The sequence below is a fragment of the Sabethes cyaneus genome, chromosome 2 (genome assembly GCF_943734655.1).
Source record: "Sabethes cyaneus chromosome 2, idSabCyanKW18_F2, whole genome shotgun sequence".
Classification (NCBI taxonomy): domain Eukaryota; kingdom Metazoa; phylum Arthropoda; class Insecta; order Diptera; family Culicidae; genus Sabethes; species Sabethes cyaneus.
Genome location: NC_071354.1, coordinates 132,301,969 through 132,374,057, shown reverse-complemented (window position 1 = coordinate 132,374,057; position 72,089 = coordinate 132,301,969). Strand labels below are relative to the sequence as shown.

The 72,089-nt window shown below is 37.4% G+C and overlaps 1 protein-coding gene across 1 annotated transcript; it reads right to left on the bottom strand.

Moving 5' to 3' along the window:
* Positions 1-16,292: 16,292 nt before the first annotated feature.
* On the bottom strand, positions 16,293-69,051 carry LOC128734958 (uncharacterized). Its single transcript, XM_053829376.1, has 8 exons — positions 68,518-69,051; positions 37,472-37,871; positions 36,690-36,758; positions 21,734-21,786; positions 18,185-18,254; positions 17,625-18,113; positions 17,025-17,462; positions 16,293-16,960 (listed from the first exon to the last, which is right to left on the bottom strand). The coding sequence occupies exons 1-8, from the start codon at positions 68,556-68,558 to the stop codon at positions 16,874-16,876; spliced, it is 1,647 nt and encodes a 548-aa protein (XP_053685351.1). The 5' UTR covers positions 68,559-69,051; the 3' UTR covers positions 16,293-16,873.
* Between the last annotated feature and the right edge of the window lie 3,038 nt (positions 69,052-72,089).

Sequence of the window (72,089 nt, the reverse complement as noted above, 5' to 3'; positions counted from 1 at the left end):
TGTATTGAAAAGAACACGAAATTAAACACGAATTGAAAAAAAAAATGTTTTTTAACAATTTTTTGGTATGTGGCATGTACCTTAATCCGAAGCAATTCTTCCAGAAGCGTTTTCCGATTTGGTATCAGCATTTGGTACAGCACGCTGAAAAATAACCACGCGTCTCCTTTGTTTGTGAAGATCTATGCAGGTGCCTTATTCATTACCTTTCAGTCATTACAGTATTAATGAAATAAGAAGAATATTTTCGCTGTGCTGATTTCCCAGAAAGTTAATAAATTAAGTGATCATTTGAAAAGCGCATATTGAAGGACATACTAAGTTCATAAAATTAATAAACGCATGCCATCTCTTTGCATTGAACGCGAGATAACAAATTTTTATCGTACCATCGGACGTTGGATTGTTTGTTATATTTTATATGAATTTGCCAAAGTTATTTCAAAATTTAACGTTTTCAGTAAATTATTATAAAAAATATTTTTCATGTCACTAGTTTAGAACTAAGTTCATAAAATTTTTCGTTCCGTTCCACAAACACCCGCTTTATAAGTTGAGTAATCCTTTGACTGAGACACCCTTCATAAAGTTTTCTGCTTAAAGCAAAATTCTAACCCTTCCTTGATAAGGAGGGCAACACACGATATTACCGGTGTGTATCATTCACTGCAGTTCATGTAGGATATCTGGAACCTATTGGTTGCGTAAAATCCGAGTGGCAAAATTTCTTTTATTTAACATGTATTTGTATACAGTGCACGGATCAGAAGAAAATCTTTGATTTTCCGTAATTGGGAAGGTGGGGGAGAGTACACTTAAGAATCTATCTTCACCAGAATAGCAAACTGGTGCCGTCGGTAATGGGCCGAAATCCTTGAGGCTTTCTAACACGTTTTTCTCATCCACAATACTAGAGAGATACCAAATATATGTGTGTTTCAGAAGCGTGAAAAGAGGATTAACATTTATAGGTAATATTGAATCGCAAATAGAAAGAAATCAATATTTGTGGGACGATTTGATTCTTTTCCCGGATGCTATTATTGGTGGGGATTTATTGGTGAATTAAGCCTTTCTGCGGTTATTACGCAAATAAACAATGCCATTAATAATGCATACTAATATAAATCGTGAATAAAACTAAGGTATGTGATGAGAATATTATATTTAACATGTATAATGTAGTATAGCAGAATTAAAACGAATATTCTGCTCACTATCTATATGATTCGAAAAATATTTTATAACATTCTGTCATCATTATTTCGTTCTTTGTCTGGTCTTTGTCGAGATTATTACAACCTCAATCGAACCGTATAACGTTTGAACTAGACGAACCTATCGCGGCTCGCATCCGTGCGTTTTCTTCGGGCAACATACATACGTTCGAATTCGGGGACTCCTCAAGTAAATTTTACCAACAGATTGTTAACTGTAGACTTTTATTCTGACCGTTATATGTTTGACCATGAAGATTTTTACTCGATAAGGGATAAGAATATGTAATTTGTAATTTGTTTGTAGTTGAGAAATGAAATGGTGGGGATTTTATGCCTTCTAGAAACTGAACGCATCCCGCAGAGGCTTTATGCCGCGAGCTGAAATGTGTTGTAGGGATAAAAATGGTAGTACTTTGCCGGACAACCGTGAGGGGCCGGCCCGAAAGATGAAAGCAACACTTCGACGTACCTGAATGGGTCCGGAACGAACCTGGGTTCGTCGATATTTTATGCCAGTTTTAAAAATTGGTCATAATTTGTGCAGTGTAGTTTCTTGCAATTTAACCCTCTAACTGTTAAGGACTTCCCTTTTAAGGTTCTAGGGCAGTGGTGGCCGCGGTATAAGCATAATGTGGGCTAAATCAAATCTCCTCAAAAGATCCGCGGCCCGGAATGACTTCTAACATTAATAAATTCAACCTACAGTTCCCGATCACCATCCACCAAATCAGTTCGTGGGCCGCACCGTGCTCGTTTAATGCTCTAGAAAAAACATAGTTTCGGTAACTTTAGTGAGCATTTTCCATGAAAAATTGAAAGAAAAAGAAAATGCACTGCTAGATTATTTTCATACTTGGGTAGCTCTATCTGCACCGGAAGTGCCATTTCCGAACATTGCACTGCTAGTTTAATCTTAAGCTAGCAGTACATTGTTTTTTTCCTATGAAACTGTAGCATTACTTACTTACTTACTTACTTAGGTGGCTTGCCGTCCTAAGACAAAGCCTGTTGAACAAAATTTCTCCATGTAACTCGGTTGAGGGCTACCGCTCTCCAATTCCTCGGACACCGAGTACTCTCCGCCAGATCTCGCTCCACCTGGTCTAACCATCTTGCTCGCTGCGCTCCTGGTCGTCTTGTTCCTACCGGATTTGAGGCGAACACCATCTTTGCAGGGTAGTTGTCCGGCATTCTTGCAACATGCCCTGCCCATCGCATCCGTCCAGCTTTAGCCACCTTCTGGATACTGGGTTCGCCATAGAGCTGTGCGAGTTCATGGTTCATCCTCCGCCTCCATACTCCGTTCTCCTGTACGCCGCCGAAGATCGTTCTTAGCACTCGTCGTTCGAAAACTCCGAGCACTCGCAGGTCCTCCTCGAGCATTGTCCATGTTTCATGCCCGTAGAGAACAACCGGTCTAATAAGCGTCTTGTACAGGGTGCACTTTGTACGGGGACATAGTCTGCTCGACCGCAATTGCTTGTGGAGCCCATAGTAAGCACGACTTCCGCTGATAATACGCCTCCGAATCTCACGGCTGGTATCATTGTCCGCTGTTACCAGTGAGCCAAGGTAGACAAATTCATCGACTACCTCAAACTCATCGCCGTCGATCAATATACTACTGCCCAAGCGGTGTCGTTCGGCCTCGGTTCCGCTGGCCAGCATGTACTTTGTTTTAGACGTATTTACCTTTAACCCAATCTTTTCTGCTTCGCGCTTTAGTCTGGTGTACTGTTCAGCCACCGCCACAGATGTTCTGCCGATAATATCCATGTCATCGGTAAAGCAGACGAATTGACTAGATTTGTTGAATATCGTGCCCCGCGTGTTGATATCCGCTCGGTTCATAACACCTTGTAGCGCTATGTTGAACAGCAGGCATGAAAGACCATCACCTTGACGAAGCCCTCTGTGTGATTCGAATGAACTTGACAATCCACCCGAAATCCGAACACAGCACTGCGTACCATCCATCGTAGATTTATTCAGTTTGATGAGCTTCCTGGGGAAGCTGTTCTCGTCCATGATTTTCCATAGCTCTTTCCGGTCGATGGTATCATATGCGGCTTTGAAGTCAACGAATAAATGATGCGTGGGAACTCTGTATTCACGGCCCTTTTGGAGGATTTGCCGCAGTGTAAATATTTGATCCGTCGTAGACCGACCTTCGACGAAGCCGGCTTGATAAGTTCCCACAAATCTATTCGCAATTGGTGATAGACGGCGGAAAATGATTTGGGACAGCACTTTATAAGCGGCATTGAGAACGGTGATCGCTCGATAGTTCTCACAGTCCAACTTGTCGCCCTTTTTGTAGATCGGGCAGATAACCCCATCTTTCCACTCCTCCGGTAGCTGTTCCGTATCCCAAATTCTAACAATTAGTCGGTGTAGACAAACGGCCAGCTTTTCTGGTCTCATTTTAATAAGCTCCGCTCCGATGCAATCTTTTCCAGCTGACTTTTTGTTCTTTAGCTGCATGATGGCCTCCTTAACTTCGCCTATCGTTGGGGCTGGCACCCCTTCCCCGTTTGCTGCACCGTCGAAATCGCTTTCCCCGCCGCCATGGTTCTCCGCCTGGGCGCCATTCAGGTGTTCGTCGAAGTGCTGCTTCCACCTATCCGTCACCTCACGATCGTCCGTCAGAATACTGCCAGTCTTATCCCGACACATTTCGGCTCGCGGCACAAAGCCTTTGCGGGATCCGTTCAGTTTCTGGTAGAACTTCCGCGTTTCCTGAGAACGATGCAGCCGCTCCAACTCCGCATATTCCTGCTCTTCCAGGTTGCGCTTTTTCTCCCGAAAGATTTGGTTTCGCTGCATCTTCTTCTGTTTGTGTCTTTCCACGTTCTGACGTGTGGCACTGCGCATCTTGGCCGCCCGCGCAGCGTTCTCCTCATCCATCACCCTCCTACATTCATCGTCAAACCAATCGTTTCGCTGATTCCGGGCCACATGCCCGATGGAGCTCTCCGCTACACTGCTGATGGCTGTTTTGATAGTGTTCCAACAGTCCTCGAGAGGGGCTTCGTCCAGCTCGTCCTCTTCCGGCAGTGCAGCTTCGAGTGAATGCGCGTAGTTTGCGGCGACGTCTGGCTGCTTCAGCCGCGCGAGATCTAACCGAGGCTGGCGTCGGTACCGAATGTTGTTCACAACGGAGAGTCTTGGGCGCATCTTAACCATCACTAGGTAGTGGTCCGAGTCAACGTTAGCGCTTCGATAGGATCTGACGTCGATAATGTCTGAGAAGTGCCGACTGTCGATCAAAACGTGGTCGATCTGTGATTCTGTCTGATTTGGTGACCTCCAGGTGTACTTATGGTGGATTCTGTGCTGGAAAAAGGTACTACGTACGGCCATATTCTTGGAGGCGGCAAAGTCGATAAGTCTTAGGCCCATTTCATTGGTTCGCTGGTGTGCACTGAACCTTCCAATCACCGGTTTGTATTCCTCCTCCTGGCCGACCTGAGCATTGAAATCCCCTATGACGATCTTGATATCATGTTTTGGGCAGCGGTCGTATTCACTCTCCAACTGCGCGTAGAATTCATCCTTGTCGTCATCGGTACTTCTGAGGTGAGGGCTGTGCACGTTGAGGATGCTTATGTTGAAGAATCGGCCCTTGATTCTCAACCTGCACATTCGAGGATTGATTGGCCACCACCCAATCACCCGTTTCCGCATCTCGCCCATCACTATGAAAGCTGTACCCAGCTCGTGTGTGTTGCCGCAGCTCTGGTAGATGGTATGTCCATCTCTGAACGTACGTACCGTTGAGCTCTTCCAGCACACCTCCTGCAGCGCTATGACGTCGAACTTGCGGCTCTTCAATACGTCGGAGAGCACTCGAGTGCTCCCTTGGAAGTTGAGAGATCGGCAGTTCCACGTCCCGAGTTTCCAATCCATAGTCCTTTTTCGTCGCGTGGGTCTATTCCGATTGTTCCAGTAAGAATATATTTGTTCTTCGTTCCATGCTTTAATATTTTTTGTGGTGACGGCTTGCAAAGCCTGCTACACCAACCCCCTGTTTCGCCGGAGGGCCAACGAAGCTCGAAAGAGCCCTCCTTTCCTGTCAGCATACGACCTTGGCTTCCACCGGGGTTGGTTACCCGATCTCCACCAAAGTTGCTCGTATCCCGGCTGGTACCACGAGGCGGTAGGAATAGGAGTTGCTGAATAAGAGGCTATGAACCACTGTAGGGTCTATTTTATGCCTACACGTGCACAAGGCACCGACGGTACGCATTATTCAGCCGTTTACCAGCCACTGTACAATACTGCCAGTCCGTGCCAGGCCGTTTACCGGCCACTGTACAATACTGCCAGTCTTATCCCGACACATTTCGGCTCGCGGCACAAAGCCTTTGCGGGATCCGTTCAGTTTCTGGTAGAACTTCCGCGTTTCCTGAGAACGATGCAGCCGCTCCAACTCCGCATATTCCTGCTCTTCCAGGTTGCGCTTTTTCTCCCGAAAGATTTGGTTTCGCTGCATCTTCTTCTGTTTGTGTCTTTCCACGTTCTGACGTGTGGCACTGCGCATCTTGGCCGCCCGCGCAGCGTTCTCCTCATCCATCACCCTCCTACATTCATCGTCAAACCAATCGTTTCGCTGATTCCGGGCCACATGCCCGATGGAGCTCTCCGCTACACTGCTGATGGCTGTTTTGATAGTGTTCCAACAGTCCTCGAGAGGGGCTTCGTCCAGCTCGTCCTCTTCCGGCAGTGCAGCTTCGAGTGAATGCGCGTAGTTTGCGGCGACGTCTGGCTGCTTCAGCCGCGCGAGATCTAACCGAGGCTGGCGTCGGTACCGAATGTTGTTCACAACGGAGAGTCTTGGGCGCATCTTAACCATCACTAGGTAGTGGTCCGAGTCAACGTTAGCGCTTCGATAGGATCTGACGTCGATAATGTCTGAGAAGTGCCGACTGTCGATCAAAACGTGGTCGATCTGTGATTCTGTCTGATTTGGTGACCTCCAGGTGTACTTATGGTGGATTCTGTGCTGGAAAAAGGTACTACGTACGGCCATATTCTTGGAGGCGGCAAAGTCGATAAGTCTTAGGCCCATTTCATTGGTTCGCTGGTGTGCACTGAACCTTCCAATCACCGGTTTGTATTCCTCCTCCTGGCCGACCTGAGCATTGAAATCCCCTATGACGATCTTGATATCATGTTTTGGGCAGCGGTCGTATTCACTCTCCAACTGCGCGTAGAATTCATCCTTGTCGTCATCGGTACTTCTGAGGTGAGGGCTGTGCACGTTGAGGATGCTTATGTTGAAGAATCGGCCCTTGATTCTCAACCTGCACATTCGAGGATTGATTGGCCACCACCCAATCACCCGTTTCCGCATCTCGCCCATCACTATGAAAGCTGTACCCAGCTCGTGTGTGTTGCCGCAGCTCTGGTAGATGGTATGTCCATCTCTGAACGTACGTACCGTTGAGCTCTTCCAGCACACCTCCTGCAGCGCTATGACGTCGAACTTGCGGCTCTTCAATACGTCGGAGAGCACTCGAGTGCTCCCTTGGAAGTTGAGAGATCGGCAGTTCCACGTCCCGAGTTTCCAATCCATAGTCCTTTTTCGTCGCGTGGGTCTATTCCGATTGTTCCAGTAAGAATATATTTGTTCTTCATTCCATGCTTTAATATTTTTTGTGGTGACGGCTTGCAAAGCCTGCTACACCAACCCCCTGTTTCGCCGGAGGGCCAACGAAGCTCGAAAGAGCCCTCCTTTCCTGTCAGCATACGACCTTGGCTTCCACCGGGGTTGGTTACCCGATCTCCACCAAAGTTGCTCGTATCCCGGCTGGTACCACGAGGCGGTAGGAATAGGAGTTGCTGAATAAGAGGCTATAAACCACTGTAGGGTCTATTTTATGCCTACACGTGCACAAGGCACCGACGGTACGCATTATTCAGCCGTTTACCAGCCACTGTACAAACTTACGTTGAACATCTATTCTCACTGCCTCGTCCTTTATAACTATTACTAACTAACCTATCGTTTCTTCCTTTCTTCTAGTAGTCGTAGTTTAGTCATTAGTCCGTTGTATGTGTCGTTGAATATAGTTATAAAGGACGAGGCAGTGAGAATAGATGTTCAACGTAAGTTTGTCTTGACAATAGTAAATTGTGTAAATATTTAAATAAATGTGATCATGTTTTAGGCGTAGTAAATGACTGAAGCATAGTAAGTCGAAACGTTCGCTGAAAACATTTTAGTTCTTATTTCTCACCGAAAAAGTCAACAAGAGTAATATATATATATATATATATATATATATATATATATATATTTGTACTTTGTTGTTAAGGGACATACGAAAGTCCTGGCAATTCGGATTTGGTCAACTGGAGGAAAAAAAAAATCTTAATTTAAAACTAATTAAATGTTCAAAAGATAAATAATTTGGAATTTTTAAAAGAAAATCTATCAAATTAGCACGCGGAACTTTGATCGAAACGCCTTGCGGTATACAAATATACATTTAGATGGATTTGATACGTACTAGGGAGGGTATTTTAAGTCTATTTATAAATCCAGATTACAATCCTTTTCTTTCGCTAAATAAATGCTTTGTGATATATAACTTTAATATATAATTTATACCTATTTTCTCAAAAATGTAAATAATATGCGGCTTTTTATTAAATGAACATCAAAACCACCTGTTCCTTCACTAGAACTTAATTGGGCTGAAAAAATAGAAACAATCGCTTAATAGGCTGAAAATTGACCTTCTACCTACAATATTAATAAAATCAAATTTGGGCACAGTACGAGATGTCGTCCCCATCAAACTTAAATTTTGTTTTCGCCAATAAATTTGCACGGAAACTAATGATCTTTTTTCAGTTGTAGATGAAATATTAGTGTTTTCGTTCTTAGATACGGTTACAAGCAGCAGAAATGTTTTTTACTGCAGTTGGATGAATATTTTAGGATACTTCTCCATCTTTCGACTCATATTGAATGACTGATCCTGGTAATCTTAATAGCGAGCGTTATTTCCATTTGGGTATATTTTACCTACTGTTGGCACTGCGCTAACTCCGCGAATGAATTCCCACCCCACCGCTAACGAACGAAAAGAAAACACGTGTTGCTAAGGGTGAAATATTTAAATTGAAACGAAGCCCTTAAACACCTGAATGCTGGCAATTAAATTCTGCAGTGTTTTAATTTCAAAGATATTTATTCGGATCCGTCGTCATATATACTTACAGCCGCAAACAAGTAAGTCAATTATCCACAGCTCGTACTTGACTTCAAAGAAGGATATATTTCAGAGTATTCTCAAATGAACCCAGGAGGTTGTGTTCAAAAATATTAAATGTTTTACAATTGACACTTTCCCATTCGTAGGAATTACATTTATTGACATATTCGTAGGAATCTGTGTTCATGTTACATATTAGGTATATAGTTTTTGGAAATTCTCTATTGTTTTAAACATAAGACATAACATGAGACTTCGTAACCGGAAAATTACACCACAGCTTACAAAGGGAGTTTCCAAAATGTGATTCATTAAAATGATAAAGTAATTGATAAAAAGTATTGACAAACAACATTTCCGAATTCAACAGATTGAATGCAAATCAACCTTGGGTCCATTGGATTGAATGCCCACATTTTTTTTTATACATGACCATCAATAGCATTATGAAAATTGGCGCATTTATTTCTGGTGCTTGAAGCACTCAAGTTATGTAAAAGATTTCTGAATATTTTGCTTCGTAATACAGTGGACTCTCGGAAAAGTTAATGGATTGGGGAATGGGTCGATTAACTTTTCCGAAATATTAACTTTTCACTCACAAAAGGACTACTCACCTAAAAATCATTGAAAATGATAAATACAAAGGCGTAAGATGCATTCCAGAATATAGGATATACATTTTTATGTATTTAGAAGTTCTAATTAAAAGAAATATGTAGTAAGATCTTTATGAAATAATAATTAGTTCCTTACTGAAATTACTGAAAAGTTGAAAATAGTCGGTTCACTAGTTTACTTTTGTTTTTTCGTAGTCTGCGACTACGTTTTGATAATGTTCGCGCTTATTTTTAGTTCCTTCTTTTGCATTTAAAATTCAACCTGAGTTTGCGCTTTTCCAGTATGTTATCAATAATCCTGAAGTAACTATGTGCCCGTATTGAACTATTGTTGGAACTGTCCGGTATAAGAGTTTGATTTAATCCCAGTTATGATACGACTCTGTATGAAACTGTGGAAAGGCGACAATAAACCGGAAAATGAGAAATAAAGATAGAAGGTAAACACACGTGTGTGTGGACGAACGCTTGGGCAACCAATAAATTCCAACTCTCAGAAAAGTTAAGGCAAAAATTAACTTTTTAGAGCGTTGCATGAGAGCTGATATTCGCTTAACTTTTCTGAACAATGAACTGTGAGTTTACTTCTCCGAGAGTCCACTATATTAATGTTATGTCAAATATTTTTTATTACAGTTTATATACAATATTTTTGATTGAGTTTAAATTTACTATACAATACTAAACGAATACTTCTCCAATCAAAAGGAGGATATATCGTATGGATCAATTTCCAGAATACAAAATTGTTTCTGAGGCACATAACAAATTTATTTTAAGACATCTAACGTAATACGAAAATACTTTTATTTTTCAATGTAATGTACTATTCACAATCTTAAAGAAATAAAAAAAAAAAAACAAATATGGGATTCTGTAGGTCGAGTGTCACTTTGCTCGACTGGTCTGCTGTTGGTATTATGTAAGTCACATGTGAGTTTTGTCGCGTAGCTCAACTGAGTTCACCGCTAAAAAGTTAGTGACTCAACTGTCAGCAAATGACGAGAGAGCTTGTTTTATTTTAATGGTGCATTGAGCCACTGTGCTGCCCGTTCTTCCCGCACTCGATACTCAAGAGCGACTGAGTCGAGTGGAGTTGCTCGACATGACTTACAAAATAGGATCCTATTGCTCCTGTAGAATTTTTCAGAGCATTGCAACATTCAACTGGCACGATAAAAAATTGATCAATGTGAGATACTTTCCGCGAACAAATTATGGCCCTCCAGTACTGTTGGTGGTGGGTTGTCGTTCTCCAATCCCCTCGAACACCATCTGAACGTGCATCGTCCTTGAGAGCGCACATCCATTGGATGCGGTGTCTACCCCGAAGTTTACGGCATATTCCTCTCTGCTGAAAATAGTTTTGACTACTCTTTCGACGGGTATTCTGGCTACGTGCTCGGGCCACCGCAGCCTGTCAAACCAGTTATTACGCTATCTTCCATACTTCATGCCTACCACCCCGCTCGCAGTTGTTTCAATAGCACCATGGAGGTTCCTCCACAGCCACTTTTATATCTTCTATCCTTCCTTACTGCTGCGATTCGTTGATCAAGCTGAATTTGAATGCCTCCAGGTGTGTTTCAAAACATTCAGATGTACAAATCAGGCGCTCAGATGGCCATTGCTCTGGCTGCCGTTAAAATTTATGAGCCTTAGACAGTGATCATAGGTCGACGGATGAACCGACGGAATTCCTTCCTCTCGATCTGTCTAGAGCCTGCCGCAGAACTCTTCTTTAGTATCATCGGATTTATCATTTGTCGATGCGTGTACATTGATTGGGCTGTAGTTGAAAAATTTACCTCTAATTTTCAACAAATATACGGTTATCTACGGACATCCACCGGATAACTCGTTGCTTTTACTCTCTCAACACTACCAAGGTAACTCCATGTTCTGCCTTTCTACCGCCAGTAGGTAGATGTGGTACATGAGAGAAGTGCTTGCAATAGGGTCTTCTGCGTAGAACTCCCTTTCTCCGGAATTTGTATACCGAACTTCCTGAATGGCAGCAATCTCCACTTCGAGTCGATGTAGTTCTGGAGCAAACGCTTGAACTCGTGCCGGTACCAAGTTTCCAATCGTTACTCATTAATCGTTTCTTTGTTCTTTTCCGTCTCCTTACCGATTGATCCGTTCCGTTGTGGCGCGTACGATTCCGCGCGAACGGTTTTTCCGCTCTGCGAAGGAACTCAAACAATCGGCTTAAGCGCCACCTCCGTAGAGGGCCGATTATCGTGTTTTGCCCGGCAAGAGTTCGGCTTCAGGGCGGATTCTGGACAACGTACGGACAACAGGGCCAACAAAATATTTTTAAACAACCTGTAAGAAATTTCCGCTAAACCAAAAGAACGCCAAAAGGTTTTCTATCACAATCCGTCGTTCGGCCAGTTAACAAATCCACCACTCACGTGTATCATCACGGGCACAACTCCTAGATCAAAATCGTGATTTGCTTCGTAAGTGGGTGGAGGGGATTGAGATTCCCGAGCAATCCTAACTCGGAGTAAAAAAGATAAATTAACCGGTAACTGGACGAACGGGAACGTGAAGAATCCTTCGGACCTAATTAATCATTCAGGCAAGGGAAGTCAGCACTATTTACGGGGAAAAACACTTTTTCAATTTCCAAAAAAATACAAGTTGCGCATAGTGCTATATTTCTACGGTTTGTTACATCGACTGGCCACTCAATTGGTTTTCATTCCCCTATTCTGCTCTACCTATCGTGTGCGGTTATCTTCTAGCTTTGCTTCTATCGATTGTTAACGTGATATCACTGTGTGCCTCATTTCGCAAAACTGTTTAAATGATCATGCGCATGTCATATACAAAGGTTTGAGTACTCACTGACCGAATCGAAGAATTGGCTGGCGGCAACGCTGCGGCGTGACGATAGCGTCGTCGGCTGGCTACTGAAAATGGCGACGGCGTACCCCGAAACACGGAGCGATGGCGATGGTTTCGTTCAGAGGCCGAAAAAATAGCGATAGCGGCGAAAAACGTACTTCCGGTGCAGCCGGAATGGGCTTATGTTGACGGAAGCCCAATTATGAGCCCAAAATGGCTAAGCGAACCTGGTTTCGCAACGTAGAAACTCGTGGACGGCGAGATGACGGCTTCGGTGTGGTTCAATCCGTCGATAGAACCGAAACAGCTGCAGTAACTGGCAATAAAAAGCCGTTTGAACGACTTTTTGCCTAAATTTCACTCGCACACGGTTCCGCACAACTAACTAGCTTTCTAGTTGCAATTAGCTAATATTCAAATACTCGCGATCACGCACGGAACAACTCTCGCACTGCCACTTAAATCCACGAACCAGGTCAAATTCATTTTGTAGTTGAATAAAACCCTCAGTTAAATAGTGAGTTTAATCTTTGGGACATTTGAAAACTGGGGAACATTATCTAACCGGAACAAGATAGCGACATTTCCAAACAACAGATTGTTTTAGAAAACAATTCTTTGTTCTTCCAGACTAGCATCTTTTTTCCGTTTAGATCTTTTAAAAATATGGCCATCTCACTTAGAACCGATCCTAAGAATTCCCCCTCTAAGCGAACTTTTGCCAGACGAAGAAAATATCGTGAAATTACGAAGCAAGCGGCCGGCTTATCTAATTGCTCTCACCGATTAAGATTCACGCATGATTATTGTGAGAGTTAGTGCGCACAGCGGCTGCACACTGCGTGCTTATGCGTTCGCTATAAAAAAAGGTTCGTGTACAAGATATTTATTTGCATGCATGCGTCTTGTGCTGATTTAAACAACTTATACAAATCTCAGGTTGGAAGTTAGTGTTATTTATACTACTACGATAGTGAACCAGAATATTTATATGATTTTGGTGAAGTATACGAATTATATAAGAAAATAGAAATTGTAACTCTAAGTTAATAAGAAGTTTACTAAAAAATTATATTTATACTATTTATATATTTGAGAATTGTGACCATGTTACACCGTATTTCCATTTTCGTTGACCGTGGTAAATTTGTTTTTCGGTATACTACCTTACCGGGGTGGCGTTATCTACTTTCCAGTGGAATGTTGTTGAAATGTGTTCCACTAATGGGTCCTCCATTTTAGGTGTAGCTTGCAGGAAACGCAGTATCATATCCAGTCGGCCGCTACGAGGCAGACGCTGTTTGAGCCGCCCCTCACATAGGGAACAGGCGCTAAAGTTGCCCTCCTAGCTTAACCGCTCCAGTATGTACATGGAGCAACTCCATATACAGTCTGAATTCGTTAATTGAGTCACGGCTGTACTCCAACTATCAAGTCGTGATTCGCTAATTGAGTCGACTGACAGTTGCTAGCAATTTCTAAACTCTAACATTCGATAGAATTTTGACATTCAAGTGCTTTTTAGTTGGAGCATGTCTCAGCTAGTGGACATCCAGCTAACGAACCGCTCAATTGAGGAACCCTCAATTAGCGAATCATTGCTGTATAGCCACCGATCGTCATCGTTTCACTTAGATCTGCGAGGAGCCGCTAGATAGGGGCATGAGAGAACCAAACTATATTCGACGCTCCTTCCGGGTAACTTTCCCCATTTCAAATTCTTTTCATCTCCAAAAATTGGGCAATATTTTTGTACATTCGAGTAGTAAGTAGAATATCTTCAGTTTCGTAAACTAAATTGGAATTCAATTAGTTTGAGTAACGGAAATGGCATTGAAAAATGTATTAAATCTAATTATTAAACTTATTTGCTAAATTAACATCGACATAATCCCTACCCTCTGCTTTGTTGATTTGCATTTGGCAGTCGTAGACGATGCTCATGCTCATTCGACAGAATAGATTCCCTTCTTTCAGGACACATCAGGGAGCGTGTCAAGAATTGGAAACATTCACGATATGTATTGAACGCAGGGATGATTCCTCCTCTGAATAAAAAAAAGAGAAGAGAAAACTTCACACTTTATTCAGTCGAGAATTATTGTGCTCCATTTTGTATTAATTTTTCTCTTTTTTTCCGACTGCGATTGCTCAGCAACCTGCACATTAATGTTCTACCTTCAACTCATTGAGGGAGTGAACTGAGCAACAAAATGTTAATACACTTCAAAGTAAATTGATATATACCAGGTATGTGACCATTGAGGGTTGCATTAGTGTGTGTAGAAAGAAGAAGAAATAGTTCTGAAATATGGTGGAACTTGCATGAAAATTAAAACTAAATTAATTGTAATTAATGAATGCAGCTATATTATTCCAGAGAAATATTTGAACATTTACAATGAAATGTAAGGAATATATTTCAAAGTCATTTGCACTTGTAGCCTTCTTTATTATGCGTAAAAAATTTGAGAACATGGGTGGCTAACTATTTCGATGTGCAATTGAAAAATGAATTAATGTTTCTAATACTTCACGATCAATACGGTATACGGTTGCTTAAATTAAAACACGTTCCATCCAACATTTTGCTTGCATGATGCTCTTGAATATCTGCCTTTGATGTCTTCTTTTAACAAATAGTTTTATTCGAATAGATGCTTGTGCTACTGCTTGAAAATCCTTAAGTTGAAGTCACTGTTCCAAGATGATACCTTTTTATCATAAATTTACCCGTCTCAACACTACGTAGAAAACCATAAAAAGTAATCTTAGATTGCTACAAAACGGTCTTAGAAGATAATTAACACTTTAAAAGCTTACCAGAAATCAGACGAAAAATATCGCGGGCGGATAACAATGTTGCTCATGCTGCTTATTGAACAATCATGTCCGAGCATTTAAAAAAAAATCTTTTTTGTTTTACTACTTGTAGGAAAGCGATATAACGACATTTCTTTGAGACATCTTGATACCGTTTTGACGAAAAAATTTCCGCTTGCAATTTGGAATGTTGCACTTCATTGTATTCATGAAAATACATACTAGAAATAGTGTTCTAAGCATAAACATAAAAACTGTGAGAAAAAAATAGACAAATCTTGCGTATCCAACGATTTTTTTTAAAAATTAACTAATTTTCCATACAAAATGCTCGAAATCTCAGAACTAGTGTAGATGTGTTAGTGCAAAGTGTATATGACAGCTCGCATTGTCATATACCTGGTATATATCAATTTACTTTGAATACACTTTTTGGCTGCCCATGATATGGGACACAAAAAAATTGCTTAGACTTCTCGCAACGGCAACAGTGCAAAAAATGCTGCAATTATGACGATAGTGGATGATAGATATGGCAACATTGGAATTCCCGTGCAGTTGCTTTTTCGCTCAATGAGAAACTAAAGTTTGTTTCTCTTTATTTTTGGCCTGTTTCGCTTTGCGTGGATGGATTTCTCATTTGTGGCAGCAGTTCTGCTCATTGTATTGAACAAAAAAGATGCATTTATTGCACAATGAGTGAGGAAATGGCAAGCCTGATTGAACGAGTTCAAAAATATTTAGGATTTTCTCTGAATATGACAAAATAACGTTAAATTAAAGTTTATTTTTGTAATTGTTGACTTCTATTTGTAGATACTTTGTATAAACAAATAAATGGTTACTGTTACTGTTATTTATCATAAATATGTTCTTTCCAAAAAGAGAAGTTAATACATAAGTGCCACTAGCACTGTCCGAACAAGGATTATTTTACAAACTTTTCATAACTGCTATTACAGGCAAAATTCGATTGAAAACCTTTTCCTATACCTGATTGTTGCTCTACAAATGCACGAACACGTATTTTCTATTTCAAGAGTATGATAGTTTCGTAGCATATTGAATGTTAAATAACGTTTAATACAAAGTGTCACAGTTTTCGGTAATTGATGAAACGTATTTATTTAGAATATTTAGTAAAAGTTACTTTCAAAAACTAATCTGTTTTCAATGACTACTATATAAAGCAAATATCGTTGTTTCGACCAAAAGAGAATGTTAAATATCAATGGAAGAAAAAATAAAAAAGACGACTGACTTGATTGGGTCGTACTCGATCAATGGTACGGTAAAAATTACTCATTAATAGGACTTTAAAAATATCCTGAGGAGACAGATCAAAGAATTCATGGGGTAAGCCCTGCTATAGCTTTCAAGAATATCAATCATTTTTGTACTTTTCACTATTCTATTGACTTTTAGTGTTATTCTTCTGATGTTTATTGAACCAAAATGCAATATCTATTTATGAAAAAAAAAAACAATCTAGTCTTACTAGTTTCAATACTTTCTAATTCAAGAAAAAATCGTAGATACACGCACTTCCAGCATAGTCATCGCCACAGTATTCGCATGTCCTTTTCATATCAAAAATTGCAGTATGTATTGTCTTTATTTACTTCATGTCGGTTACGGTTACTACAAAACATCGCCATGCTGTCAAAATGACGCGAAAAGTTTTCGTTCAAAATGCATATTTAGCAGAGATCACAACCTCGTTCGTAACGTAACGCCAGCCGCTGCTGAGCATTATGTTATTTACATTATGCTAAATAACACCAGTAACACAGCAGTTAACATCGCTTAGGTTGAATGCTGCTCTGCCATTCATACTCTTATATTATTGTCCTGCAATTTGATTGATGTTTAGTTAACGAAACGATATGAGGTTTCTACATTGTTGGCAGTGATCGCTTGGAATTTTTGCCATGTTTATGTACTGCTTTAAATACTAAACGTATTATCACATTTCACGCTTAACTCTATTATCTAACTTATGCCATTGCAGTAACAAACAAGAATTTTTAGTCGAAGTTATATTAAATTCCTGATCGATATCAGACCTGTTTTAATTATGTTTCTCGAGGATTTGGGTATAGCCTTAATCTACAAAGTATAGAGACGGCTAGCTTGCACAATGTCTTCGGACCGGTACCGGAGGTGGAGATTTTAGTCGATCCTTCAAGTGTATCGGGACAGGGATGTGCGTTTCCTAAATCAAGTGGTATTAAACAATTTGATTGTGGAAAAATTAAATTCAAGAAAAATATACTAACATGATTGCTTTTGGGAACTCGTCTCCAACCAGTGCTGCGCCTCCAAGTAGGGGAAGGTTTTTCCGAAATATCTTTGGAATTATTTTTGCGTAACTGATGCTGATGTTGTTCATTGCGATGGGTGATTAGAACATCCTGTATCAGATCTGTGGTGTTAGCTGGAAGGTTGTTTGGTGACGAGGCAAATGAAGGGTCAAATTTTTCCGTTATAACGTCACTTGATTCACTAGAGGAACAACTATGAACTTGAGCTTGACCGGCTTCGCTGGGGGTGGGACTGGCAGTTCTTTCATTCTCGTCGCTACTGCTAGCCGTAGTCAGATCTGGGAGCGTTGGGGAGTGTAGGCTTCGATTGCTTTCAGACTTTATATTTACCAGTCTATAAAAATCTCGTGTAAAATTTGTACAGGCTACCTCTTCATCGTCAGAATACGCTACCTGAAAGCAAATTACAATGAGATTAATTACACAATCAAAAACTTTTTCATTGCATTGCTGGTAGAAGTTGAAAGACAATAAGCTCTCAACAATAAATCAATTGCAATCCACGCTACTGAAAATACATGACTACTAAAACAAATTAAGTTCATTAAAACTTACTTGCTCTTGTAACAGCGTAGATACGTCTTCCGTTTGCGTTTCGTTCGTGGTGAGAAAGCTCGAGTTCCATATCCATTCGTGGCTGTCTTCCTCCAAGGCCGTGGCCAGTTCCTCTTGGGACATACTCCAGTCTTCCATTTCAGCAGTACATGGCTCCGCAGATACTAGCCACTGTTCTGGTTCCTCTGGTAGTTCCGCCAGGTGACTATCTTGCGCCGGTTGAGGCTGGCCGGAGCTCATCGTACAATAACCCTCATCACGGCTTTTTGCTGGGCTTGCGGTCAGGGCAGCATTCTGTGCCTCCAGATCTCGTACTCGGTTCTTGAGTATAGAAACTTCATCCCTTAGGCAGTCTTCGGCTACCAGAGCATCGACCACCTTTCGCATTATATCGTCTAAACAGGCTTCGTACTGTTTAACTCTTTGGTGTAGGGATTTGTTTTCACTTTGAAGAACTAGCAGACTATTTTCCTGACGTTGGAAACGAGCCTGAAATAACAACGTTTGAAATTATTCTCTACCAGAAAGCAGAGGTATAAATAAATAGCGAGATGAAATACCTGTAATGTTTTATGCTCCCGGCAAGCTTGTGTCGATTGTTTATCCTTTGTCTTAATTACTTTATTCATCCTAAAAAGAGTAAAAATAATTACTTGCATGTTGTTGGTTGTGAAATGACTACCTATAAGGAACAAAATAGTAATAAGAAAAATAAATAATAAAATAATTCAATCGATGGAAACAATTTCGAGTGTGCGACAATGAAAACAAAAATAATTTTTAGATCAAATCAGTCTAGGCTAACTGACAACCTAGGCGTACGAAACTGGTCTAACAATTCAGTCAATAGATTCGGTTTCTGAACAAAGATTATTAAGTTGTATCAAACCTCAAACAAAGCAAATCCAACATTTATTTTCCTTCAAAATCAGCTGTTTAGCTTTGTCAAAGATTACACTTTTACCTTACATTTAGTTTACCCGCTTCTTATTACAAATCGTCCCATTAAACAGGCGCAAAAATTGATTATATAAGAATGTCGAATACAATTAGGGAACAGGAGAAAACTTAGTCTTTCATTAAAATCGGATTTTTGAGTGGAATAGTATGTATTGAATCATAAAGAATTAATTAAATTTGAAACAAGTCAATCGTAGCGAATATTTGATTCGATATTTTAATGCATCTCTGTAGCTATCTTTTGTAATGATGACACAGCGGCAAAAAATAATAATGTATAGAATATTTTGTTTACTTTTCCTAAATTTATTTGCTCGACATCCTTATTCTTTTTCACGGTAGCAAACAGGGTAGTCTGGTAGTCATGTACAATCACCCATTTTTCGAATTCGGTTTGTTTGCCGAGAGATTATTGTTCATCACAACGAGAAGAGCTGATTCTGTTCAAACAAGGGATTTCCGAGATGTCAATCCTCGACTTCCTGAGAGTTACGCATTAGGGTTTCCGTTGTACCGTCCAGCATAGCCGAGTTTACAAATTTTGGAACAAGTCTCGTTTAGAGAAACACTGACTTTACTGGTACCTAGTTTGAGTTTTCCTGAAGCGACCAGCAACCCTACCTTTTATTTTCGCATAAACCGTGCAAAAGAGGGAGGATGTATTTCACTTCCCCTTTCGGCAAATATTTTACTTGTCTCCCGTTATTCTGCTCTTCATATGCGATTTTGCATTTTGATAAGTTTGTAATAAGATAGAGAGCAGATGCAGTACTTGTACAAATGTTTGAAACTAGCTGTTATTTGCTAATAGCAATTTACCTTAGAAAAAAACCTTCGGCTTAAATGCCACCCATGATATTTATTTCTCGACAAGTTAAGCAAATTCCTTGAAGCAGAACATTTGTCCAATTTAAGCCGTTTTAAACATTTCCAATCAAAAATCAATATCTTGTGCTAAAGGTTGTCTTATTACCTTACAAATTAAAAAAAATGGTAGAATAGGCAGAAAGGTTCAAAAATAAAGAAAATTAATAAATTGGAATTCCTCTACTTGCCTTCAGAAATTTTTTTTTCACATCATGAATCAGACATTTCAAACCTTTCATTTTTTTCAAAGCGACATTTTGACCTTTATTGAACTATATAAAAATACCCTCTATTTAGACTAGATTTCAATTTAATCTGTATCAGTTAGTACAACTTTCAAACAAAATTCAATAAACTCAAATTGAAATTTGGTCTAAGGGGCTAAAATATTTTATTTTGAAGAAGGTGAAGAAACTGTCAAAGCTTAGGTTTTGTGATTTTTAAAACTTTTTTCATTCAAAATTTTTCAGAATATACATCTATGCACATAAAAATTAATTTGTGTCTATCTGTATGTTCCTTACAGAACCGAAAATGGTTGAACTGATCGGAGTGATTATTCGTACGCTTCGGGGTTTCGGGTACGGTACGGTTTTCGGGGTCGAGTAAGGTTCTTATAACAGTCAGAAACCCCTCTCCCCTCTAGGAGGGGGACTCCCATACAAATAAAACACAGATTTCTGACTTAAAATTAAAAAAGCAGAAAACTTATCCAATTTAATTCTACTATGTGTAACACATAGTACAATTAAATTGGATAAGTTTTCTTCTTTTTTAATTTTAGGTTTCGTATTCTACTAAGACGCTCCAAAAACTTCAGACAGATTTCTGCATAACTCGAGAACTTATAAAGCACATGGAAGCAAATGTGCCTAGGTATCGAATTGTATATCTTAATCTCTTTAAAGAACAAAGAATTTTGAGAAGCACTAGTTATAAAATAAGGTGTTCTAATCTCTGCCGCATTTCTTGTATCATATCTATGGATGTCACTTCCCCTTATAATTCGATCACACACTAATGAACACCATTGACAAGAAAACATTTCCTTGCTTCACCGACAACCATTGCAAAGCGTCCAGCATCAACGTTGTGGAAGTGAATCTATTGCATCGCAAAATCAAACGCATGATTTTATTTTGTAAACGCTGTAACCTCGATATTTGTGATTCATTCGCTAAGAATAATATGGAAGCGCAAAAATCTAAGTGAGGAAAGATGATTGATTTATAGAGATGAAGCTTACTAAAAGTATTCAACTCTTTTTTCGAACGACAGACAATCCCGTACTTCTTGGCAATTTTTTTAATGACATTGTCAATACGGGTATTGATCTTGAGTTAATGTACATAATGAATGATAGAGGCCCTAATACACTCCCCTGTAAAATCATTAAAAAATATCTTTTGAGTTCTGTCACATAAGTAGCTTTCAAACCAATTATATGCAGTACTCATTATTCCGAAGCGCTTTACAGTTTGCAACAAGGGCCTTGAAATCGTTTCAAAAACACGTTTCAAATCCAAAAACACCGCAACAATAGTATCTTTACGCTCGATATTCTCTTTTCATTTCGCTAACACCAAATTCAATGCAGTTTCACAAGAATGATCTTCCCGATATCCTGATTGCTCTGGTAGCAAATCGTTATTATTAATATAGTTTAACAGCTGGCCTTTCACAACAAGCTCTAACATTTTCTCTAAAGTGTGCAACATATTGATAGGGCGAAGCTCTTCGGCTTTAATCGTCCCAGCAATTTTTTGAATCGGAACCATTAACGATTCCTTCCAAACATGTGGCACGTGCCCATTTTAAAATGATTATTTTAAAATGATCATTTTGAAATGATTCATTTATTAGGCCCAGCAGGCCGTGAACGAGTAAGGAGAGGATCACACCCGCTAAATTACACTATTCGCGAAAAGGTTTTTCGCAAAATGGTATTCCGTGTTATAGTCAACCGAGAATTGGTTTTCCGCGTAATGTTTTATAATCCCGATGAATATTTAAATATTATCAGCTTTATTGTATCTGGCGTAGTAATGGTGGGAGTTGTTTTCTACTTCACTGTGAGGAAAAATTGAAAACTTGATATCAGACTAGCCATGATTTCATAATTACGTAACTGCCTAAATGAATCGTATAAGGTTGAACTCCTCATAAACTTGCAGAGCTCGAGATCGTGGCAAAGGTCATCAGAGATTTACGATTTATGTACAGCATAGTTTAATTTGAAAGAAATATTCCTACAACTAGAATAATAGGTTGAATCTACTCACATTTCTAAATGCTCCTTAATTTCCTTTTCCAGCGTTGGTGAATTACATTGGCTCTGAAATAAAAAAAATTATAGCAAATAAATAACATGAAGGAATGAGTATGAAGAGTATGATATTGATAATATGCTATTAGCTAAGGAGTATTTTCATAAATTTAGTCATTAGTATGCCGAGAATTAAAGTGTGAACGTCAAATCAATGTATATTTTTCAATAATTTCCTTCAAACAAGACCACAACAAAATACGAAACGTTCTGAATGTCAAAATATGAGTCATTTTTGGTTTTACCTAGAGCTGCATACTAAATAATGACATATTTTGAACGGCATATTTGTATTTGTTCTGATAAAAACCACAATCGAATCTTTTGTTATATCCAGCATGCCGCAACTGGTAATGCCGGTTCTAGACCGAAAACTAACTTATCTGCTCCAGATCTTGATCATGCAAGTTCATCAGCCCATTAATTTCCGGTTATACCAGAATGGCCAAGAACCCAAACCAGATAGACGGCAGAATGCTTAGTTCTTCTAATTGAGTGTGGCAGGCGATGAATGTTTTGGATTTTGAACTAGCCGCCTAAGGAGCTTTCATAGCGACCTGGCTATCAAAACAAAAGTAGATAATCAGTTCTTTTCTTTCTAAAGTGCAGCAAACTGAGCTTCGCACATAATTGCAAAAATTTCAGCTTGAAAGACGGTGCGGTAACTACGAAAAAATCAATTGATTACTATGCATGATGATGACGAGCAGCCTTCAAAATGGAGGCGAAAGATCCTTTCTGCAGAAGAATAGGATATATGCCATCTATTCCAAAAGATTTGAATGGAGAAAAACTGTTTACGGCCCACTAAATCGCTTCAGTTGTGACAAGTCTCCGAGTGAAAGCCCATTCCACACAACCTGAAAAATGACTATAAAAGAGACATAGCAGTATTTCATTGTCGTTTGCCGTTCGAATTTCGAATGTTATCAACATGATAAATTTTCGATTTTGACAATATTTTAATAAGGCCACTTGTCTCGCAGAAACTGGAAACGTGGCTTCAGAACCTGTACTATCTCATGCGTGCCGTCAATCGTAGAAGCTTTGCATAGGCTTTCCGGGCCTGCTTAAAAACTTCCACACCATTTCTATACCTAAAATATCAGTCAAAAGCAAGACAATGACTGACATTTTAGACGAGCAATTCATGAATGAATTGTATTGAAAGGTAGACAACTGAGAAAGCTAAACACCGTCAGCAGCTTAGTGCCCATGTCCATGGGCTGACAGATAAAAGAATACTACCAGGGGTAAAACTGTGTACGCTAAACGTGTTTTATATTCGCCTTCATGCAAGGCTGTCAATTTTATCGAGCACTGGTTATGACATCTACAGCCACATCCAAGACGATTGATGACTCAATCGTTGGTTCGGATCTTAGAAATTTCGTCGCGAGATCCCAGTCAGAAAATCTGAGATTTAGAATTGTTGCAACGTTCAACGTATATAAAGCAATAATCAGATATTGGTGTCTCGTTTGAAACATGCCATTGTGCCAACTCATGACTGATCCTATATAGAGCAGAGTGTTATATCTAACACTTCCTCTCTACCAGCTCGTATGAAATCTGTATAATTCCCAATGTTGAGTATACCACGGATGGTCCTACTCAAATGTTCTTAAAACAGAGCCTCCCAAATTGATAGCCGCCCCAAATGAAGTGAATGGCATTGGTATCACTGCCTGCAATGCGCGGAAGCCACACCACATTTAAAATCGTCACTGCCCTACTAACAATTTGGGTTTTATTACACTCTTATGATGGCAATAAGATCAAAATTGGTCTTGAAAACCGCCATAAGAATACAATAAAAGTTACATTGCTGCTTGGGTGGGGACATATCATCATGTAATAAGTATGCAGAGCAGTAGACGGAGCACCAATGAACATCATCCACGACGAAGTCTACAGGTCTACAAATACAGCGAGTAGTCAACTCAGGGATGAGGCATGCTCGTATTGATCTATGCAACAATTTGGGCATCAAACGAGGATTTGTCATGCTAGCTTTGCTGAAAGTAGTAAAGTTCTGGTTTCCAATAGCCATCGAATGAAAATACCAATTGCGAAAATATGGCTCCTGAATAAATGCAAACCATTGCACCAGGGCTATAAAAAGGTTTTCATTGCATAAATGCAAATTAGCTGCTCGTTTATTATGTTGAAGTTTCATTTATGCAACTCTAACTGTTTAACTAGCGGAGTATGGAACGACTAGGTGTATCTGCTGATGCCGTATGCTGGTTTAGATCTTACTTGACTAACAGAAGCTTATGTGTCAAAATAGGGTCAACTGTCTCTAACCGCTTTTCGAACCAATCTGGAGTCCCGCAAGGCAGTAACCTCGGCCCGCTACTCTTCTCGATTTTCATAAACAATGTGTCATGTTTACTCCCACACGATTGCCGACTATTTTATGCTGACGATACAAAAATGTTTAAAGTTGTTACGTGCCTGAACGACTGTATGGAACTGCAGAAGTACTTGAATACGTTTGTGAACTGGTGTGCTACTAACCGCTCAACACTGAGCATAGAGAAGGGTAACGTAATCTCATTTCATAGAAAACGAGCGCGCATTGAATACAACTACAACATTTTCAACCACTGCCTTCTCGGCGTACAGTGTATAAAGGATTTAGGGATTATTCAAGACTGTCACATGAATTTTGTATAATAAACATAAACATAAACATAAACATAAACATAAACATAAACATAAACATAAACATAAACATAAACATAAACATAAACATAAACATAAACATAAACATAAACATAAACATAAACATAAACATAAACATAAACATAAACATAAACATAAACATAAACATAAACATAAACATAAACATAAACATAAACATAAACATAAACATAAACATAAACATAAACATAAACATAAACATAAACATAAACATAAACATAAACATAAACATAAACATAAACATAAACATAAACATAAACATAAACATAAACATAAACATAAACATAAACATAAACATAAACATAAACATAAACATAAACATAAACATAAACATAAACATAAACATAAACATAAACATAAACATAAACATAAACATAAACATAAACATAAACATAAACATAAACATAAACATAAACATAAACATAAACATAAACATAAACATAAACATAAACATAAACATAAACATAAACATAAACATAAACATAAACATAAACATAAACATAAACATAAACATTATGTTTATGTTTACAAAATCCCCAACACGGATCGGTCAGTAAATTGTAACCAAGCCAATAATACAGTGGTATTCCGATTATATCTACATCTGGTTTAATCTACACCCGATTTTAGGTACCCCCGATTTTGTTTACCATTTAGACCCGGTTTTATCTACCTTTTTTTTAATTGTCATTTCAACCATGAGGCATGAAAATTTGGAAGATTTGATGAATTTATGAATAGCAGAGAATATTTCTTTGTATTTTATAGTTTACTATATGGCAGCTGTGGTATGTAATTATACACAGAAAGGGTATAATAATGCTGAAGTCAAATACGCAAAGTAACTTCCATTTATTTTGTAACGCATATTTTTAACATTTCATAATGATCCTTTTTGAGTTTTTTCTATACCGTAACGCTAATGGGCACACCCCGTCTCCGCTATGAACAATGGTTGTCATCTTTCTTTCTTTAAAAATTCTAATCAAAAGATTATCTTTCTTTAAAAAATCATAATTTTTGATCCATTGAACCGATTTTAATAATTTTATTACCAAATAAATACCTTTTATTTACCATTTTATTAATGAGTTTTACAAGTAAAAAACAATAAACTGATTCAATTTTTTTTTATGATTGCAAAAACATTTTTTGTAGGAGCCTCTTAAAATCACTTAAAACATTTAATATGTTCGTTTTTTATTTTATCATTATATGTATTATATGTATTATATGGCAAGCTAGTTGTTTACATACGACATACGACAAAAAACAGACTTGTAACATTTTTAGTTTTTGAGATACTCTTTTTTAAGGAATAAAGATGTGTAAATGCAATGGACTCGCATGGTGTTTTATATGAGACACATTTCTTTGTCAAAAACCCCTTTTATTACAAATAAAAACAAAAACCATGCGTCTCCATTGTATTCTCGACACTTTAGGAAAACTTCTTGTGAATCTTTTCAATGTTTTTGCGATAATAAAAAGAAAGTTTGGGCTTCAGTCCAATTTTTTTTTCTGAAAAGTTTATTAAAATACTTTCCATTTGGTATTAACATAATTTAAATCGGTTCAATGGATTAAAAGTTATGAATTTTTAAAGAAAAAAAGGTGCAAAAATGGCAACTTTTGGGACCACATTGACTCCGAAAAGAGAATCCCCAGTACCAAATGAAAATACGGATCTAAAATTTACTGTAAAGGAATAAGTACACAAAATTTGAATAAAATCTGAGCAATTTTGAATTTCGATGTCTTTTACTATTATGAAAAAAGACATCGAAATTCAAAATTGCTCAGATTTTATTCAAATTTTGTGTTGACAAGCATTATGGCTAATGGTTGATATGAATAAAATGAGCCCTATGCGTAAAATTACGCTGAAATAATACATAATTGAAAAAAATGATTAATAATAACAATATTTTTTGTTCATTTAAATTATTTTGGAGCAATTTATTTTTCCCCAAAATTGTCTACTTTCCAAATATATCTACCAAAAATTTTCGGATGGGTAGATAAAATCGGTAAACCACTGTATTGGCAAAAATAGACTTAGTGTATTTTTAGAAATGGTAGTGGGATAATATCAGAATGTTATTCTCACGAAATGCTAGGGACAAAAAAATCGACCGTACCAGAGCCCCGTTTGGTACAGTAGGATCAAGCTAACCAAAGTGCTCCGTTTGCGGCTGCCATGTTATCACCCCTCCAGCCATTTAGTCATCGGCAAAGAGTTACACCTTGACTCAGGGGCTCCTGATTTGCTGACGGCAGGGTCAGGTCCCGTGGCCAAATTTTTGACGTACGACTACGTCTTTCAGGAAGGTAGCCAGGGATGGCCAGCACCTCAACTTGCAGCGGGTGCGAAGAGTGATTCACACAGTTCTCTCAGCGAATAGCAAGGATGCAGAGGTATAATCATTAGTTCACTGGCTCCTAGATGCAGTGTAAGTGGCAATGGAACTGACGACAGCGTCTTTTCTTCTCCGAAACACCGCACAAAGCGGACATGAAAACAACTACACTGCCACTGTGAAGACCCCAAGTGTGGCTTCACTGTGAGATACAAGTGTAACTTGGCTGTGCGATCCTTACTGTGAATTCACATTCACACTTCATAGAAATGTAGGGTAAGGTGGTGCAGAATGTTAGTTCACCTATAGTTCACCAGCGCGCTGCAGCGGTAAAGATACTGAGAAGTCACTTGGAAGCAGTTTATTGGGGAGTTCGCTTTGTGTTGTTTCCATTTCGATGAGCTACACAGAAATTGAAATGCTTCTATGATGCATGTCAATGAATGATTTTTTCGCGTGGAGCTGGCGGTAATAAGATATTTCATATTTTTATTGCCGTAGGACTACGTCTTACCGCAGATTGCCAAAAACTTACTTGCACAGGACAAATAGCTCTAAGCGGACTTTTTAAAGATTAAATAGTTGCAATCGTTGATTAATAATATTTAGTCTATTTCCAACGCATTTACATTCAATTTTTTCATTTCAAAAAAGGGACTCGATTTTAGCACGGTTTCGATTTTCGCAACATAGGCGATACGCCGTTGTTGCCTAATTCGAAATCCTACTGTATTACAAATCACACCTGGTTATCCGCGCTCTTAGAATACCATTCTGGCCCGATTTTCGAATAGGTTCTATTGTTGCCATCAACGTAAAAACCAGTATAATCAATATATATAGAATGCCAGTGTCGCTGCAGTGCGCGTGGTAAACATCATACATATTCAGATAATGTATTTACAGTACATATGCATATGTGTGTGTGCCTGAGATTCATCAAAAGGGGAATCTCATTGTCAAACTTTGACAACCAGTTTGAAATTTCGAATATGGCTGCCAAGTAATGTGATTGTAAACTTCGCTTGCTTCAAATTTCTGAAAAAATCGGTGCAAAAAGGCGCAGTTTTGGGATTCAATTCATCCGGGCGAAAAGAAAATTAGCGTTTAAAAACATTTCACTGGCATGAAAAGACAGCGATGAGCGCACTGATGACAGCACCATCCAGCGCACAGATAAAGAACAGATAAATAACAATGAGCAACTTTGACAATGAAGTTCCCGATTCACAGACTTGATACAGATTGTTAGCATCATGTTTACCACAATGAGTCCCGTAGAAAAACAGCGACACTGGCATTCTATATATATTGATTCTACTTAAAAACCGCGTGGGTTATTCCAAACTACCATATAAGGAAACAAACTCTCACTTCTTTATTTTTGTTTACAGGACTTAACTAAAAATCAGGCTAGCAGTTTTTCTCTATTTCATTATCGCTAAGAACTTTAGTCATTATGAAAATTTATTGTAATTGTAATTTATATAATTATCTCGATATTGGTGTTTATGACATATACGAAATAATTTTTGATTTGATTTTTAACGGCTAAACATTTAATTATGAATAAAATACACCAATGTTGCATGTTGTAGTATAATCGACACATTTAGTTAATAATCGAGTCCGACGTGATTTTGTACAGCTATTTTCGCGGTATTAGCAAGTAGGTACTATCTAAAAACTGACATGTAGCATGTAACTTATTTTTATAATTTTCCCAACATTAATGTTGCCCGATGTTTCCAAGAAACTTTGGCCACACCCCACAAATATTAGGATGGCAACAGAAGTAATATTGATCAAAAATGAACAAGTCGCACCTCAATTAACATTGACATTATTCTAACAGTAGGCGAGAGTAGTCAACAGTGAGTCAACGGGAATAGCTAAGTCATAAAACAAGATCCATGATATTTACATGGAAAGTGAAGTTTGTGAACCTACATCGTATAATGCAGTTTGAGAAAAAAATGTTGATTTTTAAATATATTTTTCAACAAAAATCAATTTTAGGGGGTCAACATAAATTTTTTGCAATCATTTTTAAGTGATGTTCAACAACAAATACATATTAAATTAAAACTAAAATTACTGCACGGCATCACATAGTAATAATAGTTAATATTAAAAAAAATATTGTCCGCTAGTTCACTATTTTTTATAAAACATTCCTATTAGCAACGGTGACACACAGAGACGCGGGGACACTTAGACATAGCTTTCATCATGCATATTTTTTTGATTTTTTTTGTGTTCAATTGCATTAATCCATAGGGATAACCTGTAAATAAATGTGTTAGTTAACACTCCATTAGTCGCGCAGCTAAGCACAATGTAATTTCTTTTTTCTTGTTCATTCAGGTATATGCTTCAACTAATGCTTGTGGGATATTAATTTATCAAACATAAGGTGTTTGTCACAAGACAAGCCAATTGCATACGTTGTGTAATTTCTGAGAAAAAGGTACATAAAGTTTGAAAATTGCGTTTTTCCAGGAGCGGCGTTTTATTCGGCGAGGTTGTTTTACGCCGCACTGGAATGCTTATGTGCATTTCCCAAATCCTTCACCGTGCTATTACGTTCCTAACTCATTGTTGCCATTCTATAATTAAAACTAATTGACGCATCTAATCGTGCGAAAGAAATTACGTAACATTTGTTGACATTTGCTTCCCATTCACACTGCACCATAAGCGTCCATCGATGTTCATTTGAAGTGCACACTAGTCTATCGGCGTCGTGCTGACACGATATAATTTGAGGTCGTCAGCATAATTTCAGATTTTTAATGTCACACACAATGGTTGATAAAAAGAACAAACCGTCAAGCCCCCAAGACACTATCTAATCTAGAACAGAGTAGAGTAACCCTCACCAACTTGCACTAAGGAGCTTCGTCCCATAAGATAACAATATTAGTTTCTAATAATATCTTTAGCATTTCAAAATGATATTTTAAAAGACCCATAACAAAAAATATAATACGGTTTCCAATAACAAACAATACAAAAGTAAATATTAATTTGTTAATTTAGGAGCAATTCATTTGTGATATACGTAAAGCAGAGATTCACTGACAGTCTTTAAAAGTCCTACGAGGAAAGTAATTGGAAGCCTATTCCTGGGGTTGAAAAGTATGACAAAAGAAAATTAAATAATAAAAGCTTTAACCAGCGAAAATAATTATTTCCACTCAATAACGTGCATTTGGCAATGACAACGCTTCCTTTTTCACGGAGACATCACAAATGTATACGTTTGTCAATACCGTTGACTGGTTGCTCTGCTTCGATAGCCTATTGTTCAAACCGGAAAACACCATCCGATTCTGACACTCGAGCTGTTACCAACGGACCGATAGCCGTCTATCGGTTGAACATTTCATAATAAAGCATAGAGCTACAGCAAATAGTGCACGTACCATCATGTATCGGGTCGAAAACTGTGAACATGGTCTTCAAGCCAGACGCCCAGACACAACACAAAAGGTAAATACACCTTCGAAGCAGACATATACAGACCGACGAGGCACATTGTAATGTAATATGTAGTATCCAGTTATTGTGGCTGAATAGAAATAGTATGAAACTGTTCCTTATTTGACGCCTCTTGCCTAAAGCTCTTAGCTCTATTCGCTTCTACTTACGGTACGTACCTAAGTGAATTTAAAAATTAATTGGCAACTCGTTCAAATTGGTGAACAATCAAGTAGAGTTACTGTTTCGTGTGAAAAAACACAAGAGCAGCTCTAGTGTATGTCATTCCATTGCTAATAGTCAAGACAGATAATTTCATTAAAGATCAATAAGGTTTTGATAAAACTTTAAAAACAAATTCCGAAATTTGCGATTTTTTAACAACTACGTGAAAACCGAGTGAATAAACCGTGAAACTCCTACGAAAATTCATCATCACTAATAAAATATTTTAATGAATATTTTTGAATCCTTTATGATCAGGCCGGTTAGATTACACAATTGTTGCGTTAGTTTATGATAACATATTGCTTATCCGTTCAGTACAATTCAATTCCTCTTTTTCAATAATGTAATGATTGCAAACTACTCTTAATTAGAGTTAGTTACGGCCCTGTCCAAAATGGGCAGCTATGTACAATTTATTAGTATTTAAACAAAGTGCATTTAAACAGGTATAAAAGTGAACTAAAAACAAAAACCACGTTTCACTTCTTTCGAGAAGAGAGCAAACAACTGTGGTAAGTATCTAACCGCTTCGTATGAAAATACACCGAAATCTAGGAAAGGGCTCCACACTGATAACCGCAGCACCCTAAAAAATGTTTCCTCGCATTCGATGCCTTTGGAGTTCGTATTTCCTATTTATCGTTCCACAAGCGCCAAACTGCCGCACATAAATCATGGAGACGTCCAAGGGGTTCCATTTGAAAATCGATAAATTGTACACATCTTGAAGGACTCGGTGTGGCGGTGTACGGATCACGATTTACATGAGCGATTTTCCCGGTGAACGTTTGCGGACAGGAATGGAATAAATGAGTTAAGAAAAAGATTACGTCATCGTTAGTTAGTACGGGTGATAACGCTACCGTGTTTGATAGGGACTTTTTTTTAGTTTACTTTTTTCATCTTATGTTAATTTACATTTTAGGAAACAACACTAACATAATCTAATAGCGAATTTCTTTATTCAATCTGGATTGGAATTGGACGATTTTTATTTGTCAGATAGGAGCCAATGAACACAAAAAGTTCATCCAGTTCCAACCCTGACTGAATAAGCAAGTTTTCCATTTCCTACCATTGGTTCAGAAATGGACATTAAAAATTGATTTGTAAACTTTCGTGAAAAGCAGGAAGAAATATTTGTACTAAAACGTAAACACTGATAAATTCTTTTATAATTTTTCAAATTTCACTATCACTATCACTATCTTCTTACAAGTCGACAGTCCGACTCGTTTTTTTAGATATGTTGTATCTCATAGATCTTAACCAAAATTTGAATTGCTATTCAAGTGTAATATTCGCTTTTTCCTATACATAATATTTATATACGGCTAAATATTTCTTTCGTCCATTACGCTATAGCACGACAGAACAGATTTTGGTAGGTAAAAGATACTTACTTAGTACGAACGACTCAACAGACATGATTACGTTTTGTCGCAGCATACGAATTGGAAAACTTGACAAACCTAAAAGTATTTATTTTTTAAAGAATGAGTTTCATCACTAGACACAATCGCGGACAAGACACTTCTAACTCTTACAAAATGTTAAAATAAAATAAAACAAATTACTTTAAACTTACACGTCGACCGGTTTCAGGCATCATATGCCTATCTTCAGGACGAGAGCCGATGTCCAACTGATCACTGTGTCGTTATTGTATCATCATCGATGCAACGTCGTAGAGAGAGTGAGAAAGATGTCACAGCTTAATTTTTTCTTATAAGATTGAAGAGAGGCGAGATTATTGGTGCGTCATCATCATTCATAAGCGGTTTCGCTGCATTGGAAATGAACATTGATTCCCAAGCATTAAGCAATGAAACCTTCTTCACAGCCTCTCTTCAATCTTATAAGAAAAAATTAAGCTGTGACATCTTTCTCACTCTCTCTACGACGTTGCATCGATGATGATACAATAACGACACAGTGATCAGTTGGACATCGGCTCTCGTCCTGAAGATAGGCATATGATGCCTGAAACCGGTCGACGTGTAAGTTTAAAGTAATTTGTTTTATTTTATTTTAACATTTTGTAAGAGTTAGAAGTGTCTTGTCCGCGATTGTGTCTAGTGATTGTGGTGCTCTTACGTTGCACAAAAAATTTATTTGTTAAATGAGTTTCATGCTTATTGAAATTTTGCGCGCACGTGTTCCTCTCTTCCGATATAATTTACACTTCTATTAAATTAAAGCGAAAATGTGAAACATGCGCTGGGTGGACAGACCGCCGAGTAAAACCATTGCCCTCCTTGAAATGCACCCTATTAGTAACGTATTCAGGAAGTTACGCTGTTTAGCGCTTATGTACATCGGCTATATCTACACAGAACGAAAAATAGAATAATTTGTTGAACACGTAAAAAGTCACGTTTATGTTTCCATCAAATAAAACGCACATAGCACAGAGATACATTTTTATTTCACCGTACCTAGTACATTACAATAAAATAAAATAAATAAAATATGACACGAAATATAACATCTTTGACAAAGTTCCTGCCATGTGCATGTCAACAAACGTAATTTTACAGGATTTGTTCAAACTATCTATTATACATATATTGTTGTTCAATTTAGACCGAGAGAATGCTACACTGCAATTTAGTATTTTAACTGCTAATTTCAGTAGTAATTTCACTTCAGTTAACTGAATGTCGTTTACTGTCTAGTATGTATATTGCATCAATTACGGCTTTATATATAATAAAGAAAAACGTATTATTCTTTCGTAGGTAAGGTAATAATAACACTTCAATACAATAATCAATAGAATACAATTACCTACAATGAATAATGTATAATAACTATGTAATAATGTATAAATGTAATAACCACTTTATGCCAAGTCAAATAGCGAAGCCATCAACTACATTTGCTGCCTACAACGTGACACAGAAATTTTCGGTAGATATCCGAGGGGCTGCAAGGTTGATTGCTTATGAATAACTGCTCTGAATTGATTATTTCATTTCCTTCTTTGTACAATCAGCAATTACTGTGCAATTCCTTCCATGTATTTGAATTATAATTATAGAAATAAGATCGAAATGATTTCTTATATTGAACTTGGGCGGTTCGAACTTAATATCCTAAAGTTAATATAACAAAATACAGTTAGCAAACGTTAAATTTATCTAATTTTGCTAGAATAATTTATCTAATTTTGCTATACTAGAATAATAATTGTTGTTCTCGATGTTCTTAAAATATTCGTTGGAAATAAATCATTAAGTCACTACAAAAACTCATAAAGCTCGAGCCATTTAATATCTGGACGCACTGTTTATTTTACTGTAGCGCTCCTAGTGGTCGGATCTACAATGTTTTGACAGCAGTTTGTTTTGCAATGTTTCCTCTTTCAGTACTGAAAAATCCGTCACCAATAATTCTGTTTCCGAGAAATGGAACTGATGGAAACCGCGAACCGAAAATTAATTTTGGACACACACTTCGAACATCCGACGTCGTTAGGTTCAAAAATCGCGAAGTCGTTGAAATTAGCTTAATCGATGGTGTGCAGCGTTCTCAAACATTAACGTGCGCGGTGAGCGGTCTACTACCGATTGGCAAGATCATAGCAAACGTCGTAGTGAACACTTTGGAAGTGTTAAGAACGATTAGGGCAAACCCAGGACTGTCGGATTATGATACCGGTATGAAATTCAATGCCAGGCACAGCACTTTCAGAGAAATTCGTCTTCGAGAAGGATTTCGATCTTTTTGGGCCAGTAAGCAGTTAGTAAGGTTACAGTACGGGACGTACAGATTATTTTTTTTGTTTGATGATAGTCACTTTAACCAGCTTGGGTCATTCGTGACTTCTGCGGGTTTGGGATTTGAACCTGGGTCCTTGGCGCGAGAGGCGTGAATGCTAACCACTACGCCGGGAGTGACCCCATGTACAGATTGGTACGTCGAAATCATCGCGCAAAAGAACTTCTGTATCTGCGAACCTATAAGAAGCAGAAGCAGCCAAAACGAAAACACGTTACAAGAAGCTTTAATAAGGCATAAAGTGCGAAAGCTGTACGATACAAAGCTTGCTGGGAATTCAAAATGCGTAATAATGTACGACGAAATATAGGGGGATTAGGGGCATAATGAACACACGGGGCGAAATAGGCATCCCTCTTTTCTACGAAAGTACGCATTTTGTAACATCAAATGGCATGCGAAACATTGCTTTAGGTACTACAGTATCTATTTATCAAAAAATGAGTGATCTCTTCTTTTAAAACACGGAGTTATATTAAAAACTCAACTTGGTTCTCAGACTCTGGAAAAATTATAATTTTGGTGCACTACCAAATAAGCTTTTACGATCATTTAAATATCTTAAACTATCAGGTGCACACTGCAACATGATGTATACATTGTATCTCATATGTATTATATGTATTATATGGTGTAAGAAGGTCAAGTATTAAACCAGCCTGAAACATCCAGTCACGTCAAAAAAATTGTTAAAAAGGCTGTATTCTGCTAAGCAATTTCTGTGACTGCGCTGCGGTAAAGTTTCGCAACCGTTCATTGGTACTTCATCGATGAACAGCGAAATGTACGTTGAAGAGTGTTTATAAAAACAACTTATACTCATGATTCTTAACCCCTCAAATATCCTGTTGTCTTCCAGCCAGATTTAGCGTCATGCAAATTTGCGCAATCAACGGTATACCTCCAAGGATGTAACATTTTTTCCAAAAGACATAAATCCCCCAATTACTCGCCAATTCGACGCCTCGTCTGCAGAAACCATTCAACAATTTGAAAAAAAATGGAAAAAAGTGTCAAAACTTGCCCCTAAGAAGTCTGTGCTGAAGACTCAAGAAGAACATGCGCAAGAAGTTGCACCACCTTGCCTGTAATCGATAGATAGCAGAATTTGAGAGCACTGAACTGCTGCAATTTTTATCATTTTGATATCGACTTATACTGATCAAGTTATTTCGCACTTCATATGAGGGAGTAAATGTGTTTTTGTGAATAACGAACATTGGAAGAACTGGGAAAATGATATGTAAATTTTGAAAAATAATTGACTTCCACTTGGACAGTCATTTATTTTTTACAGTTTGCTTATTTTTTTCCCAGTTCCTCTAATGTTCGTTCTTCACAGATTTACGCCCTCATATGAACCTGTTGTACTACTCTTATTTCACCAAATGTTAATCAAAATTAAATTTCAAACATTTTGGTTTTAGTTTTACAAAAAACTGGATGCGTTAATACTTTCCGGGAGAGTCTTTCTTAAAGAAAATGTGGCATGTTTTTTCTTAATATCAAATCGGTTTCCCAAAGCGGTCGAAAGATAACGTACATGAGAAATGTCAATGAGTCAAGTAACTGGAAAATAATTGAAACCGGCAGTCGGTTGATAACCAATTATACGTAGCGTGTCTAACAAAGATAATAAAGAGTTTTCGAGTGACGTTATATTCGTTTAGATCATTTCATCGTGCTGATGGGTCCGAGTTGCCACTTCATTAATCAAAGCATGGTGCAACCACATCTTATTGATATTTACACTAAAAAATGTTTCACTGTAACTCTGTAGATACAAAAGAAATGTTTTTTACCGAAGAAATTATTGACTCAAATTTATAACCAACTTCACCATCTTTATTTTCCACTCGAGTGGTCAGTTATGCTCAATCCGTGAGGGAATAAAAGAGTAGTCTGTGAAACTGCTAAAGACTTTTCAAGCCACCCTTCGCCATGCTCCAGCAGGACCCTTCGCTATACCCCACCGAAATCGAAACCATCCCAAATGCCAACGAACGGGAAAAGCCTACACTAAACAGTGCAGTGCGATACACAGAAGAGGAATGCGAGCAAGTGCCTACCATTTGCTGCCGGGAAGGATTTCAAATCGATTTTTATAGACTTTTCTCCCTTTTCCCGTTCGACGTACTTTCCGATTGCTTCGTCATCGACTTATGCCGGGGTGTCATGAAAAACTTTCCAAAGTGTCAAATCTCATCATAAACACGAATACTGTTACTAGTGTTTCGTAATAGAAAACCAAATGAGGATTAACGATAAATCTCTGGCGATTTAGGTTTCGCCTTTCAGGAAATGATTTTTTTTCTCAATGAAGGAAAATCAAGAACTAACAATACTCACTTGGTTTACTCTATCTTGCAATCGTAATAAGGCATCTTCTAATTCAGCTATTCTGGATTCCAGTTGATCCTAAAACAAATGAAAGAAAAGGGTGGTTATGATTGGGATCTAGTGAAATGATTTTTTCTCATTCGAAAACGAGTGGAAATTGAATACAAAGTTACAAAAATTAAACAATTAAATTGTGCTGTCCCAGCAAAGAAGTTTGGAACGTCAAAGCACCGTGCAGGTATCAGTGAGTTACGGTCACCATAAAATTTTTTTTGAGACTAGCCGTGTACTATGGTCTTAACCCTCAATTGAATAACCAAAAAATCAACGCAATCGCAAGATCAACCACTTGATAATTCCATGATAAAAACTACAAGCATAACAAGTACAAAAACTACACGAACAAGTACACAAAGTTTGAACAAAATCAAAGCACTTTTTATCATGAAATTACTAAGTGGGTACACGTGTACCCGGTTGGTTAAAATCAGGTTGTTAAACTTTGACGAAACTCTAAAATGTTCTAACACGTTTCCAAATAAACGATTGAATTTACTTAAAGGGAATCTAAAGCCTTTTAATATTATTTCAAAACATTATTTTATACCGAAATTAGAGCATAAAGTATGAAAAGGGTACATACAGGTGTATCCGGTTGATCAATTGAATGTTAACTTGAATCAGTGAGTGCCTGCAGTGATTATATTTTGTATTCGTCCAGACGACATATTTAGTAAGTTCTTTTTTATACATAGATATATAGTTGATATTAGTGCTAAATTTATACTCACTGTATTTTTGCAGGGTTCCGACCGGTAGGAAGAATTGATATACAAATTTCCATGTTTCCCGCGCTCATAAACGGGTGACTGAGGCTCACTTTGTATTATCAGCGATCGCTCGTAGTCGACCGGAGGTTCGGGTGTTGTAGGCGATTCGATGTTTAGCTTCTCTTTGGCATTGTGAACGAAAGGGTGATCATCGCCATCAGTCTTGTTTTTTAAGTCGATAATTCTTTGCGATTCGAGGACGATTCGTCCTTGGCGTACTTCGATATACCGAGGGGCCGAAATGGAATTGCCCACAATTGCATTCCGCTCGGCTTTAAGGAACTCTATGTAGCGGGGAGGTGGTATGATGCCATTAGATCTTTCCCCATCTGGCTCGTACTGATGATCGGCCGACACAGATCTGTAAGATTAATAAAAAATATACTCCTTTAGCATGCAAAATAACTATATGTATTTGAAACTAAAACTAACGTAAACAATATTTTGCAATGTTGCTGGACACAACTCAAAATAAAGTGTACGCAATAAAATAAAGTGAAAGCAATGATTCAATCTGACGGCTTATACGGTATCAAAGGATGTTACTGTAATTTTAAATATGTAGCCAATTATACTTAGAGCTTAGAGAGGCGGAACATTTATCAATAAGCAGCGGACGCAGCATTAGCATATGTTAAGAAAATAGACTGACGAAAATGCGCCTGACGACAGGCGAAGCATAGTTACGCAGATCGAGAAAATAAGGGTTGCATTTCACCGAGAAATATCAACGACACATTCGACATTTATCAATAATATTCTTACAAATCGTTATGCTAGTAATACCTTTGAAGAGCTTTGAATCAGCCATGCAACCATGAATGGAACAAACAAAAAACTGGCGCCTAACAAGTTTGTGATCGAATCTAATTTTTGCAATAGTTTAACTAATCATATTTTTTCTACCTCGTCATTCAACAACATTTTGGCTGCTGGATGCCAATAAAAATTTTAATGGGATTTCAAGTATCAATTTGACTTTTATTACTCTCTATTAAGGATTCATTTGGATCATTAAAACCGGTAGGTATGTAAATAGGTGTGAATAAACTTCATATATTTGCTTAGGTTTGTATTCACGGATACAAAACACTAGTGTAAATTATTTCAAGTAATGTGACATTAATATTTATCACTAATTTATTTATTTATCATGCATGTTTCTAAAAAGAAAAATTTGTGTTCTACACTAAAACTTTGCAAGTCGGACGTAGGTACAAGGTTTTGTACAAAAATTAATTTACTTGTTGGTAGAATTATAAAATATCACCGCAGATGAAGATTATCCGCAATTGACGCGTACCCAAAGACATGAACCCCCCCAACACACCGGAACTAATGCCCATCGAAAAATACTTGGCTATTATGAAGCAGGCACTACGGAAGCATCACAATGAGGTCAAATCTGAGGAATACATGAAGAAAAAGTGGGTTTCCGTACAGAAGAAGCTGCAGCCAGATGTTGTACAGAACCTTATGGGTGGAGTTAAGCGCATGGTGCGAGCATACGGTTATGGTATTGAAGTTGAATAAAATAAATATGCCAACTGCTTACTAATGTGTAACATTTTATTGTCTGAAAGTTTAAAAAGGATCGGTCAATTAGGAAATTTTCCGTGATGCGATTTGATGTGGGACACTGTTCACGAAGGCAGCTTCAAGAAGCTTTCTATACAGAAGATTTTTACGTCAAGAAATTCGCCTAGAAATATTTGGTTTGGCAGGCTCTGTGAATCTGTGACTTGAAAAGTGACATTCCCATCAAACAGGAAATTGCCCTCTCCTAAAGCAGCACTTTTGTTCTGAACTGTTTTGCCTGAATTTGGCATTTTGCGATTATGGGATAAAGGCATGGAGTGTTATGCCGCCAACATCGTGCAACTAACGGAGAAATATTAAGCCATTATCAAGTAGAATCTGAAGAAGCTTAAGGCAAACTGACGTTCGGCGGCAAAATAAACAATGGACGAAGATCGAAACTGTGGGCAGGAATCAAACGAAAGACCCGGTAATCCGGATTCGGTAAACCGGAAGCTTACCTGAATATTTTTTGTTTTAATTCCAAAAACACAATGTGACTGTGACACAAACACAATTTACTAGAACATTTAATTAATTCACAGCCATCTTCACATACATCTCGTTTGACCAAATTTTAACTGTTAAAAATAAATGCAATATCGACGTTTCATTTATCGCGTCTGTCTGTTCTCCATCGCATCTGGTGTCGTTTAAAGCGCTACAAATCTAATTTGGTATAATCAATCTTCGCGTTGGGATCAGCTGAATGCCAGTCGTTTGATCTCTCTCGGAATAAGAAGGCCAAGGTTTGTTATGATCTATGGTTCTTTATTATATTTTCACATTCTAAATCTAATCTGGAGAATCATCTGGCATCACTTCTGCACTGTTAAGGACAGTTAAATGACAATCACCCACCGTTGCTAATTGCCTAACGTTCATAAAAGCTTGATTCATTCGAAAATCAATACTCGACCGACTGGATTTACAATTAAACCTATTCTTTTATACTCGTAAAAGCGTAAACCCAGTTTTCTTGGATAGAAGCGAACCACTTAGAATGCGATTTAGGCAACCACGCCAAGCAATTCCCTGCAGCGAGTTTTGTGTGACCCGTACAGTCATGCCTGCAGACATGTCAAACTCAGATAGACACATTAATTCACAATTTCATTTGAGTGCGTGCACTCGCAAAATGCTTTTAATTGTGCCATGCGCTACGCCCGAAATGGAGGGTGAACATGAAGTTAGCATGTGCCGCTCGAATATCGAGTTGCGATTCATCATACCCTTCGTTTATGACAGCTCATGCCACACACCACCGACGTGTGTTTTGGGATAATGTTCCTCTGTATTTTTTATTTCTGAATTTTATATTCTATTCAGGCACACGTATAAATCTGTAACTGGAGCATTTTAAACATAGGGGACGATATTATCCCCTGTATAATCAATGAGACGATTTCAATCACCCATCGAAAACAACTAAGAACAACCTCTTGGGACGAGACTTTATATTTTACCATGTAAATAATTGAATAACCTGTTTTAAGAGCGTCGACTCATAATACTAATTTTGAATATTTGATTAGTTTCTCGAACTACTTAACAAAACTTTTAGATAAACTTGTGATCTAGGACAAATTTAATCTTCGCTGTTTCCGAAGTTGAATGCTGATGGAAGGTTTATATTATGCAAGATATTAATTTAGAAACTAGTGTTATTGCGGTTCACCTTTTATCACCAGCATGAACATGAAACAGGATGAATTGTTCCAACAACGGTTCCATTCAGTGAATGCGACCAAAGTATGAAACTTGAGAGGATTTTCCAAAATTGTCGTTAGGGCATTGCAAATTATTTTTAAAGTTTTTGTCCCCCCCCCGCCCTTCAAAATTGGCTCTAAAAATCGGGGGGGACGGGCGGCAAACAAAATTTTTGTTAAAGAAACATTTTTTGTATGAAATCTATTATTTGTGGGTTTTACTTTTGTGGGTTGGCCTAAAGAACTCGAAAAAAGAGTTCACGGAGTGTTTACGCTTCTAGCACGAAACAAAAAGTGTACAAATAACTACAAAAAATGTAATTTCCGAAAATCGGCAAGAAAGTTTTTTTTCGATTTTAAATCTATTTCGGAGAATTTTTGCATGAAAAATAATAACGTATATATGAAAATCAAAAATAGATTTGGGTTTCACGATTGAACTTCAAGTAAAAATTGCTAAAAATCTCGTGGTTGCGTGTTTAAAAAAATCTCTTTGTTTTTTTTCGCCCCCCCCCCCCCCTCCTGAACTGCAGGGGTTCAGTTGCCCAGTATCATAAGGACAAAAACTTTAAAAAATATTTGTAATGGCCTTATTAAGATATGGGCTGACGGGTCTCAAAATTTCATTAAGTTTTGCATATGGGCATAGTTTATGGACTTCTTAATTGAAACGATGGATGTTTGTGCGTAGTTGTTGTATGACTTTTTCAATTTCATATTTTGGCAAATTGCATCTAAAATTGCTCAATATTTTCATCATTTTTGTGAAATTTCTATTTCATCTTTCTTCCCAAGTAGCACACGTTGTCACAATTGAGTCGCAGCGGCTGATATGCGACAAATTTAAATGTAAAACGTCGGTTACAGTAACCTAAAATATAACAGCTGTGTAACCGAAATAGCGCAACATATGTAACTAAATATAGTTACATTAACAGTTGCTCAATAACCAATATGTAACATGTATGGTTACAAAATGGTTACTATTGAAGTTACACATAAACTGTGAATTGACTTTCAATTGGTGGCAAATTAGTTATCTTGAAACTTTTATTGCATAGCGAAAACAATGCAGCAGATTTATTATTTCAATCTATGGCTGTCAACGACAAGCAATAAATTTAACTGTTGAATAAAGAAGAGTGTATAAATTTCGCTTGTTATTTCAACACAAATTTTATTGCAGTTTCAAATTTATGGTGAAATGCATGATTCTAGCTTTGAAAAATTCACGCGCTCTTAATTAATCTAGCTTTTTGTTACTTACTTCTTTGAAAAATTGATTTTTTGTAAAACAAATATGTACAAATATAAAAATTTTAATTTTAATTTTCTGATCTTTTAAATTTATTCTTAGCAATAATGAATTAGTGAAGCATTCACCTAGAAATCATTAAAAAACAAATTATTTTCGCTGTCACTTAGTAAAATTCATAGCCATTTTGCCTTTGGTTTTAGCTACTACACCATCGTCCTTGAAGTTTTGTATCGTTTTCGGCATATTGCATGAAATGATTTTAAGCAGACATTGTTCATAGATATCGGGAAAAGGTGTTTTTTAGTTATTGTTGTGAAAATAAAGTGTTAATTTAATATCAAAGAATAGTTTCAGTTTGAATAAAATAGTTTACCAGCAGTGTTAATCATAGAAGGTTACATTTCAGTTACATTCTAGTTGCACGTAACCTTAGCCTTCGACCTGGTTACGCTATCGGTTACGGTAACCAATATTAAATCTGTTGTGGTCACTTATTTCTTATGTCGTCATTTCTAAGTTACACTGTGACCTATTTTCTATGCCGGTTTCGTTTCAATGTAACTTGATCGTTTTGACGTTTGAGTATAATCATAATTTGTTTACTTAATACCAATGCCTGTACGGAGAAGATTCCAAGTACCATCAATTAAGTAAATAAACGCATTTACAAGAGCATTTTACAACCCGTGTACCAATTGTTTATCTTTACCATTAGTAAAATTCTTGAGATCTAGTTTTTGCTTAATCCGTTGTATTTACAAGGAACAGCGAACAAGTGGTTGCGAAAATGTTACTAGCCGATTTTTTTGACTTCGTAACTGCTCGTAACGGAAAATTAACTGTTTTGCGACCCGCAAGTTGATGACAGTTTAGAAAAAGGTTTCATTTGTGTCACTTGATAACTATTTGGTAACTCGTAACTGAAAGGTAAGTGTTTTGCGACGACCAAGTTGTTGACAGTTCGAAAAAAAGGTTACAATTTGGTCATTTGGTAACTACCTGGTAACTTTTTGAGGTTTTAGTCACTAGAAAACTAAAAAGTAACTATTTTTAATTTTATGTAACCTAACTCGTTACAAGTATCCTAAATGTAACTGCTGTGCAACCTTTTGTATTTTTTATTTTTATGATTAGTTACAAGTGCTACTTGGGTTGCATTCACATTTCGTTGAGTTTTTAGCGTTAAAGCAGGGCGATGAAAGCCTCACTATATTGCGCACCAAAAATCAATCGGCTCGATTACGTAACGAAATTCGTCCGTTTGTCAACATTGTTTCTCTTCAGTCACTTTCTATCAGTAAAATTGGGAAACTTCAAGTATCAGAAGCTCCTGATAAGGTGCGGCGTGACGCAAGGTAGTAATTTTGGACCACGGTTATTCTCGCTTTCTTTCAATAACGTTTGCTTAGCGCTTCCACCTAAATCGAAGCAAAAACTAGGATTCATCATGCAAATTGGAAAAGATTTCCATGATCCTTACTGTTTAAGATCTCTTTACTACTCATTAGTTCGGTCCACCCTCGTAACAGCTGCAGTGGTGCACACGATGATTAAGGCTGTTCATTAGATCAGCATTGCGGTTCCTTCCTTGGACTAAGCCGTTTGAACTTCCATCGTATGAAAGTCGTTGTAGACTATTGAGTATGGAAGAGAAGCAACTGTATGCGTGTGGTATTTATTGGAAAATTACATTATGACGAAATAGACGCACCAAATATTCTGATGCATGTGAACATAAACGCAGCTTCGAGATCTCTATGGACCAATAACTTCTTTCGCCTGGCATTCCATCGGGCGACTTACGATAAAAATAAACCGATTCGATCAATGCGTGATATATTTAGTGACGTTTATCATCTGCTTGACTTCTGTATTACTTGTCGGCACCAGAACCAAAAGTACCAAAAACCAAAGAGTGGCACACAGGCAATTGGCGGACACCTGGTTGAAGGCGGTACACTCGCAGTTCGCTGCAAAAAAATACTTGTTTGGTGCAATTGATAACATATTGTTATACCTATGTAGCTAATTGCGTCAACAACTGTGAGAAGAATAAAATTTCAGAAATAGAATTTTCATTCTCGAACAGTACCATATGGATGTATAGAGAAAATAGAAACGAATTGTCGAATGACCAAAGCTGACTGATTCGCTTAAGAGTGGTTTTATATCAACTTTCAAAATAGCAAAAGTCTGGTAATTGACAAAAAGCTAATTTCAACGCGTTAAAAAATGATTTTACATCTGTATGCGGTAGGCCTAATTTCAGTCTAAATACACTTTGTACAAAGCGCTTATTTTGGATTTAAGTTAAGCCATTCATGTAATTGGACAGCCAACCACCCAATTCCTGCAACTGCAAAAAAAACATCTGAATATAATGAAGAGTTTACACATCAAACAAACTGCACCGGTCGTCACGATACAGCCGCACTGATCAAAGTTAGACAAGACTTAATTGCCTCCCAAATGTCTAATTCATACATCTTTCCTATTACAATTCTAAGCCTAGCACATGACCGGGCGGCACCACAAAGCCGCAAGTAAAACTACCAGAAACCCTTTGACTGCTTCATACGAAATTGCGAAATGAGACGTGTCAATTGAAATAATTTTCACTTTTATTTTCCAATTCATTGCACTCTGCGGCGAATCATTGCTCTCGTTATTCTTCGGTACTTTTCTGTCACACGTGCAACTACAGTTTATAAACCTTTGATTATGCTGCGGTTCTTTTGAACAAGTTAGTAGCGGAGTAAGTACCTAGATCGTACGCACTCGTAAGCAGTGAAACATAATAAGAGACTTGCAAAGCTGTCCGATATGTACTTGGAGATGCTTGGTTTGTAAATAGAGAAATAATTCAATCAAACAAACAAATTCAAATTAAGATTACATCAAACATTTTGTTATCGTTTATCGTAGAATGTGTACTGGATAGAAAAAAACTGTGTCAACAGATGATTTAAATACAAGATAAATTGTATTTATAATAGAATCAACCAGCTTCACTAAATTCAGCCTTATTGTAATTTAAATAAATTTATACCCATTTGTGTAATTGCTCGCTGCTTGAGTGCTGTTTGCGTTTGTGAGTCATCGGTAGTAACTACACGCGACGTTCCTCATTCAGATTATGTTGTATTGCATCAAGGAGACCGTGGCAAGCAGCAGAAATCTTGCAATAAATGGCATATACATAATATGAAACAGACATGCATTAAATGATATTTAATAATTAATTTCTGACCACAAAGGTGTCACAACAGATATAATTACTAGTTTATTCATTTTTAGGAGATACCTGCAAAATTATGCAGGTGAATGTTATGGCTAAAAAGTCCATCATATTAAACTTTAAACAAATTTAAAATTTTATTTCTTTCTTGTTTTTATCGACTACCGGTCAATTAACCAAGAAAAAAGACTTGGTAAATACCAGCGCACGTTGACGCTGACGAGACTAGCGCGCACTAACCAAGTAGCTCTGGTACTCTGATACTCTGGTTGGGTAAATGTGTGGGGAAAGACAAAGTTGAATGAGCGAAAAAAAACTTGATGTTAGACTAATGAATATTAGACGTCCTAGTGGTGTAGGTTAACGAACATGCTTAACCGGAAAGGGCTGTGAGTTCGAATCTCAGCTTCACGTCAATATGAGAGATAGAGATAGAGAGAGAGAGAGAGAGAGAGAGAGAGAGAGAGAGAGAGAGAGAGAGAGAGAGAGAGAGAGAGAGAGAGAGAGAGAGAGAGAGAGAGAGAGAGAGAGAGAGATTAGAATGTAATTGGTAAACGGCTGAATATAACGCACCTCTAGGCATAAAGTAGACTCTACAAGTGGTGGTTCACAACCTCTTACTCAGTAATTTTGGTGAAGATCAGGTAACCAACGCTGGTGCAAGCCTAAGTTGTATGCTGACAGGGAAGGAGGACTCTTTTGAGTTTCGTTGTTCCTCCGGCGACCACCCCCTATGGTACCGCAGGCCTTGCCAGCCGCCACCACGAATTCAAGGAAATTCCTTCTTGAACAATCGAAATTGACCCATGCTATGAAAAAGGACTATGGATTGGAAACTCGAGACGTGGAACTGCCGATCTCACAACTTCCAAGGGACAAACCAGCACACTTTAGGTCCATTTAGTTAAAACAACCGGATTTAGTATTAGGTATTTATTTATTCTATACTTGTAGAGTAAGAGGGATCTCTTATTAATTTCTACAATCATCATTTCTAAAATCATTGTTGTTCATACCACATTTCCAAAAAAACTACTACAACTCAATTATAATTCTATACACGACTCAATGCTCAATCCACTCCATCTAACTCCCCCTACCAAACCATTCCAAACACTCACTGTAGAATTTTGCAGCTGATTGCACAGCTTGAATATTAGAAGGAAGTTGATTCCATAAGGTAATTGCACGAACGAAAAAGGTACTACCGTAGTGCGAGGAGTTATGCTGCGGAACAACGTAGTGTCTTAATCGAGTGCTTCTAAAGTGTTGTAGTTTTTCAAGTGAGTAGTTTGGTCCCTTATGTATAATTTTAAATAAGGTAGCACAGGTTCTCAGTTTAAGAAAGTCATAAAATGAGCAGCCCAGTAGACGGGGTTGTAGGTGTGTAGCCCTGGCGTATCGCGATAAATTGAAGACCCAGCGTACACGGTGGTTTAATGCAACTCTTAATCGATCTAATGCTGCAACGGAAGCATTCAACATAAATTCTAATCCATAGGAAAAGTGCGGCTTCAAGAGAGAACCAAAAAGCTTAATTTTTGTTGATGCCGGTAACATACTAGCCGTGAGTTTCAAATGTCGTAGCCCCGCATAAATTTTCCCACAATGGGAATTTACTTGAGAATCCCACTCCAAGTTATTTTGGAAGATTATACCAAGATTAGGAGCCCTATTCACAAATTCGATTATATCATTGTTTATAGTTAGGTTCGGTAAGGTATTCATATGTATCTGTCGTCTGGTGATGAACATAGTTTTTGACTTAGATGGATTTGTGGGAAGTAGATTCCTTGATTACCATAGCGAGAAAGTCCTTAAATCATTATTGACTAAATGGGTCATTTCTTCAACAGATGAATCAATGAACAGAGGTATAATTGAATATCATCTGCAAACATATGGATCATGCAGGCCTCTAACACAGATGAAAGGTCATTTATGTATAAAGAAAATAAAAGCGAACCAAGCACAGACCCTTGCGGTACACCTGACAGTATATTAATGGGATCAGAAATCTGACCCTCTATATCAATCACTTGAGTACGATCCGTCAAATATGAATTGATAAGAGAAACAGCTTCGCGACTAACCCCGAACTGGTGAGATAATTTTTCCGTAGTTTGACGTGAGAGACCCTGTCAAAGACTGGAAAAATCAATCATAAGCAAAAAAACAACACCTTTACTATCAATAACTTTATGAATATCATCATGCACCTTAAGTAGGGATGAGGTAGTACTGTGTCCTGAACGAAAACCTGTTTGGTGAGGACTGAGAAGGTTAAATCTGTTAACATATTACTGGATCTGCCTTTTAAGGATTTTTTCGAAAGCTTTAGACAATGAGCTTAGGATACTTATTGGACGAAGATTATTCAAACTATTTCCTGCAGGTTTTTTATGGATTGGAATAACTTTTGCAATCTTCCAGGCTCAAGGAAATTTAGTAGTTGAAAGTCGGAGTCATTATGTGCGGTAAAATCAGCTTTATGAACTTTAAAGCTACACCATCCATACCAACTGCATTAGAAGTAATTGATAATATAGCAGATGAAATATCGAGATTATTACATGGAGAGAAACGAAAAACCCCAGCTTCCTGTGGTGGAATCGCAGGTAATTCAAAGTCTATAGTAAAATTATCTCCAAAGAATGCATTTACTTCATTACAAGTATTTTGAATCTTACGACAGCTAATGGATTTACTAATAACATTAGAAATTAGTCATAATTCGGCTACCATAACTACTTTGTAACAACCGTGCTAGTAGGAGAACACTCGAGTGCTCTCCGACGTGTTGAAGAGCCGCAAGTTCGACGTCGTAACGTTGCAGGAGGTGCACTGGAAGAGCTCGATGGTAATTTAACGGCTTAATGGTACAACGATACGGTTCTTCAGAGAGGAACATACCATCTACCAAAGCTGAGGAAACGGGTAAATAAGTAGTGTCCAGTTAATCCTCGAATGTGCAGGTTAAGAATCAAGGACCGGGTTTTTAACATAAGCATCAACAACGTGCACAGCTCTCATCTCAGTTTTGCGCAGTTGAATCATAAATACGACTGCTACCCATAGATATCAAGATCGTCATCGGGAAGTTAAATGCTCAGGTCGGCCAGGAGGTGGGTCTAAGACTTATCGATTTGTTATCTCCAAGAACATGGTCCTAGAAGTAGTACCTTCTTCCAGCATAGACTTGTCACAAGTACATGTGGAGGTCACCAAATCAAACGGAATCATGGGTCGACCACGTTTTGATCGGTTGTCGGCACATTTCAGACATCATTGACATCAGATCCTATCGACTCGCTAACGTTAAGTCAGACCTTAATCTGGTTAAGATACACCTAAAACTATCTATAGCGGCTGCAGCATCCAGATGTACCCGTAAACTGCCTGCATTTACTCGGAACTGCGATATTGGAAGAAGACAAGCTGGACGAATCCCCTCTCGAGACTGTTTCAATACGGCCATTAGCAGTGTAGAGGAGAGCTCCATCTGGCACGTGGAATCAGCGAAACGTCTGGTTTGACGATGAACGTAGGAGGATGCACGGGCAACCAAGATGCGCAGTGCCACACATCAGAACGTGGAAAGACATAGACAGAAAAAAAGGACCCTAACCCAAATGAACTCAAACTTTTCCGGGAGAAATCAGAAAAGCTGGTCACTTGTCAGCACTGACTGTTAGAATTTTGGATACAGAACAGCTACCGGAGAAGTACAAAGATGGGGTTATCTGTGCAATCTACAAGAAGCGTGACAAATATCAACGGTATTTGATAAAATCAATCATCAAATTGCGATATCCAAATTCCATCGACTTGGTTTGTGTGGCAATACCTTAAGATGGTTTGAATCATACCTAATAGGCAGCTCAATGTCCGTCAAAATAGGTAATCATACATCACAATTCTTCAAGGTTCTCTAAGTATTTATTCTCGATCTACCTCAATGACGTCAACTTCAAACTTAAATGCTTAAGACTCTCGTATGCCGATGACTTCAAACTCTTTGCTTTTATCAAAGATTGATCAGATGCTGACTTTCTGCAAGCGGAGTTGAATATTTCTGTAGATTACTGCTGTACTAACAGAATGGTCCTTAATGCAATTAAGTGCTAGTACATATCTTTTTTCCGTAAACGCATAAAAATCATTACCAACTTCGGTGTTGATGCTAAATTGTGATTAGGCCCACTTGATACCTATACCTGGGCACCACTGTTTTTAACGGTACAGATATCAGGCTTAACTGGTTATCAGACTGAGGTAAGTTACCAACAAAAAATTACGCCTGTCGCTATTTGAACGATCGGGTTGAAATAATATATATAGCCACTATGATTGATACCTTTTTTTAGAGCATGAACTTCTTTAAGCTTTGCTACCATCGAGAAACTATATAACATGTGCAAGGCAATCTTCCGCTCAGATCACTGTTACGTTATTCAAAAAATAAAGACAGCCGTTATTTCACGAGTATCTTTTCATCAAATCTAATGATACTCATTAAACGTAGTCCATAAAGCGTAACCATGCTTACCACATTTTCTTCACTACTAGCAGCATTTGTTCTACACTTCACACACATTGAAAAATTCTGTCCGCTGCATCGTTGTTGAACATACAATTTAAAAATGAAATTGTATTTTTCCTTTGCTTCGTGAGACTAACCGCGAGAAAAATGTACAACAGGAAGTAATTAGACATGGGTGGATAAGAATGAAAATTAGCTTTTCTCCAACTACCGCTAACAGTAAGTCATTCCCGTACGCGTTTTCACCAATTTTTGCCAGAACCATTTTTCCTTTTATTATATTTTTATGTTTATTGAATTCGCCGATTGAAAGAGGTAATATGTTCGAGGAAACTCAAATATAAGATCAAGTCGAATTGTCCCATAATGAAGAGTAACCACATAATTTTAATGTTGTAACTATGGTTTATGCTTATTATATTCTTTTGTTCATTTAGCATTATGAAAGCTTTCATATTAATTTGTTTCTTTGGAAAGGGGAAGGCTTTATTTGATTATTTATTTGCTGGATTCAATCAAGGCTGTGCGGATGGATATTTGCTTTTTGATATCACGCAAGCATTGCACTATGGGCACAAAGGAACCAACAGACAGACGCAATTCAGATTTGCCCTACAGGCTGATAAAAAGTAGGTGATCTTATGTAAAAAATTTCGGAGAATCGCGTGGTGCCCATCCCTTTCCTGTTTGTCATCGAGAAATGCCCCATTTTGCTCATTTTCCCCTATTTTTAACATATTTTTACCGTTTTTTCGCTAATACCAAGCAAGATTCTGAGAAAACAAAACATAAAAGCCTAATAATTTCTTGTTAAGAAGTCCGCAGAATCAAATATGGTTTACCCCAATTGGTTTAGAGCACATTAATTTTTTTGGTCGAGGTCCCGTTTGGTATGGTCATAACATAAGATAACATAAGATCACCTACTTTTTATCAGCCTGTAGGCAATATTTGAATTGCGTCTATTTCTCGGTTCGTTTTTGCCCATAATGCATTGGTTTGTATTAAGTTTTATTATTCGTCGCAAATTTATCTTTTTTGCCAACAAGAACTAAAAAAAATAGATTTCGAATAAATAAAGTCTGGAATTCCAAATCGTTGTTACAAATATGATAGTATTAATTTATGAAGTTATTATTCGTAGTTTTCTAACCATTGTTGCTCTGCTCACGGTGAAACTAAGTGGACGAAAATATGTTTTCTTTAGATATGTAACTGTAACTTTTGTAACTGCATTGTGTTACGTAATTTTCAAAAAATAGTAAAATATTTTCGAACTTATGTGATAGAATGTGACCAAAAAATGTTAGCGGGCCCAAATAGATCCATTGCCATCCATAATTCTAAGCTTACACGTCTGTGTACACAGACATAGGCTCTATATAAATAAAACAGTCTTTCGTTACTGGAATTAAGCGGTGAGGTATGCTGTTATAAGTCGTGCTAGGACATAAATTCCAGCATAAACAATAGCCCCTTTTATCTGGGTTATGTGAATAATTCCGGGAGATGGAAAAGGACAGATTTTATGATAATTTAGCATTTCAGTGATGCAGAGCACATCAATGATACTATAGTGGTGCTGTTTATTATCAAAATCTCCTCACCATATAATTCTAATGCAGTCGAGCTGATTGTCGAGCAATGTTTCAAGAGAAAAACGTTCGTTTTTGGTGAAAAAAATCCTTTTGGCTCATTTATTGATAACTTTTCTTTTCATATTTTGTTAAGTCAATCAATTTCAATCAAAATTTCAGTGCAGACTCTCGTTCATAAAGTTTTAATTAAAACTGAACTGTGATACACAGAGTTATCTTTTAACTTTCAGCAAATAAAATATTATAGTTCTGAGATATCCAACAAACAAAACCTCATAATTCTTATCCATAATCGTCGACAGCATGTCTGCTAGGTACAACATTTATTTCTTTAATAAAATAAAATAATCTCGCTCGCCCAGCACATTTGAAGAGTCAGCAGTTTCGCGTCCACTGGCGCCACGGTGTCATCCGTTCCATTGGCCTAGATTTACATTATGCTTCACGAGCCAAAAAGCTTGTTTTATCGTCTTTTTCACACAATATAGGGCGAAACTTTCTTCCGAGTATTGCGGTAGTATTATGCAGGCACCATACAGTCAGTGGCGCCACACTATTTTATCGCTTTTTGTCTGACGTCCAACTAAAAGTACACTTCTGCACTTCCGTTCAATGCACTACCCATCTTTGGAAGTGCATAAGCATTATTATTTTCTTTTCGAGTTGAGTGGAATTTAAATAGCCGCATCTACACAAATTCCTTTTGAAACTCTATTTTCCGTGGTAAAAAATACTGCTGGCCCACCTTGAACATATTCGGGAAACCAGAGAGTCTCGTTTCATGGAATCCATATTTGGTTTTCATATGGTTAGAAAGGATATTTATTTTGTTACTTGTCTCTGTCAAGCAATGGCACATAGTTATAGTATATTGATATTACGTAATTTTAATGATCGAGAATATCCTGACTGCTTAACTTATTTTAGCAAAGTTTTAAATGTCCGATTAGGGCAACGATTTACAATTAAGCGGTTTACATCACATGATCACATTAAATTACATAAAAAGCTTCTCTAGAATAACATAAAACTGACAATCTGTGGTTATTATCAACGCTACAATAATGCACGGAAAAAGAAAGAAAGACCAAAGCCAGCATACAACGGAAATGCGCAAAAGAACAGAAAAAGCCCATCCAATCTCGGACTAATGAAATGAGTTCTTGCCTTCAATACGAAGGGACGATTGTTTGCAGTCATTAAGAGTGACTCTGTGAAAAAAGGCCGGCAGACACACCCAGGTTCATTTGGTGAAATTGACTAAATACTTCTGAAGAAACAGTCAGGATGGTAACATCAACGCTGAGCAAAGATGTCACAAGGAAAATACATTTTTCGTCGCAAACCGTACTGCGATGTGGGAGTGCCAGGTGAGACTGTCGGCAGTATCTTCCAGCGAAAGAAATCTCGATTGGGTGAGTAGGTACAGGCGTGACGGGGCCTGCTGAACCGCCGTAAGCGTAAATACACACTACATTGTGCAACTGACTGCCGTAGATATAAATAACCCATGAAGGTGAAGCGTCATAGACAATGCACTACTGTAGAAGTGATTAGAAGGACTCACGTTTATGACATATAAAACGGATATTTTTTGACTAATTAAAAGTTATTACGTTGAGCGTGTTAGCAGAATCTCGAATTTAGTAGAATAAAACGGAAAACCTTCCTAACTTGACCCGGATTTGTTTGCTTAAAATTGAAAAATAACGATACACTTGTATGAAATAGGTTTATTATACATTTTTTTCGAGTTAAATAGTCTGGTTCCTATGCATAACTAGAGGTGACAAACAGAGCTTTGTTTTCAATTATCTTATACATATTATGTTTACCCTTTAAGCTACATTTGTTTAATTCGAATAACTCTGAGGTGTTAAAACGACAGCACCCAGTTGATCTTAATATACTTTTTCACTTTCACAATGATGAGAGAATTTGCAATAATGTTTAATATTATCCAACAGAATTTCTGATATAAGAATTTGTCGTTCCCATAGGTTAACTTCCCTAATGCGACGTATTAACAGAAAACTCCTATGGTCTCCTTTGCGAGCCTTCCGGGGGTATCGTTAGCGAGAATGTGTAAATGACCCATTTGAAAGAAGAAATTTTCTCCAACGAACACCATTGCAGTATTGTAAGTTTGCTCATTTCCGCCTGACAAACCACGCACTTGCTTACTTTTTCTGACAGTCTCTCGCACCAAACTCGCCGGTATTAGCCCGATGATCGAGAGCTTGATTCCAGGCCACTCGCTTAGAATCAAGCCGGGGTTCCACTCGGTGCCACTGTTTCCAACTTCTCCGTAAACCTAACGCGATAGGTCATGGTAAAAATAAATATAGAGAATGGCTGTCTTCCGAGCACTTTGTTGTATCTATTTTGCTCATCCTCTTTCATTTGGTTTTTACTAAAGGGCTTTGCTTGAGAAATTGCAGAGCAAGATTTAATTTTATGCCGGATGCTTTAAGAAATGAACTGTAAGCACCTACACAACAAGAAATACATACGTCTGCAAGCTACGTGCCAGATTAGTGGAAAATTGATGGCATTGCTAAAATCCTCCAATGAACTTATAAACACTCAAGGTAAGCCAGTTAACGGTGCAAAATACGTCTGTTAAATTATCATGTGACTCCAGCTTTAGTATAAAAGCGAATCTTAAGAAAAAAAAATCGACGGATATCGCGCCAACTGGAATAATAGTTGGCACGACCCTTTCAAAATCGAATAAAGCATAGTCAGTGTAAAGATCTTGTGTAATTAAGAAATTTGAGAAATTTCATGATTGAATTGTACTATTAATTTTTATAATTACTTAAGGCAGCCTAAATAAAAATAAAATAAAAATAGAAATATATGGCTAAAAATAAAATTTTATTATCATTTTCTTTTTTTCTAGCTGTGGTTCATGTACAATGTTCTAAAGTTATTAAAATCTTCTCCAAACATCTAGGGTAGAGGATCCATATTTCGCCAGGAGCCATATTTCGCCAGTTTGATGAATCCAAAGCTTTTTTGCATATTTTTGGTCAACGTAAAAGAAATTATTTGACGAATTGGTAAAATTAAGGGCATGTACTACCAAAAATAATTGATACCTTTGGTTTGTTATTAATTTATCATGTATTACTTACAATTTGAAAATACCATCTCATACTTAGTGCATATTTTTTTACAAAATCAAAACGAGAGGCGAAAATACTATTGGGGAAAAATGTACTCAAACTGTTTCATTATTCAATTATTCTTGACTAATATGATTCTATGTACAATATTTCAACTAATTTTATACCGATTTCACTTTAAACTTTGGATAATTTTGAAAAATTCGTCAAAATTAAAGTGGCGAAATATGGTATCCATTTTTAGTCATGGATCCAAATTTCGCAACTTGATTTTTTTTAAACCCGTTTTCGTTGAATGGTCTCTAGTTACGTGATTTCTTTTATAGAATTGCAGAAATTAGAACAAAATCAATAAAAAAAAGTTAGTTAACTAAATATCGATCATTTATCTTGAATATTACAGTTTCCCTAACGGTACAAAGTTTTAAAAGTGGATTAAGAGTTTTATTACTTCATTAGTTGGATTTCAGTGCCATTAACTCCACGAAATTCCCTGCTATTCAATGCTAAAGGGACGACAAGTAAATTATTATCGTGGAATCTTCGGGAATACAAAACACGTTTTTAAAATTAAACGAAGTGTTTCACAGGGAAAATCGTGTAATTAAAGTCGGCGAAGTTTGTAACAGAAAATTTAATGGCGATTTTGTGTGATTAATGTGTGTGACCCTAATACAATTTGACAATTTGACAGAAAATAATATTAACCACTTAAGGTCTACATCATTTTTAGCATCGCAAAATTCACTAAATTGTTTTTTTTTAACTTTTATATCTTTCAATATTTTTTCACCATATTTGGGGGATGTCCCGAAAATCTTTTCTATTTTCATAATATCTATAGATAATGGCCACATGTCTTATGGCCCCGGAATTATTCCGGATTCTTGGGGGACCGTGACATGGCTTTTTTAGATAAAGTTGCCAAATATTTAATTTTTTTTAAAATCTGTTGATTTTTATAAATATATCATCGACTGTGGACTTATCAGTTACTTTGCCGCAGTTACGAGCCATGGTGCGCATCATCCGGATCCGGGAGGACACTATGAATCCGGAACCGGTTCCTAAAAAGGGAATTTTCAGCATCATTAACATATGTCGTGTCGCATATCAAAAAACATCACCACTTGACAAAAACCGATTGACAATCATCTCATGTTTCTCAGAAGCCAAGTCTCGGACAAGTTTCTTCGAAATCCGTTCCGTGCTTGAATCAGAAAAGAAACCCTCCCGGGACTGGAACCGGTCACATGGCTTCTGAGAGACATGAGATGGTCGCCAACCGCTATTTTGTCGAATTTTGTGACGTTTTTTGATATGCGACACGACTGACGCTGAAATGTCCCTTAGTTGTAATTGCGGCAAAGTAACTGATATGTCGATGATATAGTTACAAAAATCAACAGATTTCAAACAAATTTCAAATATTTGGCATCTAAAAAACACCCATGTCACGGCACCCCAGGGAACTCCGGACTAACGCCGGGGTTCTAAGTTATATGGCCATTATCTATAAATTTTATGAAAATGCGAAAGATATTCGGGAAATCCCCCAAATTTGGTGAAAAAATATTGAAAGATAAAAAAGTTACGACCTTTTTAGTGGATTTTGCGATGCTGTAAATGTTGTAGACCTTAGAGAGGTTAATACAGAAGAAAATATTTTGAATTCTTTTTTTGCTTGAATAAAATGCCGTCGCTTTACTTAGAGTTTCCTAAGGCCTATATGATACAATTGCTATTTGACCGGAATTTCGATTCGCATATATTTACTGGAGACAGAGAAAATTAAGTTACTTTATAAGTGAATTTTATTCAATATGTAAAAATATTTCTCCTATTTTGTTGCTTTTCATTGATTTATTTGTGGTTTTATTGGTATTTTATTGGTTTTCAAAAACAATCACTTGAAAACGAAGCAAAATCTATTTAACAACTGGATTTATAAGGAATATAGAGAATTCATTTATAAATTTGACATTAAAATCTATTTGAATCGGGTTTTTCTAAAGTGGCGAAATTTGGGTCCAGTGGCTGGCGAAATTTGGCAACTGGGTGGCGAAATTTGGGCCCAGAATACACATTTAAATAATCAATATAATGAGAAAAATACACAATTTACTATGAATATGATGATTGAATCAATAAAAGAAATGTCCGAAGTATAATATTTCCATGTTATTAAATATCTGAACTTATAGAACCTTGTTCTGTTTCGTTTCATGCAAATTTTTTGGATAAAAGTGGCGAAATATGGATCCGTCACCCTACCAACACAACAAAAAAAGTTTATTCCAATACATTGATTAAGTTCCGAAAAAAGTTCATAAAGTTCGATAATCATATTTTTATATGTATGACCATCTATCATCCACTTCCGGTTGTTGGAGCATTACAAAATTAGTATCAAAATAAGCGGAAAAGTCTGTAGAATCGACATCCGAAATAAATAAAATTGTGCTTTTCTCGAAAATTTTAGTCGTTCATATCCACTTAATTAATTTAAATTAATTAAGTTAAATTAAGTTGAGTTATGAGTCAAAAAAAATATCCATCGTATTCAACTCAGAATAAGTTTGAAAAGACTGCAAATTACTTGCATTTTTCTTTTCTTTTCTATTATTTTCTAAAACGGTTGGTAAACTGCTGAATAAAGCGTACCGTCGACGCCTTGCGCAGCTGTAAGCTGTAGATCCCACAGTGCTGCCCAGCCTCTTATTCAGCAACTTCTATCCCTTCTTGTGGTACCAACCGGGATGCTAGCAACTTTAATAGAGATCCGGTAACCCACAAAAAACCGGGAAGCCAAAGCCGTATGCTGACAGGAAAAGAGGGCTCTTGTAAGCTTTGTTGATTCTCCGGCGAGACAGGGGGTAGTTTTCGCATACCTTGCAAGCCGCCACCATGAAAACTAATAAGCAATGAACGATGAACAAATAAATTCGGACTGGAATAATCGGAATAGGCCCATGCGATGAAAAAGGACTATGGATTGGGAACTCGGAACGTGGAACTGCCGATCGCTCAACTTCCAAGCAGGCTTCATATTCGTTTTTTTGGTCAGTAGATGCTAATTTGGCTTAGGGCTGTCGGTATTGGGTGCTTTTGGTGAAAACCGGTATTTCGGTATTGGCGTAGAAAATACCGGTAGTACCGGTAAAATACCGGTATTGGCAGATTATTCGGAATCAATAGAAATATCGATGTTTTTCAGTAAATGTCTCTATTTTCAAACTTTAGTTTCACTATTGTTCCTTAGCAAAGTAGAATTTAAGCAGATATAATACGCTCAGTGATTTATTTCCCTTGCTAGATTTTATTGCCAGCGCTTCCAACGATTGAAAACACTTCTGCTTTCATCGAAGTCTGACAAACGTTTCTAAGCGCTTCAGGAACTTTTCTTTCATTTCTTCAAATTTATAGTAGCAAACCCGTTTTTAACTATTTTTAAATGTCCCGGTATTGTCGCTTCCAGCATATTAAATACCCCGGTCTTCTATTGTCTCTTCACGAATTTTACTGCATCCCCAGAGCAGAACCCGTGCATAGCGTCATCCTCTTCATCATCGTTTATAGATATCTCCTCTTCTCTATTATCAATCCCACTATTCGCAGAGCCTGGAAATTTTATCTGCTTGTTTGATCAATGTATCACTCGAAATACTTGAAAAATATTACAAAGTCTTTCCTGGCAGATCCTTTAATGGCAAGAATGCCCAAAAAGCGGAAATATTCTCGTATTCTGACTAGGGCTCGGCATCCTCGAAACAAATAAATGAAGCTGACTTTCTCTTACCTTCGCTGTATACATGAAGCGATTTGTTTCATTTGATGAACTGAACGTTTTAAGCAAGCTTCAACTGAAGTTAGTGAATATTTCAAATGACTACGATTGACAGTCAGGCACGATTTGTCGATGTTGAGTAGGTTAATTATAATATGCGCTAAATTGTAGGAAATGTTACCTAAATTCAATTCAATTGCATTCAAAGTTGCTGGTTTTCTAATGAATATTCGATAGACATTTGATTTAACAAATGAAACTTTAAGATCGGTTGACATGATGAAGTGAAAACCGTTTCATTGAGGCCGATTGAAGCCAGTTTTAAAACGAAGCGGCGTTGCTTCAGTTGAAACTAAAGCTTCATTAATTCATTGTTGAGTAGTGATTTACTTATAAATGACGTTGCTGCGCCCTGATCTTGTTTCCTAAATTCGTTATTTGAGAACTTCGAATAATTTGATGGCTTTTAAATATCAAGTTGTTTAAAAATAAATTGAACTACTGTGCCTTAAACGGGTTCAAAAGCTATAATTATTTGACCCACAATTTCACCTTCTTCATTGTTAGTAGTCGCAGAATCTCGCCAGCATTAACACCAAGTTGTTTTTCTATGAGTTTTACAATCTTCCATCAAACTTAGTTCTTTTTCTAATAAGGAGTTTGAAAAAACTAAGATATTAGAAAATACCGGAAATACCGGTTTTTTGCTTTGCCAAAACCGGTATTTCGGTATCCAAAAATTGGTCGGTATTACCGGTTTCGGTACTACCGGTACTACCGGTTAGGGCTGTCTAATTTGGCTACAGCGCCTCAGCGAAACAAAATTCGAAAAAGTAGTGTGAAGGGCAATTGTAGAGTTTATTATTATCTACAATATTGTTGAAGAAAGTATAGTTTTGTCTTTTGTATTAAGGTGAAATTAGTCGTCATTGATTCTGCCAATTTCAAAAGCAGTTTTTTTATTTGAAACAAAAATTCTGTTCATGAAAATATATTCGCTGTGTTCAGATTGGCAAGAAGAATGCAGTATTTACATTTTTATAAATAGAATCCTGCTTTTGGGCCCAGCAACTGTTTCCGAAATTGGGCTCTCCGACGAAAAGTTAATGACTGCTAATTTCCCGTTAACGGTGTAATGGAACTGCCTCTCCGTTTGAGGCACTTTTTCAATCAAATAATATGTCATATTTAGTAGAGTTTATCAATCAAAAGAGGGCTGATGAGGTTTTATGATTCATTTCCCGTTTATTGTATTTAAAAAATGCACACGCCAGTTTATGCGAATAAACCAGATTGTTTGTTGAACGTTTTGCCTTTCTACTATCTATACCTATAAAGAAGGATTTCTGTCTGTCTGTCTGTCTGTCTGTCTGTCTGTCTGTCTGTCCGTATGTTCCTTATAGAATCGAAAACTACTGAACCAATCGGGATGAAAGTACGCATGTAGAGGTTTTTTGGGGCCAGGAAAGGTTTTAGTGATGGTTAGAAACCCCTCCCCCCACTAAGAGGGGGGGCTCCCATACAAATGAAACACAAATTTCTGCATAACTCAACAACTAATCAAGCAAATAGAACAAAATTTGGCATGTGGGTGTTTTCGGAGACAAGAATTTATTCTATGGTAAATTGAGACCCCTCCCCTCTTTATAAGGGGAATTATAATTCCTCTCCTCTTTAAAAGGGGGGGCTTCCATACAAATTTCCTCATAACTCGAGAACTAATCAAGCAAATGGAACCAAATTTGGCATGTGAAGGTTTTCGAGGGCAAGAACATTTTCTATAGTAAATTAGGACCCCTCCTCACTTTAAGAGGGGGGCTCCTGTACCAAAGAAACACAATTTTCCTCATAACTCGAGAAGTAATTAAGCAAATGGAACCAAATTTGGCATGTGGGTGTTTTTGGAGACGAAATTTCTTTCTATGATGAATTGGGACCCCTCCCTGTTTTAGGATGGGGGGATCCTATACACATGAAATACAAATTTCCTCATAACTGAAGAACTAATCAAGCAAATGGAACAAAATTTGGCATGTGAAAGTTTTCGAGGGCAAGAATATTTTCTATGGTGAATAAGGACCCCTCCCCACTTTAAGAGGGGGGGCTCCTATACAAACGAAATACAAATTTCCTCATAACTCGAGAACTAATCAAGCAAATGGAACAAAATTTGGCACGTGGGTGTTTTTGGAGACAAAATTTTTTTCTATGATGAATTTTGACCCCTCCCCACTTTAGGAAGGGGGGCTCCTATACAAATGAAATGCAAATTTCCTCATAACTCGATAATTAATCAAGCAAATGGAACCAAATTTGGCATGTGAAAGTTTTCTAGGGCATCAATATTTTCTATGGTGAATTAGAACCCCTCCCCACTTTAAGAGGGGGGGCTCCTATACAAACGAAATACAAATTTCCTCATAACTCGAGAACTAATCAAGCAAATGGAACCAAATTTGACACGTGGGTGTTTTTGGAGACAGAATTTTTTTCTATGATGAATTGGGACCCCTACCCACTTTAGGAGGGGGGGCTCCTATACAAATGAAATTCAAATTTCCTCATAACTCGAGAACTAATCAAGCAAATAGAACCAAATTTGGCATGTGGAGGTTTCTGGAGGCAAAAATATTTTCTATGGTGAATTAGGACCCCTCCCAACTTTAAGAGGGGGTGCTTCTACACAAATGAAATACAAATTTCCTCATAATTCGAGAACTAGTCAAGCAAATGGAACCATATTTGGCATGTGGGTGTTTTTGGAGGCAACCATTTTTTCTATGATGAATTAGGACCCCTTACCTTTTTAAGAGGGGGGGCTCTCATACAAACGAAATACAAATTTCCTCATAACTCGAGAACTAATCAAGCAAATGGAACCAAATTTATCACCCGCATGATAAATTTGGTTCCATTTGCTTGATTAGTTCTAGAGTGTTTGTAGGCAAGAATATTTTCTATGGTATATTTTCTATGGATTTCCCCACTTTAAGCGGGGGGGGGGGGGGGGGCTCCTATACAAATGAAAAACAAATTTCCTCATAACTCGAGAACTAATCAAGCAAATGGAACCAAATTTGACATGTAAGTGGTTTTGGACGCAAGATTTTTTTCTATGGTGAATTGAGACCCCTCTCTTCTTTAGAAAGCGAGTTATGGCCCATCTCCCCTTTAAGAGGGTGGGCTTCCATACAAATGAAATGCAAATTTCCTCTTATCTTGAGAACTAATCAATCAAATGGAACCAAATTTGGCATGTGGGAGTTTTAGATGGCAGAAATTTTTTCTATGGTGAATTACGACCCCTTCCCCTTTTAAGAGGGGAGCTCCCATACAAATGAAACTCAAATTTCCTTATAACTTGAGAACTAATCAAGCAAATGGAACCAAATTTGGCATGTGGGAGATTTTGGAGTCTTGAATTTATTTTACGATAGTTAGAGACCTCTCACCCCTGTGGTAGGGGGATATGGACTCTCATACAAATAAAACAGAAATTTTTGCGAAACTCAAAAATTAATCGAACTCGAGAAATTCGAGACTCTTCCATAAAACATTAGTCAATACAAGACCACAAAAACTATCTATAGTAACACTAGATCATTCAGGACGAGACGGTCGCGAGTGTTGCCGGTGACTCGCCGTCGGAAGCGTCGCCCACTGGGGGGCTTGCAAAACTCGAGATTGTGACAAAGATCATCCGAGATTCATGATTTATGTACAACACAGGTTAATTTGTGGCAATACGAAGTTTGTCGGGTCAGCTAGTATAAATATAAAGTATAAAGGTATAGAAATCACTTGGAAAACCGGAAATGGAAAGAAGGTCCTGCGGGCCGAATGTTATATACCATTCGACTCAGTTTCGAAAACTGAGCAGTTTCTGTGTGTGTATGTATGTGTGTGTGTGTGTGTGTGTGTGTGTGTGTGTGTGTGTGTGTGTGTGTGTGTGTGTGTGTGTGTGTGTGTGTGTGTGTGTGTGTGTGTGCGTGTGTGTGTGTGTGTGTAACGCTTTTAATCTCACTCACTTTTCTCGGAGATGGCTGGACCGATTTTAATGTTCTTAGTGTCAAATGAAAGGTCTAGGTGTCCCATTGGTCGCTATTGAATTTCATACTGATCGGACTTTTAGTTCAAAAGTTATGTATAAAAATACGAAAAATATGGGACTTCATTATCTCATAGATCCCTTAACCGATTTGAACAAAATTGATTGCATATGAAAGAGGAGCCTTACAAACCCTTAACTTCCAAATTTCATGATGATTGGACTTGTAGTTTGAAAGTTACATAAAGAAATGTGAAAAAATAGTATTTAAAACATATTTTTGTAATATTTAAGAATTAATTCAATGAAAAACATCACACATTTTATTATTATTTGAAAATTACTACTGAGATCTATCAAACGAAACCGAGTTATTTAAAATCGGACTGTTCATTCAAAAGTTATTCAAACTTTAACACTCAAGCACCGTATATTAAACCGTTTAAACGTGTGAAATCAAAACGTATCAATCAAATGTTGATTGTATTCAATGTGTGCGATGTATGTATGTATGTATGTATGTATGTATGTATGTATGTATGTATGTATGTATGTATGTATGTATGTATGTATGTATGTATGTATGTATGTATGTATGTATGTATGTATGTATGTATGTATGTATGTATGTATGTATGTATGTATGTATGTATGTATGTATGTATGTATGTATGTATGTATGTATGTATGTATGTATGTATGTATGTATGTATGTATGTATGTATGTATGTATGTATGTATGTATGTATGTATGTGTGTATGTATGTATGTATGTATGTGTGTATGTATGTATGTATGTATGTATGTATGTATGTATGTGTATGTGATGACAATTTGCAATGAAATTCAAGAAAAGTGAGAAACATGTCAAAAGTCAGAAGTTTTTGAAGCCTCTTAGTGGAATACGAACTCTGAAATAAAAGAAAAGAAAAAAACTTTTACCGACTAAATTCCACTATTTAATATTTATTCGCGACAGATACGTATACGCTTTGAAATAAGACACTGCTGAAGCCTGCACGTCGTAGGCGAACTACGTATCTGTTGCAAATAAATATTAAATAGCGGGATTCAATTGCAAAGTTTTTTCTTTTCTTTGATTTTAGATTTCAATTGTCATTTTCTTCACTTGCTGTTACTCACAATTGTACATGAAAAGCAAAAAGCGGAGAAAAGCAGTTAATTTAAGTATATAAGTATAGTGGTGTATAGGATCAAAATACTAGTGAGTTTATTTTTCCAAATAAATTTATACAAATTTCAAACAAATTTTACGCATCAATATATGCTCTTTTCAATCCATAGATACTAGAGCTTAGAAATGTTATATAAAAATTTGGAAGTACACGTTGCACGGTAATAACTTTGTAAGATTTGTTTTCGTTAGTGACATTTTAAAGGACAGATGTCTTATGTCATGTATCATGTTTTAATAAATAAATCAAAAATGACAAGCACTGGAAATCATATCGATCATATTTCTCATTCTCAAGCATGTTTATGGTGCAGTTTTTGCACTATTTTTCGACCTCATCTTGTTTTCCTAACCATCTAACATTGTAAAAACGATGCGATCAAGCTAATGACTATCTTTTCATGAAAGGACATTCAAAAGAAGCTCAAGTTTTGATTTTCATGCAAAAATAATTATCTGAATGGCTAAGAAAAAGTTGAATTTCTCTTTTTCATATCTAATGCTCTATTCAGTTATTTTTTCTAATTCAGATATATTGCAAAATTGAAGCCAAGCAAACTAATAGTAAAATTTTTAGATTAATCATTTTGTTGTAGATATCCTTTTTCTTCAAAAGCGAAGTATAATAATATTTTTTCTGAATTCTTGTTTTTCAAAGATGCTAACTTTTGAACGCATGGTATTAGTATCAAAATATCAAAAAAAATCTACCCTTTGGGCTAAAACCACTCAAAAAAAAAATATCAAAAAATATGCTATAAACACATATTTCATATTGTCAGTTCAAAACATGTTTCGTATGTGGCTCTGAAACCCAAAAGTTAAGGCCGACCGATTATAAAACTAAATAAGGTGTTCATCAAATAACATAAATGACGCTTACAACTATTTACGCACCCAAGGAAAGAAAATATAATTATTCTACGCAATACGTTGTGATTTTTACTGGCAAATAAGGATTTTGAGAAATACGGAACGGATATTTAAAAATATAGTCAAGTTAATTATAGATGTTCCTGAGAAATTAAATAATGATTATTGTGGCAGTAGAAAGGCTAGGTCACGCCGCTAGGTGGATTAATTCGGGTTTATTCTCATAGTTTGACGTAAAGCTGTTGACAAACAAGCTACTCTGCTGGTGGGGATTACGCGGGGAGTTACGTCAACTATGAAACCATTAGAAGAGTAGCTCAAATATTTTCCCAAATATTTCGAATGTTTTTGATTAACCACATGTTGTTTGAATGTTGGGCATGTTGGTTTTACGTCAACTATGAATCCATGGGCTCTCAGACGTTTTGAAGAGCTACGAGTTCGACATTGTAACGCTACAGGAGGTGTGCTGGAAGGGCTCACCGATACGTATGTTCAGAGATGGACATACCATCTACCAAAGCTGCGGCAACACACCCAGCTTTTATAGTTATGGGCGAGGTGATTGACTGTTGGCCAATCAATCTTCAATCCTCGAATGTGCAATCAAGGGCCTGTTCTTCACTATATGCATAATCAAAGTGCATGGTCCTCACCTCAAAAGTACCGATGGCGACAAGGAGGAACTCTACGCGTAGTTGGAGATCGTCACCGGGGATTTCATTACTCAGAAAGACCAGGAGAAGGAATATAAACTGGTGAATGGAGGGTTCAGCGAACATTCGTTGACCAAATGAAATAAGCCTAAATCATGCAAACCTCCGAAAACATGGACGTGTGTAGTACCTTATTCCAGCATAATACAAGTACACCTGGAGGTCATCAAAATAAACAGAATCACAGATAGATCACGTTTTAATTGACTGTTGGTACTTCTCAGACATCATTGATATCGAGTCGAAGCGCTAACGTAGCCTCGGATCACCACCTAGTGATGGCTAAGATACGCCTAAAATTCTCCGAGGTGAACAACATACGGTACCGACCCCATCCTCGGTTAAATCTCGCGCGGCTGAATCAACCAGACGTCTGCTGCTAGAGTACAGGAAAATTATGGGGCCAGTGCAACGATCCTACTGATTCTATCTAGCTAGCACCGCCTAGCCGAGATTCGAACAAACGACAACTGGCTTGTTAGACCAGCATCGCACCTCGAAGCTAACTGGATGGTTTTTCATGTTAAGAAATCGATTTCCTGCAACTCACAATTCCTTAGACTTCACATTGGAGCAATCAATAATATTCGAGATACGATTTTTCAAATATAATCGCAAATACTCATGAAAATAAGCACGCAGTTTTTAAAAATGAGTCCTATATCAAAATGGTGCCAACATCTGTGGAGTGTGCATGGTTTCTCCTACCAAACCGGTAAGTGCAGTGTAATCCAAATCAAAAGAATTTACCTATTTCACGTGGAATTGCTCAAATGCGGTTCCGGCCTTTCTAAAAACCCACAAGGCAGTCATTTGGACCCGTTAATCTTTCTGACGTACTTTAATAATGTCAACCATGGACTTAAGGGACATCGTCTTCGTCGACGATTTGAAGATTCACTTCAACACTGACGCCACTTGTCATTAACTAAAGTTTGACATCTTTATGGATTAGTGAGTGCTCCATCGTTTCTTTCGTCTATATTCCTTAACATGCCAGTTTTTATTACAAGCCCTTGGTATTTCAGTACCGTTCTGATTCATACTTAGAACAGTCTCAAACTTCGAACACTTAGAATAAAATGCTCGCTAGTATCGATAATATGATAAAATATTATGCTTAATATATACCACCGGTTAGAGGTCATAAATACGAACACGGTGGAGCGATATGCTTACTGAATTTTATGCGTGCTTGTGTGTAATTGGGTACCCTTCCTTCAATGCTTTCTCTACTCTACCCACCTTGTTCCACATGACAGCGCTGTCCCCAATTATAGCCATCCATGGCACAGCTAAACCAGTGCATTTAACCAGAGTCATTTTTGCACTGTCAATAGGCCATATCGGGATAGTATAGAATTCAGCATGAAGGAGGGAGGATGAAAGGCCTGGGAATAAACCCATGCTAAAGTCTACTAGTAGAGATCTAGTAGATTCTATTATGATTCGACCCACGACCATTCACTTGTCAAAGCTGACTTGGTAACCTTGCGGCTACAGAGCCCCCTTAACATTGCATAGAGAATCACTGCTTCAAAAAAAAGTAATTTTACTCTTGGTTTTACACGAAAAATTCGGCAAAAAACTCCTTGTGATGATGAATAATTCTTACATATACAAATCTAGGGAAAACGATGGGATTGAAATTTTTGAGATCAAATTTTACTTATAGAGGGAAAAAATGTATATTTAGTTTTCAAATCGGAATAATTTATATTTCCTGCAAGTGAAACTTGAGTCTAAGTTATCGTCGCCGTTTACAGATAAATCTGGTGTACCTCAAGGCCGTTTATTATATCCTTCAACGACGCTACCTCTGCTCTAGGAACTGGGTGCAGACTGGTATATGCTGATGATCTTAAAATTCACTTGACGATTCGTTGCATCGAGGATTGTCGTCGTCTTCAGACACTTTTGAACACATTTGTGAACTGGTGTAAATCAAACTACTTGACTATCAGCACTGCTAAATGTGAGGTAATGACATTCCATCGTATTAATTCGCCGATCGTATTCGATTATAGAATTGGTGATCAGATATTAAAAAGGGTCGATTGCGTTAACGATCTTGGTGTCACATTAGACCCGAAAATGATGTTTGATCGGCATCGTGTGTTGATAATTTCAAAAGCAACCCGTCAGCTGGGATTTATCGCCAAAATTGGACGAGATTTCAATGATCCGCATTGTTTTAAAGCAGATCATTGCGTGTTAGTCCGTCCGATTCTTGAAAACGCTTGTCTAATTTGGATACCGCACCAGCTCTATTGGAACCTTCGCATTGAACGAGTGCAGAGAAGGTTTATACGATTGGCCCTACGGAATCTGCCTTGGCGTGATCCAGATAATTTACCTCCATATCCTGACCGCTGTCGTTTGCTTGGTCTCGATACACTTGAGAGTCGGCGTAAAGTGCAACAGGCGTTGTTCGTGGCCAAACCAAATGGCGAGATTGATTGCCCAAGGTTGCTGTCGCTTCTAAATTTCCGCGAATCTCAAAGGACTCCGAAACTGACGTCACTGCTGACTAACCGATTTCATCGCACTGAATTTGGCCGCAATGAACCAGTGGCATCGTGTATAGAAACTTTCAACCAAGTAGAGGAATATTTTGAATTCGGTGAACCGGTGAACCGGTGAATAAGTTCAAGCGTTTGGTGACAATACAAATGTCGTAGATTATTATTAGTAGTTCATTTAGACTTTAAGTCAGATGGGTTGTAAAACAATAAAACCATAACACAATATTTGGCAATACTGCCACTAAAAATCAATATTTTTTAGATTCCTTAGGCAGTTTCCTTAATAAATGTGAAAATATATTTTTTTCTAAAACTAATATTTCGGGAGATATAAGGAACGTGTATTTACTTTAACAAAGAAGGTGGTGGAAGAAGGTAATCAAGGGGAGGTCCATCCGGAACCAAATTTGATATTTTTACTTTCTGACCTAAATAAACAATACGACAAAATTTGGTTCAAATCCGAGAAGATCGACTACACATTTGAGCTTTTTCTCGGTCACTTGGCGTGGAATAATCCAATTATAGCTTGAAAAATAGGTCATCTTTACTCAATTATTTTTCAATTATATGCCAACATTTTGGTGAAATAGGAACCAATTCGCATAAAAAAATGGTTACCCATGGTGTCCCGTAATACTGGAATGTGTTATCAATTTATTTATATAGTACGAAAAAAGTGTTTTCAGCTAGTTCGATTTTACGCCAGATTTTGCAAAATTCATCATCTGTTTTTTAAGTAGCACGCAGCATCAAGTACTACGCAACTGACAATATGAGATAACCGCAGACTGTAAAGATCACCAACCTTCGAGTAGTCCTCCATCGGCGTTTAAGTGCTCCCAACATGTTTTCTGTTGTTTCCTAATTATGCCTATTTTGGCACAGCTTCCCCCTGCATAACAGCCAATGCGCCGAACTCCAAACTGGTTGCAAACTATTTTCTATTCGCTTATATATTTGTAGCACACTATCGAAGTACCGTTGGCAGTGGGATGGACGTTCCCTGTTACCAATTGAGATTCTTCGTTTTTCGCTGTTTCTTTAGCTTTATTTACGATCAGGTTGTTTATTTCTTCACTTCAGAGCACTTCGGAAACACTCTCTAAATACTTCACAATTTTTCTATCATCTGCTTTTATTATACAAATCTTCTTCACCGCCTAGAACTAATTCTTTTATCTGAAAACCACTTACGAAAAGAGTTGCTTCATTCGATCACTACACCAACACAGTTTACCAATGAAAACAAATGATTTTTTCTTCTAAAACTGGCAATTGATAACACTACCAGCAAATCAATATTTGCAAAACGAACTTTATTTCCATTACATCGCAACTTTCGAAGAGTGAGTAGAGAAAAGCGTGTAAATATGCTTGCTAAGTTTATTAGATTTCACATCTGCCATCATCGGTTGAAAATGCTGTTGTTTGTGACCGCTAATGCTGACGCTAACGTTGGAGCAAACACCAATGCAAAGGCCGCATTTTCAGCAAGCTCTGACCAGACACGAAGTCGATCTGCCTTATAATACTACCTTTCGAATAGGGAACACGACGAGCAAACGAGTCCATTAGAGATTGTTTAGATTAGACTTGCTGTCTCGCATGTTTTCTGCTTTGCGTGAAATTTACTCGAGTCGCACTGGTTTGCGGTGTATGTGGTAAGTTATGCATGGCAGGCATCCAGTACCCTTCAAATACTCGATCCTATGCGCGGCTGGCTGCAACGAAAGAAAGAAAATAAATGCGCTTTATTTATGCACTATTTAAATTTTGGAAGCATGTCAAATTCAATTAAACGGGCGCATTCGTCAGTCCAAATGTGCTATAAACTATTCCCCACTTTGCTTAAAGAGGAGAATTCGTACCATTAACACATTGACTGTCTAATTGAATCACGTGTGTTAAATTTTAAGATACATACTAAAAACTTAAATTATCATGATTAACCCATCTGTTTTCTTTTGTTCTTGTGATTTTTAGCAAGTAGAATTAGGACAACCTGAATTATATAAAAACACGCCAACTGAAAACAAAATACTTCAGTTTGACCACTGGCTTCGAAAAATATAATCTTATTTTTTAGAAAAACACAGACTAGAGTTTCGTATTCTTTAAAAACAACAAATACTTTTTGCTAAAGGACAGACACTACGTTTCGAGCACTTCTTTAACGTGGTGTTAAATTGTAGTTTTATTTTTTGAAAGTCTAAAAGAAACGAACAAATAAAAAATTGCCCAAAATACTACCAGCTGCTCTGCAAAGCAATGAATATGCATATTCCCAGGTAAATGTTTAACTTCATAGGTAAAGCAGTTCCATTGCCTAGCAATAACCAGTCGATCCTCATACATATTCTGTGGTATGCATATACATATATATTGCTCAAACCATACTCAATGACACCACGCCGCAAATCTGCTTGGTCAACTCAAACTTGATTCATACGGCATCGTCTCAAAAAATTCAAATCCTAACAACCACAGTACTTAACTTGAAAGTCAAAAGCAGCGGGAGGACTTTGCGGTACTCGTGGTTTTATTTTTATTTGCTATGCCACACATTTACGTCAACAGTAGACGATCTATGAGTCGATTCAACGACCGCGAGAACGTTGTGCGGAAAGTGGTACATGTACATAAATACATACAGAATCCACAGCCGCCCGCAAAAAAAACAATGTTGGAAGTGGGTGCATATATGCTGCACACTTACCCACGTCAGCCCATCATTACCGTTACAGCTCGAAATCATCAAAGCATTCGCTCGAGAGAAAAAATTAAGAGCAGGAAACGTTCCAGCGACACATTTTGCGCAACTCCAATACGGAGTTGGCTGGTCTTCTAGCCTTATTCGAATGTATGGGAACATAATACACGCTGCAGATATACATATACTTACACACTTGCAAGTCAGACTCAACTGCATTTCGGAATACGGTATATTTATAACTCTTTAGCTTTGGCAATCGACGCAATATTTATGATTTTGGAAGTGCCCAAAGAAAAACTTTCAAACGCTTTGGTATGTTGTGTTGAGAGCAGTCCATCATTAGCCAAACAAAAATAAAACCAATAGAACTCCGGTTGACTTGATGACATCTGTGTTTCGAAATGGAATTAGAGTCACTGGTATTAAGTTGGCAGTTGGAAGATCAAAGTATCCGGCGCCACACACTATAAACTAGCAGTGTGGAAGGTTTGGTAGCTACGAGCTTGTTAATTTGTTATACACAATTAGTTTTTCCTTTGACCCTGTGGTAAGCAGTTTATTCTCAGATTGTCTTCCTATCGAAACAAATTCAACATAAGAAATATGGCACATAATGACTATCGAAATTCGTCATAATTCCTAGCAGCTTAACTATTTACGTAGCACCTAGGACCAGGGATGGCACGATTCCTTTGATTCAATTCACATTCATTGGACAATACCGACTCAACCAAAAAGAATTTGAAAAAAAATTGCAAAGGGCATTTGTAGAACTAGCTATTATCTGCAGTGTTGCTGAATAATGCTGGGCAGTATCTTTTGTCATTATGATGCTATGAAGCTGCTACCCCGTTGGTAACCAAATCAAGGATGGTTCGATCACTTTGACTCAGTTTTGATTCATTTGACAGTACCGTCTTAACGGGGCCAAATATGACAAAGTTACGTATGCGACATTTGTAGAACAGGTTATTATCTATAAATTTGCAAAATAAAGTTTTGCTGTATTTTTTGTAGTTACGGCGCTACAATGCTAGCATCTTATTAGTGACTAAATGAACGTTCATTTAGTCACTGATGAGTTACTAGCGTTGTAGCATCGTAACTACAAACGATACAGCAATGCTTTATTCTGAAAAATTGTAGATTAGAACCTGTTCTACAAATGTCCCATACATAACATTGTCCTATTTGGCTCGGCTGAGACGGTACTGTCAAATGACTCAAAATTGAGTCAAAGTGATCGAACCATCCCTGAACCAATTAAACGTTCATATGGCTACCAATGAGGTAGCAGCATTGTAACACCGTAAAAGATACAGCTGAGACAGTACTGTCAAATGAATGCGAATTGCGTCAAAGTGACAAATTAAAAATGACTGGATTACATCTTACGAGAAGGTAGACTGTAACTCCAAAAAAAAATCAAAAAATGTGACCGCACAAAAGGTGGTTAAGTTTTGAGTGCTAGTAACTCAGCAATCTCCTGACCGATTTTCTATTTCTATGCACCAATCGCTCGAAAAATCTTCTATACACTTTAAAAGTTCAGTAAAATTTTACCGAACACTGAGCAGCCGTTCGGCTAAAAATTTCGGTGGTGCCAATCGACGTTCACGGACCATTTAATGTTTGCCATCATACAAGCATTTTTCCGAACTCAG

Coding starts and splice junctions, on each gene's coding strand:
- LOC128734958 (XM_053829376.1), bottom strand. CDS start 68,558: ATGTTGGGAGCACTTAAACGCCGATGGAGGACTACTCGAAG. Junction 37,872..68,517: donor CGATGGAGGACTACTCGAAG/GTTGGTGATCTT, acceptor TTAATCTTACAG/ATCTGTGTCGGCCGATCATC. Junction 18,255..21,733: donor ATTAAGGAGCATTTAGAAAT/GTGAGTAGATTC, acceptor TACTCTTTTTAG/GATGAATAAAGTAATTAAGA.